Below are 72,089 nucleotides of genomic sequence, written 5' to 3'. Positions count from 1 at the left end.
ACTAGGTTAACAGTCCCAGGGTCCTTACAAGCCTAGCCAAGTTCAAAGCATGTTCCTATTTGTGTCTGGTTCAAGCAGGCACTAAAATCAGCACCTATTGCTCCTGTCCAAGAGGGACCCAGGTGGAACCTTCGGGTGAATTTCTGGTTACCTTCTAATTGTTCAAATTCGTTGCCCTTTCTTCAGTGTAGTGCGATCTTGGAAGTGGTATATTTAAGTAGTGGGGTTTGGGGGGGTTTAGTTTTGGTCCATTGAGGTGTTTTCCGTGGTGGCTAAGTGGTTCCTTTCACATGGAAAGGATGTTGGTAGTCCGTGTTTTTGGTTTAATGATGTTTCTGAGAAGTGGAGTCGGGTAAGTGAAATTCGAAGAAATGTAATTTAGATAGGTCAAAGTGACACATGCAGATATACTAAGCACTAAGTCAGCTATGCACCCTGAGCATCACACACAAAGCTTATGTATCTCTGAATCTGAAAGATAGAAAACAGAGATATGGCACAGTTATCATCACTTGCACAAGGTGTTGTGTGGGGGTCAGGAAGCCTAGGCTGACACAAAATGTTGGTTAGTGTGTGTGTGAGTAAGAAAGAGAAGCGGGGGGCAGACAAAGTAACAAATGGCCAGTGTGACAAAATGAGTTTTGAGCTTCTCATGTGAACCATGAAACTTGTGTATGTGTGTCTGTATGGGTCCCCCAGGTGCAATCAGTGTGTTAGTGGCTGTATGAACATAACCAAGCTCTGTGCTAGCTCTGTGCCATGGTAGTTAGACAGGTGTGAGCCATGCATGGTAGACATGACAGTTCATTATTATCGTACCCAACCACGAGAACTGGCTCTGCCAGGAGTTGCACTGGCATGTCCACCCCCAAGGTCAAATGCGCCACTGCTACCTGAATGTGATTGATGTCTGATGGACATGTTCCCCACATAAGGACACCCAGGACCATGACCCCATAGCTTGCCATGTCTGGGTATGGAGACCTCAACCATTGATGGAACAGTGGAAGTACTGTCACTATGGGAGTGTGATCTGGCACTGTCACTTTGGCTAACAGCAGATGATGTGGCTGACCTATGCCCATGAGGATGCCGTCCCACTCCCAGCAGATGTTCCATCACTGACACTGCCCAGTCCAACATGTCATTCATTCGAGCCACTGAATCAGCATCATGGTGGAGGCAGTCATCCATATTAGCCTGTATCACATCTACACCCTACACACTTGTGTAGAGCACCTATATGAATGCACTTGTACCTCCATGACTGCCCTAAACATATGTTGAGTGACACAGAAAAGAAAGAGACATCTGGATCAGGTGGAGGATGGACAGTAGGCCTCTTCTGAACACCTTTTACAACCCTCCTGTGTGGCACCTCACCACGCTTTGGCTATGGTCAGAGTCAATAGACATTGAAACTGCAGTAACCACACTTCTCTGATTGATTTTATCACCCTCCACCTGTCCAATATCTGAGGGATCACTGGAAAGGGAAGGCGTGGGCCTACTGGCTGTATCCAGTGGAATTTCTGGGGATGGCTGTATGCAACCTCAGTGATAAATTCAACCACTGCACCCTGACTGTGCCTCTGTTTCTCCACCATCATCATCATCATCAGAATCTCTGCTGATATTCTGAAATCAGTTGGTAGAAGTCCCGCACTTCTACTGTCAGGATAACTTGTGATAATAAGCAACAAACACAGGAAAATATTAATACCTACACTACTATATTCAAGTATATACTAACAAACTAACAGTGGTGCCACTATTTCAGACAGTACAGTAATACACACAACATTCCTGACATCAACATATCACACAGTAACTTTGAACTGCTCATCAGTACTGACTTAAAAATGCTTGGCTTACTATGTGCAGATGATGATATGCTGCCTATGCCAGATGGTCTTGGAAGAAATTAAGCAAAAGGTAAGGACAACATGATCACCATTAACAGTAACATGGGTGATTATTTTTCTCTTTATATGTCCATCAACTATACTTTCAACAAGAACTTGGATGACAAGTCTAACCTAAGCCCATGTATAATCAGTCAGAATGTGTTGTTAACTGTATCAATCTTCAATCCCACCCCAATAAAATCTTGCTAAACAGAACTAATGTATTCATTTAAATTGTTTTACTATACAACAGCATTTAACAATTGTGATACCAAAGCCTACCTGGAAGCTCCTCCTGGGACATGCTTGCTGTCCCTGAAATAGTAGCACCAGTGTCAAGAACATGCTGTTCTGCACTTTCATGGGAGCTGCCTGGATCCCTGACAGTGGACAGGAACTCTACATTTGCTGTTAGTGATGGCTCGGTAGCAGGCCCCCCAGTACCAATCCACTCATGGGCCACTGCAGCTACTCTCCTCAATGCAGATGAGATCATGTCAGTGGCCCTACGATGCACCTGATCATATGTCCTGCTGTATCCACATACTGCATTCGGTTTACCTTTGAAAGGTTGAAAATCAACCTGCCGAATGGCCCTTTGTGCGAACCGGAATGACGAAAACTGTCATTCTGAACTGCACCGATGTTTGAAAATCAGCAAATCGAAAACCAGATTCTCTGATTTTCGAACTACAATTACGAATACAGATCATAATGCAGGGGGGCAAGCCCCCCTGCACCCCCCACCCCCCCTACTTTATTATTCTGACTCCAAGGTCACACTACAGTGGGGAAAGGGTCAACTTCCCAATCCCCACTATAGCGCACTTCACACCCACAATGCCGAATCTGCAATGAGCGAATGTCAAAGTGCAGTCACTCATTGCACATTCGCTGCATTTCAATTCGGGTATCTGATAACTTGAAAACATACTTCCGCACAATTGCCTTTCGACAATGAATATTTCAAGTTTTCAAAGGTAAACCACTGCATTCATGATTGCAACTATCTGCTGCCACATTTGCATTCTGCCTGACATATCTCCATATCCCCTCACAACCAGGAAGGCACCATGTCACCTAAAAGCTTCCACATTGACCAGATTATCAAGGCCACTGAAGGGTGGTTTTCAGGGATTGGAATGCTTGGGTGCCATAGTTCTGGGTGTCCTAAATGACAACAGAAGGATGATGCACATACCTATCACATAACTACAAAATAACTGTTCCCAGATAAATTAGAAAATGAAGCATTTCAGTATTACCCACAAGAAACATAAAACAGTCTAGAGATTTGAAATATGAGCAACATGCTGGATGCAAAAAAAGGAGAGTAGCAATAGCTAAATATCCGTGCTTGTGCCATAACAGAAATGCAGCTTTGTACCTCCACCCCAAAAGAACAGGCAAGTGACACATTTTGCTAACAAACCATCATTGAAATGCTAAAAGTGCTATCAAATGAAAAGTCTTTAAAACATGTCTACAGATTTAACATAGAACATTCCTTTTTAAGGTATTGCCAACCATGTATACCTGTGATATGCTCTGACAAACATGCCCATGCCATCAGTACACTTCTGACTAATGCATATAGATAAAAATGTAGCCTTTGCTAATCAAAGTATATATAAAACTATTAAACAGACATTTCTTAATGACATTTCAGCATATGCATAGCTGAAAAATGCAAATATACCTTTTCAAGTTCAATAATTTTCTGTGCAGGTATATCCCAAAGTAATAGCCTCTTTTCTGTGTTCTCCGCATAAAGTCTCCTCACCTTCAGTTTCCCTAGCTACACAGTTCCTTTTTATGGTGTAGATTCAGAACTTTCAGCATGGTAAAGATGAAAATCAGGTGGGAACTCATTAGAATTGCTTCATCCCAAATACGTGGCTCCATATACAGATGAAACATAGTGCAGGCACTCCCTCTGTGTTTGTTTTTAATGAATTGCAACTGTGAATGATTACTGGTAGGGAGAAGAAAAACACAACAGCAATGTTGACTGCCCTACCTCCAGTGGGTGTGTCAGATTAGACTTACAAAGTGTTAAATGTAATTTTCTCAGTGTTGGAAATGTAAGTAAGCAACACACAATTCACAGGTTCTGTTCATTAACATCCAACCTCCCTTCATTTTTTGACAACTACATATTATATTATTGCCATTTAGTTTGTTTGTGTCTTTTGGCTTTTCCCAGTTAGGGGTCACCACAGCAGAACTCCAGTCCACTAATGATTGGCAGTAGAGTTTTACGTGCTGGCTTGCCGGGCCTAATGCACAACCTTCAATGAAGGAACACCCGTTCATGCATGTCGCCACACAGAAGACGCTCTAACTGCGAATCGAATGGGCAACGTCTAACTGTGATGTGACAACGCTACCGCAGCACCACCACCGCAGTCTATATTATTGCCGTTTGGTATCCTCACAAATTTTAAGGACAATGATATAGAATGGCTTAAAGACTGCATGTCTCAGATTACTGGCCCGATAAGGGAAGAATAAGTGACAAACACTCATAGTACTGTAGATGATGCTGCAGTTGATTGTATGCAGAATGATTTCAGATCCTTGCTGAACAAGTGTTTGTGTGACAAAGAGGGATAAGGCACCCCTACTGTGTTCTAAAGGTTCATTGGAGTGAGAGTTCAAATCCAGACCTATGTTAAAATATTTCATGTGTACTAGAATTTTGTAGTGTTTGTCATAGGCTGTTTTTCCTCATTTAAACTACTTTTCCCTTTTTTGGGGGGGGGGGGCAGTGTTTGTGTGATGCACAGATTAGCGCAAAAAAGGGAAAAGAAGAAAAAATGAGTGTCAGGTTTGGCTGTGCTTATCTTTTTTACACAAAGTGCAGCAGTGTGCAAACACTGATTAGTGGCCCACCCAGGAAGCAGACAGAACACCTGCAGAACACCTGCAAACAGGGTGTCTATAAAAGGGAAAAGGTCAAAAACAATACATCATTGCAATTTTTGCTTTCCATCATGCAACTTTACTTAACAGTGTTGGGCGGCAGTTAGCAAGGTTCTCCAACAGCTGCGGCCATCAAACACCTGCAAACAGGACTCAGCCAATAACTGAATACAGATGTATTCAATTAATTCTATTGGGCTCCACACAAACACACTAAGTGGCTTTGCATGGTAGTCAATACAGAGAACTTAGGAATGATTAGGAAATTAGGAAATGTCATATAACTAGTCCTGCAGCAGCAAGTGTAAGTGTAGGGTTGGAGTACTGATGGTTCTGGATTCTAGTACAGGGTATGTAACCTATTTTTACTGTTGTGACAGTGCAATGTATAGCAATGAAATTAAAAATAGACAAGTGTTATTTCAACATTCTTGTGACAACAGGTATAAGTGTAGGACTGTCATGTATATGCTCCTGAGTTCTAATACAGAATAGTCTACTCTTTTACTGCTGTTACACTTCCCATTATATACACTCTCACTTATAAAACTTTAGATAGTGGAGCTGATATGAATTATATGTATGAGGGATAAGACACCATTATTGTAATTTCAGATGTATGACTAAGGTTATACTGTCTACTATATTTCTGCTAGCTGGACTTGCATGACCTTCCCAATTACATAAAACACATGCACAACTGGATCTATATACAATAATCCTGTCAGGTACCACACATACATGTGTAACACCGAAACTATCATCTGTATTTATGCATGATCCCTGGCTATATCTGAGCAGCACTTCTTTTGTGGTAAAGATGGAAAATCAACACTGTAGAAGAAAATGTTTTGTCACTTATGCCTAGGTTTGAATCCCACATAAAGGCAAAACCAAATGTGTCATGTCATTACATTTATGCCTCCATGCATGTCTGTAAATTTAACTCACCTAACAGTTACCTCCCAATTTCCAATATATATTTCCAAGATATATTACCAGATACCCTTCAAACTAAGGCCAAAATTAACATTCTAATTTCAAGTATGTATTTCCTCCCTGCTTGGAACTGCTGCTCTCCTCTTAATATTGTGCAAACATGGTTGGCATTGTTGCTTGTGTTTCCACACTACCAGTAAACAGGATAACTGGAATTGGTGGGAAAGCATCAGTTTCCATTGCTCTAGTTCAGCTGGTAGACACGGCTGGCATTAGAGAGGAAGGTGCCCAGTTTAAGTCACAGAGGTGGGGTGTCCAGGAGTCCAGGATATTTATTGGACTCATCTTAAAGCACCACAGTCAAAGGCTTCTGTAGGGGAACTATTCTGGCTCCCAGTATAAGTCTGAGGCATGTAATAGTTTGGCTCAGGCTATATCCAGTGCCATTGGCACCCCATGCACTGGTGAGCAGAGTAGGTATCATTTTAATGACCTACATAGGTAAAAAAGGGATACCCTCAACCGTTGTTTGAATTAATTTGAGACTGCAGACATCCCACAGCTGTGTAAGTGAGTACTTGTAATACTTAGAAAGCTAAATATAGGCAAGACTGGTATGCATAATGCTCTTCTGTTCTTTTCTGTTCTTTCCCCAGCTGCTGTTGAATGTGAGATCAACAGGCAGGCTCATGTTACTCGAATGGTTCATAGGTTCATAGGTGTTTACTAGGCTAATGACCACAAGGGCCTTTTTAAGCCTATCCAGAGACTGAGGGAAGCAAGTGGTATGTATACAGCACAAGAAAAGTGATGTTGTAGCTTTAAAAGTTAAAGATAGCTTTTTGGGTTTTTTATACAGTTGTATCAAACTGGTTATGCATATCCCTACAGTAAAAGCAAGTATGCATGCATTACTCTCTAGCACAAAACAATTGTATGAGTCAAATATTAGACTGTAGTCAGAGGTGCTGGGTTCAAATACCATGAATCACAACTATACAATACTACATTTCATTAATAATATTTGCATTAAATTAAAAACTCTATACTAGTGGCTCAAATGCCTTATGCTAACTGTAATCTGTATAATTGGAACACGTATATGTGCAATATATGCACATATTCAAGGATAACTTTCAGCAATCTGTAGTATAGTGTATAGGTATACTTAAATGTAATACTTCAGATAAAAGAGCTGTATAATTATGTTAGTGCATTATGTGTCACATATTGTGGTACTAATTTTATCTCTTTTTTTTTCTCTCACCCCAAGCCTTATCTCTCTTTTTTATTTTCTATTATGTGTTATCAAAATGTCTCCATGTCATCCATGTGTACCACATTACTATAAATGCTATGCAGCACAGCGAGGGAGGCCAGCACCAGTGGATCAGTCTACCCCAGCTCCACTGGCTCCAGCACCAATTCCCAGCACATCCAGAAACCAACCTGGTAGCACTGCCTCTGCTGCCCCTGCACTACCTGCTCTGTCAGGTGGTACTGCCCTGGAAGATGGTGCAATGGTACCCTTCAGGAGCAGTGGTGGAAGTGGTGATTTCAACACCATCTAGGAGATGCCAGGCTTGGTGCATAGGGTCATGCAGTGCACCATTGGTGTATACCTATGCTGGATGGAGAAGTTGTTCTCCCTCATGGTCCATAGGACAAGAAGATGTCAAGCACTCCAGCCACCAGTGGAGTAAGAGGACAGTCATGACAGTCAAGTAGGTGAAGATTTGATTCTCACTGTCTCTAAGCTTGAAGGGCATGAGCATATGTTGTCCTCTCCTTCAACCTAATCATGGTGTCCCCAAACCTTTTGCATCCCTCACAATACCTGTCTTTTGTCTTGTTTGACTTGTTTGTTTGCATTTGCTTCCTCACCTACCCAACTCACCTACCCAGTTACCTCATCCATGCATACTTAACTGAGTTAAAAAAAGGGCACCTGTCCCACAAAAAAAAAAAAAAATTCCCATACATAGCTCTTCATTTTGTACATGTCTTCCTGATGCACTTGATTCAGCCCAATTGGCTATACAACATGATTACATTGTTGTCACCCCTCTCTGTATTGGTAACAGTTCAACTTCAGCTAATATTCTGCAAATATTATTAGTTTTTACTGAAGAAATGGATAGCTACGGTTCTTTTCAACCTCCTTCCTGCACATTCCTGTATTGCTTTCCCTTAGTCTGCTCACCCCAGCTTACTCCCCATTTCACCACTTTCCTATCCAACCTATTTTAACACCTATAATCTGGTCAAAAAATAGAATCACATACAACACACATAAGTACCAGGAAAAAGCAATGGACATTTTTAGTCTCTATGTTTGAGCAGAATTTTGCATTGCGCACCTCAGCATAATTCTGCTTAACCCAACTATGCTATGTCAACACAGAGTAATATATGCTGAATATACTATTATATTATTGTGTGTGTGTACTCTACACAGCTATTTCCTATCATGCTATGAATGTATATTTTGGGGTTATTAAATCCCTCCACCTGTCTATAACCTCCTGTCTCAATTTTTTGTACATGGGGTTGGAGTGTCACAGCAACAGCAAACCTCATCTGGAGCCAATGATTACAGCGCCAATGGCCAAATGTCATAATAAAATTGTTTATTTTTTTCTTTCAATAATCTATTGTAGGATAACATCTGCCACTGTTAAGTTCAGTTGTGTTTCTTCCTTAAGCAGCCTTAATTCGTTACCACACCTCATTAATAAGTTACATACGCTTAAGACTCGTTATTAACTCTTTGATAAACAAAATAACACATAAGTGTTCAACAAAAAACATTTCTTTTTGTAGCAACAAGTTATCTATAATATGTATAGTTCAGATGTAGTTCAGTTACACATTTAACAGAGGTACTAATATTTCTAAGCATTGCAGTAGTTTTTTAGTTAAATTTCCATAACTGTTCAATATGTTTTAATGATCAAACAACATTAGTTTCTGAGATGTTTATTAATATTATTCTTACCTTGCTTTCTAGAACACTAAGTTAATTATGATTTTATAAATTGTGTAATTCTCTAAAAGTCAGTTTAGGACAAAGAAAACCTATCTATGTGTTTCTTTAAAGAGAAGGACAAGCCAGCAATGAGAAATCTTACTGAAACATCTACCTGGAGATGTGGAGAAGATAACAAATGTATTCAGTTTTTGCATCAGTAAAATTGATTCATTTTTCATACCACAACTGTATTTTTACTAGCATACTTGTATGCCTTGCTCTGTTGGGATATATTTATATGGCTCCCAGTGTGGGAAATATCTCATGTGCTTTTTGGATTCAAATCGGTTAGTGAAGGATATATGTCATTCATTCTAACTGGTTCCCAGCTATACCTCCACAGTAAATATTAAAATTTCCAATAAAAGGCAATAAGTAAGTCCATCAAATGTAGATGAACATAATGATAATAATATGAAATTATATCTCCAGAGATAGGTGGTTACTCAGTAACCCTAGTAACATTTCTAGATGTTTCTCCAGGATCATCCTATTGTCTAATTTTGTCTGTTCATATTTACATAAGTAATTCCAAAACCATGCAAGTTATTCAAAGATATATATTTTAAAGGTTACATAATGCATTGACACCTCTGTTCAGAGCACAATAATAGATACAAAATGTTGTTTGTACACTATTTATATATTTTCATATTTTTCATATTTCTCTAAATTTTACAATAAACAAGCAAAAACCACAGAATTTCCTAACTTCACATGCAAACTCATATCTGGGTGAACAAAATACTGCTAACAGTATGTCTATCACTTGAGTTATTGCAAATTGTTTAAAACATAAATTATAACAAATGTTATTTACTATGTTTATTTTGACTTATAAAATCTAAATTAAGGCATATAATCTAATAAATGTGAACACTTTGAAGGCTAATTTGCTCTGAATATTGTGTCATTTACACTTTTTAGTGTTTCTTATGGGCTAGAAATATGGACATCTTTAAAATTTGAGGATATAATTTCATTTTGTCAAAAGAATTAGGGATGCAATCATTAAAATTTAAAGTACAAACTAGCAGAGATTTGGGAAGGAAATGAGTTAAAGAATATGGCACTTTCCTATCACAGTGCTCCATCCATTTCAAAATTAAATACACATTATATGTGTTCACTTCAGATGCTTGTGTTCCAAACATTCAAAAACCACTGTATCAAAGGAAGAGACTTGAGTGCCTTGTGGCTTGACTAGGCTCCTGCTGATGCTTGAATTTGAATACAAGTTCAAGCAAAGCCATGAGTGGCAATACTGCTTACACTTAAACTCAAATATGAATTCAGGCAATTAGCAGTGGGGAGGGTGCTGGAGGGAGGTTAGGATTAGGGAGCAGGACAGGGATTTTAGGGTTAGGGAGCACCAAAGGAGTTTTAGTGGTAGGTAGCAGGGAGAAGTAAAGTTGGTTTAGGTTTAGTAAGTGATTTAGTCATTTAAACTTTGGGGGTTAGAGCTTTAGCTTTAGGGGCAGGTAGGTAATTTTAGGTTTATGGAGTGATCTAGGAATTTACTTTTGAGGGTGGAGTTTTAGGGCTAGGGAACATTCAGGGAATATAGGTTTAGGGAAGGATGCTGGAGTTATAGGTTTAGGGAGTGATTGGGGACTTTAAGGTTAGGGAGAGGGAGTGAAGATTTAGGGTAACGGACCAAGGAGATGGGTTGAGAAAATGGTGGGAGTTTTAGGTTTAAGGTTTAGGCTCTGGTATGACTATGTAGCTTGTAGTATCAGGTCATGAGAGAGCTATGTAGAAAAGAAAGATATGGCTTGTGTGAGTCACAGCACTTGCTTTTTTTTGTAAGTGATAACAAACGAGTGTACCATGAGCTACTAGCATGTGAGCACCTATGGTATACCCCATTATGTTCATGGTGTGCAGTAACCCCATTATGTTCATAATGTGCAGTGAACCCCATAATGTTCATGCTGTGCAATGAGTTCCATTATGTTTGTGGTGTGCAGTGAACCCCATTACGTTCATGGTGAGCAGTAACCCCATTATGCTCATGGTGAGCAGTAACCCCATTATGTTAATAGTGTGCAGTAACCCCATTATGTTCATTGTGTGCAGTAACCCCATTATGTTCCTGGTGTGCAGTGAGCCTCATTATGTTCATGGTGAGCAGTAACCCCATTATGTTAATAGACTGCAGTAACCCCATTATGTTCATGGTGTGCAGTAACCCCATTATGTTCATGGTGTGTAGTAACCCAATTATGTTCCTGGTGTGCAGTTAGCCTCATTATGTTCGTGGTGAGCAGTAAGCCCATTATGGTCATGGACTGCAGTAACACCATTATGTTCATGGTGTGTAGTAACTTCATTATATTCATTGTGTGCAGTATGCCCTATTATAGGTTCATAGGTGGTTAATAGGCTATTGACCTGAGGGTCTTTATAAGGCTAGCCATTATGCCCCATTATATTCACGGTGTGCAGTAACCCATTACGTTTACAGTGTGCAGTAACCCTATTATGTTCATGGTGTGCAGTCAGTGTACATTTGCTCCCATGCTACCAGGAGGTGATGTATAAGTAATCCAAAACACCCAACTGGATGAGCAGTAACAGGACTCCAAGATGACAGAGGAGAATTTTGATTATACAAGACCTAATATATAGAGTCATCCTGCCTTTGGGAATGCTAGAAATCATTCTTTGACATAAATCAAATTGTTTTTCCATTAACTGTACAGGTGACTGATGTTTACTCTTGATTCCCACTTTTGCACATTTCTTCCTCATGAATCACATTTTTGGCCAGGTTTTATTTTTTTCTGCTATCATTTAAATGTCAAGTTCATACATTCTGCAAGGGTTTAAATTTTTCTGCTATTGTTTTATCATTACAACATTCTCACACTACAATAACCATTGCTTGCATCAAATTTCCTTATTTAATCATCAAACATATAACTTTAATTAACTTCAATACATAAAGCAAACAAGAGAGACATCCAAACTTTTAAAGCACCAGGAGACATTCCTTAATATCTGTTTATATTCTCAATCCAAACAGTTCCTGTCATTTCAAAGTCAGTAACACAAAATGTACAGAGATTCAAATAGTGTTGTAGGTAATTGTAGCGATTTTACATTTTTCCTCATACCTCTCCTATCATCTCATATATTACCCCTCTCCAACTTCAACCAACAGACTAGTCCATTGTCAAAGTAAGTCCCCCATTGATATCTCTCCTCATCTATTTGTCCCCTCTCCAACACTACTCTTGTCACTTAGGTACTTTCATACACCCAGTCCTGTTAATAACCTTCATATACACAACAAACTATTTTCCAGACTAAAATTGCTTATCCTGCATTCACTTACCCACATTAAACTCCAAGTTGAGATCCATCCTAACCCAGGCCCTGCTCTTACTACTTTCTCTAACCAACCCCCTCCACCATCCACAAATTCTACCAAGCCCCCTACATCTACCCTACCTCTAAAATATATATTTCAGACCTTATTATAAATTTTAACCTCAGAAGCCTCCTACATAAAGTCCATGAATTCCATACAGCTATTGCCCTTTACACCCCAGATATAGCAATCTTAACTGAAACCTGGATCAAGCCCCATATAAAATCAGAAGAAATGCTCCCTGATAGATATAGCATCATTAGAGAGGATAGATTATCTAAACATGGTGGGGGCATTGCTATTATGTACAAAGACAACCTTAAAGTAGCTCAACTTAATTCCATCTCACCCAAACTCCCTAATCAGACTTGATATAAACCAACACAAATCGATTGTCATCATAGCTATCTACCTCTCCCTTGCCAATAATCAATAAAATATTGAAAATATACTTGAATGGGCTTCTTCTAACTTTAGTCATGAAACAGTAATACTTGGTGACTTTAACCTAGACTGGCTCACATGCTCCTCTAATTCACCAACAAATTTTATAAACCTATATAATTTCCATCAAAATATACACCACCCTACACATATTGACTAGCATACAAACAGACATTCCACCCTAGATTGGATTCTGGCAAATAAAACTGGCATCAACTATGAGGCTGGCTGCCTACCTAACACTTGAAGTGATCACTTCCCAGCATAACTAATAAGAAAAAACTCAAACAACTGTAGTAATATTACTTACTGCTATATTCAAAATAAAAAAAACAGTTCTCTCCATTCATCTTTCAGACACTCTAAAAACAACAAAACTGGGCACCCCTACAAACCTTACAACTGGACCATGTAGTTCAGTACTTTAATAACATTTTCCTGAAAAGTTTAAATAAGCTTTCTCCACTTAGAAAAATTTGTGCCAAAACCAAAAAACCTCCCATTGTTAGCAAAGAATCAATTCTATTACTTAAGCAAAGAGATAAAGCGTGGTCTCTCTAATCTTTCTAACAGAAGTGAGGCTAATCTCTCCACCTACCAACAACTTAGAAATCAAGCTAAGAAACAACTCAAACTAGACAAAAAACACTTTCAAACTTGACAACTAAAATATCAAACAAGTTCACAAAGATTTTGGCAATCTCTCAACCTCCCCCTAAATCCTGGAAAACCCACTACCCCAGTCTCAGCTACCAATAATACTATAGAATCTATTGCCACCCAATTAATTTCCCACTTTATTACCTCAACAAACTCCATATTAAACAAAACTACTCTCTCTCTCCTTTTTCTGTACCCTCACCCTCTCCTCAACCACATACCTTCTTTAAACTTGAACCCATCCAAACAAGTTACATACAACGCCTACTATCGAAAGTAAAATTGTGTACCCTCGCCTCTGATAAACTACCTGGAGACTTTCTGAAAATAGCTGCCACATCTATTGCCTACCCTATATCTATCCGACTTAACCACTCTATTGCTGAACAATATGTAACCACCCTTTGGAAAATATCTCATGTCATTCCAGTTCATAAAGGAGGCCCCACTAAGGACATATCTAACTACAGACCTATAGCCATGCTCTCAACCCTAGGTAAAATCCTAGAAAAGAGTATCCACAAACAAATAATGGACTACTTCCTAAAGAATAACCTTTTATCTGATACACAATCAAGCATAGTACTAGTACAGCCCTCATTAGTTTCACCATCTCCATTAGTAACCTCAAAAACAACAACCAACTTGTCTTTGCAAACTTTTTTGACATGTCAAAAGCCTTTGACACCGTATCCCATCAATTCCTCCAAAATAAACTGGCCACTTACAACCTCTGCCCTGAAGCCCTAAACTGGTTCCACAGCTACCTCTCTAATAGGCAAGAGCCTACCTTATGGGATAATAGACTTTCCCCCCAGCTTCTTATCGTTGTAGGAGTTCCCAAGTAACCAAGCCCACAGACAGCGAAAAAAAACAATAAAAAGCAAACGCTGCTCCGAATCCACAAACAGTCCTTTAATAAAATCTATGCAAGCACTTTCGCTTCCAATAGTTACAGAAACATCATCAGACAGATAGAATGCACTACATCACTTCTTTTTAAATAAAAAAGCCACCAAACATGCAAATAATTAATTAATCAGATAAAAAACTAAATCAAACATTTTATAAATATTTTATAAATAAATACAAATGTAAATACATATTAGGTCCCTATAACTTCCAATATATATATATATATATATATATATATATATATAAACTAATAAGTAATAGAGTACATACTACACATATAAGACGTAAGTAAATCAAAAACTGAAATGCTATGTGCATATTATATCAGAATAAACTCATACAGTGCCATCTTTTAACTTTAAAATGGGCTTGATAGATATATGGTCATTAAACCCTGGGGGGAATGGTGGCATTTAAGAAAATTTGCCAAAATAATTCCCATTTCTCCACCATAGTCTCCCAATCACCCCCTCTGTCAAGTGCACCCACTGTAGGAGTTCCTCAAGGATCGATTCTTGGGCCATTACTCTTTACCATTTTTACTAATGACATTAGTTCAGCTGTCCATTACTCTTTACCATTTTTACCAATGACCTTAGTTCAGCAGCTAGCTCTGTCAATATTATACAATATGCAGATGATGCCTCACTTATCTGCTGTGCTCCTACAATGGAAGCACTTCAAACAATAACTCACACTGCCCTCAGCAACATTCAAAGATATTTAGCAGCCCATCAACTTATACTAAATCCCAATAAAACTGAGCTTATGGTCTTTTCAAATCCTTCCTCTCTTACTAATCATCCACCTCTTTCTATCTTTTCTTCCAACGGCACAAAAATAGAACCTGTCAAACACACTAAACTGCTTGGGGTTGCTTTAGATAATGCACTGAAATTTGACAAACATATAGCACTGACAATTAAAAAAGTCCACATAAAACTTGATACACTTTTTAGAGCCAAATCCTATCTTACAAACCATGCTAGACTGGCAGCAGCAAGAACCCACCTCTTATCTTTACTACTAAACTGATCTCAAATATTTACCAACCTTCACAAAACAGAAATGAATAACCTTAAGTCATGCTATAACAAGATAGCCAAAATTTGCAGCTAATCAGCCCCAAAAATCTCATCCCTGTACTGCCCTCCACCAATTCAATTGGTTAGAACTCCCAAACTTATTTGCATTAAATGAAGTACTAATCGCCCATACAGTGATGTATAAACCCGATCACTGCCCATCTCTATCTAACCTTGTTCAACCCTATAAAAACCTGAATTCTCTTAGGTCAGCAGACAAAGTGCTACTTAAAGTAAACAAACCTCACAACTCACATGGAGACTCCTTATACTGTTACAAAATTGCAAAATACTGGAACTCTCTTCCTCAACGTATTCTATCCATTGATCATATTCATACCTTTAAACAGGCACTAAAACAATAATTTTTTAACTCACTGGTTATGTGCCTGCTCTTCTCCTGACTAACCTGTCTCCCCCACTCCTTTTCTGTCACAATATATGCTGCTCTCATACACCCTCTTAACCTCTATATGAGGATATTCCCATCACTCATTTGAATGTATTAAAAAAATGTAAATGCATGTTTAAATAAAAAAAAAGTTTAACTGTACTTACTGTATCAATGATGTTACTCTTTATTAACAACTATTTGCAACTTTGTATGAATTTGTAACCTTATTGTACTCTGCTTTATACATATATTATGGCTATGTATATCTATGTTACTTTCTAGAGCTTTTCTCTATGGGTCTCGGCTGAAAAAGGGCATTTTGCCTAGTCGGGCATTACCCGGTAAACAAATGTAAATAAATAAATAAATTGTCAGTAGGAAATTGCTCACAAATGAAGTAAAAAAAATGTATGCTTTGGATACAGTTGTTAATGACAGAAAAGGTGATAATCATGATATTTTATAAGGTATAGCAGTACATTTACAGGTAGAGACAAAAGGGAGAGGCTGTTGTATATTCATTTTAAAAGTATCTATTATGGTGTGTCTTGGAAGATATTCTGTGTGTAGAGTAATACAGGAATGAAACAGTAAGAGAGAGTATTGGAATGCTGCAATGATACGGTTACATTGTTACTCCTGAGGTTAGAACCTCAGCAGAACTATGCCCCAATAAATAAGTCACCTTGATTTTTACAGTCTTTGAGAGAACCTGTCGTTCTTCAGATACTTAATTTGTTCCAAAACCTGACCACCTTGATGGTAAAAAAGAAGAAAAGTCTATTTTTCCTTTTGCTGTCATTTTTATCAATAATCATTAATCCCCCCCCCCCCATCCTGTGTAATAAATTGAATCCCCAGTGTGACCTGCAGAGCCTCATACATAAGGCTCATGTAAATCCATATCAAATCCCTTCTCTGCATATAAAATGAATGTTCGTTGAAGTGTAAAAGTCTACCATTATATAACAGTAACTTTATAGGCAATACCTGTTACAAAATGTATGAATCCTTTCTAATTTATTTATGTCTTTTACTGACCGTGAACAGAAATCTCAACATTATTCTATCTGAATATATTTAAGCAGTGGGATTAGCATATTTACAACCAGCTATGGGGAATAGGTTCATAAGTGTTTACCAGGCTAACTACCACAAGTGCCTTTTTAAGCCTTTTTAAGCCTAGCCATGCATCCCAAACCTCTGACAAGTTCTGATACCCTTGATAAGTGTAAGCATGGGCCTGGGAGATGAACCATTTACAGATTACCTGTTTGCATCAAAGACATAGGTGCCAAACCAGGGATGAATTTCCATTTTCCCATCCAATTGTCCAAGTTGCACTTGAATTGGGTTAGGAAGGAACTCTGATTCACATGGATGGGGACCCTGTTCCATAGATGTGATAGTCTCTGGGATACATACCTATATTTCCAGCAGGACATATTTATATCACAGGCAAGGGTTAAGTCTTTAGAATGGGCAAATCTGGTACTGTTTGCTTTGTGGATATGCAGGAGGTCCATCAAAATGTGGTCTGAGAATGTCCTGTATGCCAGGCATAGATCTCCCCTCAAAAGCATGTAGGAGACAGAATACAGGGATAGGGCTTTGAGGTGATCCACATAGGACATTTTACTTCTGCCCTGTATTCTTTTAGTGATGAACTCCTGTGGACATTCCAGTTGTTGGATATGCCTGGTTAGGTGCATACCAGGAGGGGCACTGTACTCAATGATAGGTCTGGTGAATGCCGAATACAGTGGAACAATGATGTCTTTGGACTTAGATGCCATATGATCATGGATGCTGGAACCATAGAGCCAGGGGGAGGGGGAACCCCCTCCACTTTTACAGCTGCAAGACTTGTCAGGAAAAATTAATGAAGTGGTGTTTTCACGCTAACATGGATTCACGCATGGAAGTTAAACTAACTAAACTAGCTGCTCTTGTTCTCTTATTGCTCTGTGTTACAGGAGTTATGCTGCCACTGTTCCGTTGGTGCTGGCAGAGTCATGCCAGTAAGGATAATTTTGTTCTTTTGTTTGCAGGAGTTATGCTGCTCCCGCACACGTGTGTGTGTGTGTGTGTGTGTGTGTGTGTGTGTGTGTGTGTGTGTGTGTGTGTGTGTGTGTGTGTGCGTGTGTGCGTGCGTGCGTGTGTGTGTGTGTGTGTGTGTGTGTGTGTGTGTGTGTGTGTGTGTGTAAAATACCCCAGTTAGGTATGCCTGGTGGTTAGTGTTACTTAGGCTCAAACAAAAGCCTGAATTCTCTAGCCATACCACCACTTGTGATTCAGGGAGTTGAGTCCATAGCTCTCCAGATTTTCACAGAATATTTGGCTTATACTTTTGGTCTGTTCCTCTTAAAATTTGTGTTTTTCTGGCAAATCAGTGAGAACTGAATTCACTAAATAATGAAAGCTCTTTAAATTTCAGTCTTCCTATCTTTCAGGAAACAAATGGTAACACAAAAAACTTTATTTTAGCAACTTTCTAAGAGTACACAAGCAATATTTCAAATGTGTCCTTGGTTTTGGGCCTTTGCTCCCACCAAATAAATTTTGGCTTTTTTCCAGATTTTTTTGTGCGGTGAAGTTCAAAGATTTAGTTGATTGTCAAGTAGATTTTACAAGGAGCTGAGAGCTTCAGGGGAAGAGAAGTCTAGTGCTGCATATGTTAAGGTGCTTGCATCATTAGTAGCACAACGGGTAGTATACTTGCTTTTGATGCAGAAGGCTATGGGTACTACTCCCACAGTATGCAGATGGATCGCTGATACTGTACTGTGTTGTACTTTAATGGGAGTGGATGCTGCAGTCCTATGAATGTCTCCTTTTGAGGAGTTACTTAATAACTATGAGCCCATTATCAGTTTGCCATCCATTCCCCACTGCAAAATTACTAGCTTATCATTTTTTAATGTAGCATAGGCAATTTATTCTTTAAGGGCAACAGGCACTTTATTTGTGGATGAAACAATGAAATATAAAGTTGTTTGCTAGCAACAACCTCTTAATTAGTTACAGATCCCTTTAAGGTGGAATTATTTAGATGACTTACTTCTGCAGAGATTTTGCATATTTACTGATATTGATGGATTGTAATGACAGAAGTTTGAGTGTCCTTTTATGGTTGAAATTTTCTGAAATGGGTAGTTTTGTCATTATTGGTTCATATGTTTTGTTTCATTGCTTACTAGAAGACTGTTCCAAACTACAAATTTAAATCACATTCTAACAAGTGGTGCTGTATTATACAAGGACTATAATATAATACAATCAGGTCAATACAATCAGGAAGGTAAATCAAAGAAAGTATACATGTATGCTTGCTCACAGGATGCAGGAGATCAAAACAGGGGAAGAGACCAGTCAACAGTCGTGTCCCCCAACATTTGGTGCTGAGCCTTTTTCTGTTTGGCATATACATCTCAAAAATAAAAGGAAATACCAAAGGGCTTTGGCCGACTAAGTTTGAGATGACTGCAAGCTAGGAGCAGTTATTGAATCCCAAAATTACTTAGCCATCATGCAAGAAGGTTTGTCCCAAACAATAACTGGTGTCAGAATCATGAATTGAAACTAAACTCCAAGAAATACATTATTGTATCCTTTGGAAAGTCATCTACTCAAATTGACAATGCCCCCTGAGAACTGACCCAGTTGTTTGGCATTTGGGAACTTATGTGTACAGTGACCTAACTTTTGACCAACATGTGCCCAGAGTCACAAGCAAGTATTTCTATATTGCACAGCTTATAAACAAATTGATTGTGACTAGATATAGAGATGGTATTGTCCCCTTTTACAAAGCCCTTATTAGGTCAATCATTTTGTACAATGCCCAATTTGGCATGTATCAGTCCAGACCCATGCAAAAATTGTAATACCCACAAAGATACCTTACTAAAAGGATACACGTCCTAAACAGTAGGTCTTGTATGGGCCACCTCAAAGATTTATCACTGTACTCAGTATCCTATAGAGTGCTTAGAAGTGACGTGTCTGGCATACAAGGCATCCTCTGACCTAATACAGATGGACCTACTGAACATCAGCAAGTCAAATGGCATCAGAAATACTCAGTCCGGGTATCTAAACTGAATGTTGTGGAGAAATGGATATATATCCAGAAAAGACCGTCCATTCAAGTAAAACAAAGCTCATCCCGTCCATATTCAAATACAACTTGGATCTAAGGATGGGTAATAGAAAATGTACAACAGGATTACTCGTCGTGTCACTAATGGATAGAGGCAGTTCCTAAATCCTGCATCCCTTAGATGGGTCCCTTCAAATCATCTACAGTGTGATCACATTTATTCTTCCTAGTGCTAATATACAATTAGCAGCCATGGGATAGGTAAGACCAATCAGTAAACATTAATTCAAGCACCAAAATGGAAATTGGCTATGCTTAAAACGTCCTCCAAGTGAATCTATGTTGTGGTAGTAAATAGTTTTAAAACATTGTACTTTTTAGATCACTAAATGCCCCTGTCGCCCTCCGTCCCCCCAGTCTTCAACAGCTTCTGGTGCCTCTGCATACCAATTTTTATAAGTTGCGCAATATAGAATGATTTCCTCACCAATGTAGACACATGATGGTCAAAGGCTAGATTGCTATTTATGTGTGTCCTTAAGTCCCTGACTGCTGAATCAACTTTAAGGGTGTGTTTTCAACATGATAGTTATCTGGGATGGATGACTTCCCAAATGATACTCTTATACATTTCATGGTATTTAGTTTTAGTCCATGGCTCTGACACCAGTTGTTTGTCTGTGTCAGCCCCTCCTGGAGAACATTTGTGCCAGTGGTGGATTCAATGACAGCTCCTAATTTGAAATCTTCTACAAATTTAGTCAGCCAGAGACCACTGACATTAGCCTTGACGTCTGAGAAGTAAATGCCAAAAAGGAGAGGTCCAAAGACTGATCTCTGAGGGACTCCACTTGTGACTGGCCTCTTTGTAGAGGTGGACTCCCCAATTCTAACTTCTGTGGTCCTGTCTGTGAGCCAGTTGGCTATCCACTGGGTGACATATGGGTTTGTACCTAACCTCTTGAGTTTGTCAACAATGCCTGAGTGGGGTATTGTGTCAATCACCTTGGCCAGGTCAAGGCAGGCAGTCTGAACAATTTTGCCCTCATCCATTGCTTTGGTAACCTTCTCAAAGAAGTCCACCAGGCTGAGTAGGCATGATCTTCCCTTGAAGAAACCATGGGTTGGTGTTGGGACCAGGGTCTGGAGGTTTACTATATCTCTATTGATCTCCATGATAATTGTTTCCATAGCTTTACATAAAATACTAGTGAGACTTATAGTCTGTAGTTTCCAGGGTCTGTAGATGACCCATCTTTGTGCAGAGGGATGACTGTTGCCTTTCTTCATTCATGAGATATGAAACCTGTTTGGAGGCTACAGTTAAATAGTAATTCCAGATGCCTTGATAGGTCATGTCTCATGCTATTCAAAGACGTCCTGGGATATTATCTGGGCCCATTGATGCAGTGTTCTTGGTCTTAGAGAGAGCATTTAGGCCCTTTTCCATAGTGATAGTAGGGGGAGTTATAGTTGTTGAAATTTCCTGAGGGAAGGTTGAGGGGGAAAGAGGGGGAAAGTTGGAGCTGAATTTATCAGCCAGGAGGTTTGCTATGTCGTCTGGCTCAGTATAGCTGGCTTCATTTACAATAAGCTCTGGAAACAATTGTGTATTGCCTTTGAGGTTGTGGACTTAGCTAAAGAATGCTTTGCAGTTCTCCTTGACCTGGGAGGCTAAACATATCTCAAATTTGGCTTTGGTAAACTTTATTTGGCCTCTGAGTTGTTTGTTTAGTTTGATGAGATTGCTTTTATCCTGCTGGGTGCTGTGCCTCCTACTTTTTGCCATGATTTTCTTCTTCCTGTTATACAGCCTATTGAGTTTGTGATTCCAACAGGGTGGCTTGTTTTTTGAGTTAGTTCTGTACTTCTTCTTGGTGGGTACAGCTGTCTCTATGCAGCTATTAACATGCTTTTACAGGGTTTCTGTGAACAGTTCTACATAGGCAGCAGTGCTCTCAGGGTTTATGGGGGCTTGAACTTTTGCCAGGTTATTACTTAATAGCAGGAGGTTAACCTTAGAATAGTTCCTGAATATTCCAGGTTTAGCTGGAGGCCCAAGTTTTATTTTTACTTCAAAGAGACCATTTTGTGATCTGACCTTACCAGGGAAGGCAATACAGTATGGGGTATGCAGCAGTCTCCAATATTAGTTAGCACCAGATCCAGTATGGTTGCACCCCTGGTTGGTGTATTGACTATCTGGTCCAGGGAGTTTGTGTTTACAAAATTCAGGAATCTCTGTGCATGTACATTTGGTGTTGTATAGAATTCCCAGTTAATAGTGGGGTAATTAAAGTCACCCATGAATATGGCATTGGGTTGGATGGTTAGTGTTTCTTCTTCTTCTTCTTTCAGCTTTTCCCAGTTAGGGGTCGCCACAGCAGATCACCTGTCCACTCATGATTGGCAGTGGAGTTTTTAAGGTGTTGAGTTGCCAGCCTGGCACCCAACCTTCCACAGAAGGCACACACATGCATGCACTCACTCACACCTAGAGCCAATTTAGTGTGTCCAATCCACCTACAGTATGTCTTTAGGAGGAAACCGGAGCACCCGGAGGAAACCCACGTGGCCACAGGGAGGACATGCAGACTCCGCACAGAAGGCACCCCAGCTGAGGATCAAAATGGAGAACCTCTTGCTGTGAGGTGACAATGCTAACCGCTGCACCACCGTGGCTGTCCTGGATGGTTAGTGTTTCTAATAAGTTTAAATACATGGTATTGGTTTCCTGTGTCACTCAAGTGAATTGTACTGTTTGAGCAGTCTTGAAGTATATTTATTTTTGATGTAAATAGAGACACTTCCAACTTTAGTCCCTGCCTGTGAAGTAGCTGGCCAAAATGTGTGGAAAGCATAATAAGCTAGCACTGTTGGGGTACTCTCAACAAGTTTAAACCGTGTCTCAGTGACTGCACAGATGTCAGTATTCTCTAGAGTAAACAGAGCTTCTAGGGAGTGGAGATTTTGTTTAGGCTTCTAGCATTGGGCAGTAATACCTTTAGATTTTCTTGGTTTCGCTTTGCTATGTCAGAAGTACTATCAGTTTGGCATTGCCTAAAAAAGGCACTATGGGGGAAGACAATGTTTTAGCTAATATTTGAAAGCCTACAGGAGAGGGGTACAGACCATCCCTGGCAAAGCAACATGGTCTGTTGACCATCTCGTTCCATGCTGACAAATACTGCACTCCCTTAGGATGACACCAGAAACTAAGGCAATTATTAAGGTCAATCATCTTTTGTTCATATTGTGCCATCATCCTTGGAAAAAGTAAAATGATCCTCAATGCTAGGCTCATACCAGCCTGATATACATATTCTGAGAGCTCCATGATGTCTCTTCATATTGTCTAGGGAGGTATGTCTCAGGTCATTTACTCCCTCATGGACTATGACTGAGTCATGTTGGTAATTGTGGTCCATTGATCTGAGTGTCTGGGTAATATGGTGAATCCTAGCCTCTGATAAGCAGCTGACTGTGACTTTCTCGTTACTCAGCCTAGTGAGAGGGACATCAGTGTGCCACAAGATGGAGTCCCCAATGACTAGAATGTTTAATTGTGTGGTGGCTTGCCTTAGGGGTACAGGCTCCATGATATGTAGCTATATGTGTTGATGTCGGTGTTGTTTTGAAAGAGTGCATTTGGGGCTGCTGAGGGCATTTGATATGTGTACTTCATCTAGGAGGTCTTTTTGATTTAGAAAGGTTACAATTAAGTGCCTCAGCATATGTGGATTGATATGTCTGCTTTGAATTGTGAGTAATGGGTGCAACATGACATTGACATTAGGAGTACTTTTATGTGAGAGCTTTGCCTCCAGTGACATTGTGTAAATACATCTCTCACATACCATATCAGCTTGTTTGAGAATTAGCTGGTTGTCAGTAAACATGAGGCAATTTCTACATTAACTCAGGATGCCCATATCCACCAGGCTGGTAACAGAGATAGTAGAACAGTTCATATCCGTGGCTGCAGTGCCTTTTTTATTGAGTAGACTGTTGGAATGAGAATATCAGTCATTGTCAGGAGTATCCAGTTTGTAACTTATGTGGACAGTGCTTGTCACTGCAAACTAGATGTCCTGTGTGCAACTAGATATTGGAGAAATTTAAATTGTGCTTTTATAGGAAAACTGTCATTTGAGGTGTGTGAGTCTATACAGAGCACTGCCAAACACTTTAGGGGAAACTAATACGCAACCCTGAAAATTTAAGGATGAAGTATTTAGGCACATATTCTGAAGTTAGAGACAAATCAAGCAGTACTTACAGAAAACAAAGAACTAGCTCATCAAGCATGATGAAAGGAGGGGAGTCGTATGAATGGCTACTGCCTGGCTACTACTAATGCTGGTCTCACCACAGCTTCACTCTGTTGGGATACAATATTCCTTTGCTTCTTCTCACACCAGAAGCAAAATGTTAGCACTAATCCCAAGATGAGAAGCAGGCCACAGCCTGTTTAGTGATCTACAGTCTTGTCCCAGATGATGGGATGGTCTGTAGGCTTGTAGCCTTTTCCTGGTAGATGCCTTGAACAGCAACCAAACCAATCAGGAATGTTAAGCACAGACACTCACTCTCCAACCAGAAACAGTCAGGAATCAATGCACTCTGCTCTTTCTCTCACCATGACCAGAATATAAGCACAGATTCCAAGCTGTCACCTATAAAGCAGTTATTAGGCTTTTTGGTGATTAGCAGTCACCAGGAAATAATGTCCCTGTACTCCTTCTCTCACCAGGAGAAAACAGAAGCACTAATCCCAAGATGACGACAGGAAGGCAGAATGTGGGCTCTCCAATAACTGGTGGCCTTGCAATAGATTTTAAAGGTAAGATGAAAAAAAATGGTTTATCCTAAACAATACAGTGTACACTAAGCAGTTACATATGAAACTGGGTAACTTATGTTTTAGCTGTCTAAGGGGACAGTCACTATTTTTAAAAGAGCAAGAAAGACTGAAAGGGGGTGGGCACTTTTGTATTCTAGTACTACGGAATACAGTGGGTTGGCCAATTAATTTAAAAAGTTGAAGGGGAGTTATTTCACAAAATGATAGTTTTGTGCTTACTCATACCAGCCAGTGAAGGAGAGAGGGAAGGAGATAATATGGTCAAATTAACATAAGGGGAAGGCAACTAGAAAGACAGTAGTGTTTAAGAACACAGCAGTAATAGAGTGGGAGGGAGAGGAAATCTGTCTGACTCACAAGAGACACAGCTGTGGTCTCTCTTCAAGTTTTAATATGCAATTAAAAGCAGAATACAAGAAAACAGTGTAAAGAAAACAAATCACAGTATACAAAATAGAAAAAGGCAACAGAGTAATGCAAAGTACAATAAATCAAAAGCAAACTAACCTTTCCCTCACATCAAGCTCAGAGTCTAGGTGAGCTTTGCCAGAATGAAGGGATAATGCCCTTATTATAACCCTGGTGACCCAAGTTTGATTAGTTATTTGAACTAATAGAGCTAAAAAAAGTAGTAAAGTTTGATTAGTTATTTGAACTAATAGAGCTAGCAAAGCTTGAGCTGGAAACGAATGATGAGGTTAAGCTCACTCACATTTCCTGTGGAAATGTCAAGGAATGATATGTGAATAGGATTACAGGATTACACTACTCATTTAGCTCTGCTGGAGACCACAGCAAGAGACTGGTAGGCTGCAGAAATGAGTAAGCAGGTGGGTCTAGGGGTGTGCACCTCCTTAGACCTAAAGGTGAAGCAAAAAAAAAAAACACTACTTATAGCTTTAAATCAAGCCAATGTGTCCAGTTCAGTATAATTCAGTACAAGGATACTTTCTTTATTCAGACAAACAAGAAGGTATAAGCGCTTTCGTTCCAAAAATAAAAGCAGGAACTTCATCACATACAAGGAAATTAAGGAAGTAAACTTTTTTAAATAGGAAATCTTACATGACATCACTTTCCTGGATTAGTGTAAACCACTCCCAAGTCTGAAACAGTCTTCTGAAACAGAAGTCTGAAACACTACACATAAATGTTTCAGCACAAAACAATATAAATATCAAAATATAATAATATATAAAAATACATATAAAAACTGATTGTGCAAATGTCAACACCCTAAAATATGTATTATAAACACAAGAATAAATATGTAAATATGTGTATATATAAAAGTGCTTTTAAGATGCTTTTGAAAACAATATGTATGTATATAAAACATATAAATAAAATATGCATACAGTTAAAAATCCATTAGGAACAAATGAATAAATTTCATGTACATATACATATAACAGGTATGAAGGCCATTAAAAAAAAAAAAAAAACATTTTTGTACCATATCCATATCTAATGGGAATGTTTCACCTCTCAAGAGCCCTCAATTTAAGCAGACTGCTTATGGAAAGGCTGTCATTTAAGCCTGGCCAATGAGTGGCACCAAGTCATAATTGCCATAGCAACTCATCTTGTTCGAGTAAATATGGCCAGGCTGCCCCCTATTATGTCTTTTTTGGACTTCAAGTACTACAAATTTGAACTGGTGATTGTTATACTCACTAATGTGTCTAGCAAGTGCATTCACTTCATTAGCTTCCCTTATATTCCTAAGGTGCTCGCTGATCCTATTTTTAAGCTTACGTTCTGCCTTCCCCACTTAAAAATATGGGCAAAAGGAACATAAAGCACAATAGACCACTCTTTCAGTTAAACAGCTACACCTCTCAGGTATTTTTATTTTGCTTTTATTTTTGGAACAAAAGCACTTATAACTTCTCGTTTGTCTGAATAAAGAAAGCATCGTTGCACTGAATTGTACTGAACTGGACGTGTTGGCTTGATTTAAAGCATGCATTGGAATATTTCAGGGCTGACTGGCTCTCATTGTCTTCATACTGCATGTGCGACAATTTGTTTTGGTGGTTTGTGCATTTTTTCATCTTTTACTACTTATAGCTTGTCTCAACTTTCCATATGCTGGCAGGATGTAGGGGACTTGGCCACAACCATTCAAGCTAAGTTTGCCTCTATTAGCAACAGTGGCAACTACCAGGCTCCTACATGTCCTGGGTAAGTCATGTCATCTAGAGAGAAGTTGAATACCATGGTGAGCCATTGAAATTGGTGCACACAGACTGGAGTAATATGCGGTTTAGGGGTGCCACACATGCACAACCCCCAATCTAGCATGTGAGTAACCCAGAAATACACAACAAAAACTTACCTGACGATGAGATTATCCACAGTATTGACTTAATGCTACAGAAGCATGTCCTTAGTTTTCAGTTTGCATTCATACCAACCCTAAAGTGCCTGCCCAGTATAACGCCTGGGTACTTAAACGGTGATTATCCGGTTAATAATTCTTTGCTGATCAAGTGTGGATCGAGTGGAACTGTCAGTCTCAAACACAATGTGTTACAATGTTTGTTACTGTTGATATTATATATCTATTGAACTAAGTGTAACTACAAACACAGGTGGGCTTCATTCATTATTCTGAGCAATAAAGGTTCTTTATATGACACCACAGACATGTTCATAATTACATAGTTTTAATGTTTCTTCTCTGATTATCATTTTATAGCAAAATTTGCCAATATGATGTAATAATACATTGTTAACATTAATATTTATAAAGCAGTTATGAAGTTAACCTCCAAGACATGACTCCATAGCGAAGCAATACAACTGTAAGAATTTTGAAAAGACAGATTAGACTGACAGTTTAAAAACATGGGAAAGTATTCTGAATATCTGAAATACAGAGTCATTACAGTAAGAAGCCTAGGATCATTGATGCCAGGTTGGTGCAAGCTTGGTGTTTCAGTCTATGAACATGTTTAAAATTAGAGACAGCTCTGAAACTTGCATATCCTACTTTAACAAGATGCCTCTTCCCAAAGTGTATATGTCATTGCCATTTAAAAATCCAAACATGTAAGGCTTCTATAACTGTCTAGACTCTAGGAGCTAAATGCAGCAATATTTTGTTTTGATATGAAATATTCAGGCAAATAGATAAACCCAGGCCATTTGACTCTGAATCACTTTGTATACAAATGTTACAAACCTTAAAAGAATTTGCCATAATTCTTTGAGCCCTAACCATAACAACAAATGCCTATGTGTTTGAAGACTTTGGTTAAAATATTTCTATTGCATCCTTAAATGTTTGTACCCAGATAATTTCCAGAAAGCATGCTTCTGTTAAGTTCTTGTATCTCAGAAATGACAACAGTTATAAATAAACACAATCATTCATGTGACATTCGTCTACACACTGGTTGTTATTTCAAAGCTGTAAGAGGTGACACTGGGTCAAAGTTATTAATGCTGAACTCATAAAGATGGGCTAGTACACATTAAGTTGCATGCCATAGCCCTGAGTAAATCATAGAAGTGGCTACACAATGTGGTAAAACCTTATACACCATCTTATCCCCGAATTCATCACCAGAGTTCTTTGTGCATGGAATGCTCATGCAACTACATCCACCAAGGTATGTATTGATTCACAAACACTATACCAACTGCATTTAGGCTGGCTGCAGGTGCAATAATGATTATAAACACCTTAATTCATTTTTAGTCTGCTGTGTTGCTCAGGTAATTGAGTTGAACAGCAACATCAGCACTTATGTTAAAAAAATAAAAGCAAAAAAAAAGTCAGCACATTCCACTCCATGTTAGAAAATCCTCCTAGTGACAGAGTTCACTGTGGTAAAGGAAACTTTGCTTTCACAGCCCATCATATCCCCACTACCACAGTGATACTGCTGAGCTCCCAGTTGTGGGATATTACTCAGTGCTAGATCCCCCCATTACCATATTATGGTGATGACCTTAGCTTTGTCATTATGCCTATTGAATAAAACAGTTTTAGGTATTATATATTGGTGTATGTGGTATAATCACAAAGCACAACACAGCAGGGGAACACATACCTAGTACTGCATAGCTGGTTTAATCAGTTATACATTACTAACTAGCTCTACCCTGTTACATACGCCAGCACTTTTGTGCCATTTTTCCCCTCTGTAGCACCAGTGTACATCATTTTGTACTACTGTGTACTATGTGTGCTGTTGTGCCATTTGTACAACACAGTCCTTGCTATCGTACTTGTCATTGTCACCATCCCTACCTGTGTATCATGGCAATAATGGACTGCACACTAAACACATTGTGCAGAACACATTTATGGAGCTGTACACTGTTTGTAAATTGCTTAAACTTTTTATAGTCCATTTTAACAACATGCAAATTGTTATTTTTATATATATGTCCAAACAAAAGGTTGTATCTTGGTAATCCTACATGATACACCCACTATATCAGTAACAATGTTGCCCTGTTCTTTGTGACCCTTCTAGTGATGTTTGAGAAAAATGCTATAAAACACTGCAATTTGATGTTTTTGTAAAGATACATGGAATATGCACATGTTCTTTAATACTTTTCTCAAATAATGAGCAAAATATAAGAAGCTATGAATACTACATGCCAAGTACCAACAGCAAATTTGTCAAAATTTTGCATCACATGTCATAATTTATTAAAATGTAGTTCACCTACCTTACAGGATATTATTACAAATATGAATGCATTGCTGGTGTTTATAACTATAGAAACAAACAAAAGGCTTTGTGCAGCTGATTACCACTCAGATGTGTGCCCATCATAGGTGTGACAGAGGAAAGTTGACATCATGTATGTGTGATGATTCCAAGCATCAGGCTAGCTATAGAAAATACAGAATTCGCTGCAGATTTATCAGTGGAAAACAAAGGCTGACAGGAAGGTAGTATAGCCCAGCAATGGATGGCTGTCGCAATAAACAACTGAGTGATACACAAACAGACAAGTAACCAAATTATACAGCATTACATTGGCCTCACACAAACCTTAGCCATGCCTTTACATAAGTCAAATATATAGCAAATCACAGATATCCCTGATCAGTATGCGTAAATGCAAACAAAAATGGACAATATTTTCCATTTGCTAAGGGACATAGTGTTAGGCTATACAGGCATACTGGGCAGGGATGTGTCTGTTTACAGACGGACCTAGTTCTGTCTTTGTGATGTAGGCTGTGACAGCAAGGGAATGACAATATATATAATAGGGAGAATAGGAGAACACGGTAGCTAGTAGCTGGACTTGTGTTGCTGCTTGTAAGCTGAATGAATGCTGCCATGGCTTAGTGGGGACAATTAGGATGGATACAGTGAAGGCACTGCTTCACACGACTACTCACCAATATGTTTGTGACTCTTGAGTCTTTAGTGTGTCAGATACAATCTGCACATTCAAAGATGAGGCTACAATACTGGTGTATTTCTTTTGCTGATGATCCAAAAATATTTAGCTTAGCTAAATGAGGAAGCCCTCTAGCAGTTGCCATGTAGGAAAAGACTGAAACCGAGTATTATCATTGTAGAAGAATGAAGCAGTCAGGCCTATCCTTCATCATCATGATGGTTAAGGAATTTTACATTTACCACCACCAGGAATCTGATGTATCTGTGGGGCACAAAGATCACCATGATGGAAGATGCCTTTACACTAAACTTTTCCCGTATGTAAACAGTTGCATTTTATAAATGATGAGGCTGGCATAAGTGACATCATGATGTTCTTTCCTCTAATCATATCCCTCCTCTCCCCCAAATCAGAAAGGGCTTATGATTATCTATTTGGCAACATTATGGAGCTGTTGGACTAGTAAGCATCTCACCATTAATACTCAGGACATTGTAATTCTGACATTTCTACCATCAGGGATCAGGTGCTGGTAGCACTCACTAAAACCAAGAACATCATCTCCATGGGGCCTGACAACATCTCTGGGTGTCTCCTGAACAGTCTAAAATATGAGCTATCAGGACCACTTAGGGCACTCTTCAGCTACAGTCTTGAACCAGGCTACATTACAAGTGAATGGAGGACCGCAACAGTCATTCCCCTCCACAAGGGGGGACAATCAGATGACCCAGGGAACTACAGACCCAACAGTGTAACAAGCCTAATATGCAAAGCTGTGCAACAAGTTATCATAGAAGTGATAAATAAGACATAACCCAGCAGACCTCTTTGCGAGGGTCAGCAGGGCAATGGGTGAGGGTAAAACAGTGCATTATAGTGCATCTTGATCTTGCTAAGACATTTGATACAATATCCACCTCATGCATTGATGACAAGCTCTCTGAGCTTGGTATAAATCATTGCATAACTTGATGGATTACTGGCTGATTCAGAGACAGGAACCAAAAAGTCAGGATCGGTGAGACCACCTCCACCAAGAGACTTATCACCAGTGGAGTATCCCAGGGCTCCGTGCTGGACCCACTCCTGTTTGGCATCCACTTTTCGGAAGTCAAGGCTGATTTTAAAGTCCTCTGGCTTACCACATTCCCAGATGACTGTACATTGGGAGCTATTATAGATTCTCCCCAAGAAACAAAGATCTTGCAAGTGGGTTTAATAAAGATAAATGACTGGTGCCAAAGCCATGGCCTAAATCTCAATGCCAAAAATTGCATTATAATGCCTTTTGGGAAAGTGTCAACACAAGTTATTTACTCCATTGATAAAAAGCACTTAAAAGTCAACCCAGTAATAAGGGATCTGGGAACATACGTAGATAGCAATCTGGCCTTTGACCAATGTGTAGCTAAGAGAATAAGAAAATCATTCTATGTCACCCAACTTATAAGTAAGGGTATGGCATCCAGGTGCAAGGAAGTTATAGTACCACTCTGTGTGGCTCTTATCAGACCTATCATTGAATACAATGCATCATTTGGCATATATCTAACCAGACACTTGCAACAGTTGGAACAACCACAAAGGTTTCTCACAAGGGGAATATAAGGCATGAATACTCTGCCCTACACTGATTGCCTAAAGGCTCTGTCTCTGTATTCAGTTTCCTACAGGATGCTGAGACAGGATTTTTGCCTTTTTTACAGGGCTTCCTCAGACCCAACCCTGATCGATCTATTGCACATACACAAAACAATCATCAGCAGAAATACCAGATCCAGGGATATGAACTTTGCTTGTGACATAAACAGAAAGTACTACAGATATGTGTCCAAAGCATTCCCACACTATGGAATAGGGACCCCATTCATGTAAAACAGAATTAATACCTGACCCTATTCAAACAAAACATTGACAATTGGATGGAAAATCATAAATTTACCCCTGGTTTGGCCTCCAATGCCCCTTATGGACAGAGGCTGTCAATAAGAAAAGTATTATAATAACTAACACTTCCTACAAATCCTTAGCTACCTGTTTATTAACACCCCCCCCCGTATGATACTTAGGACCCAAATGATTTGGAGTGCCTGGCTAGGCTTGAAGGGCCTTAGTGGTCATTAGTCTAGTAACAACCTATGAACCTATGAGGCTATGAGATCTATTTGACCACATCTCCCACTGGCTTAGGAGAAAGGCTAGAACTTTCACCAGAGCCAATTAATTTAGATCCAATATCATAGCTACCCAGGATGATTTGAATGAGTCTTTCACATGCCTGTTGAGAACCTAGATGCTGTTGTGGCTACACAATGAGAAAAGTACCTAGACTGCCACAACCAAACTTGCACTTCTTTGTTGAAAACTGTTTATTGTAAAACCTCAAAAAGTTTGGAACAATGTTATATGAAAACGTGCTTCATCCTTTATAGTACATTCTGGAGTTTTGGATTTAACTCATTCATACCTGTCAGCACTTAGGAATGAGATATGAAATCCCTGTTTGCTGACAGACAAGACATCAATTATTATGGGTTGTGAGACACATCTTTTAAACTTAACAACTAATGCAGCTTTTTGCCTTACTTGCTCATTGTGGAAATGGATACCACAAATTCAGTAATTTGATTAAGCTACACTATAACAGCAGTGATGTGTGTGTCTTTGAAGTTCTTTAGTCAAAACCAAGACAAAGCAGCTCAACATCTACCACTGCATGCATAGATTCATAGGTTGTTGCTAGAATAACAACCACTAGAGCCTTTATAAGGCTATCCATACACCCCAACCCAGTTTTGTCCAAGAGTTCCTTGGGTAGCTACTAAAAGGGGAAAGGGGTATGTTAGTAAGGAGGTAGCTAAGGGACTTGGTGGGGGGATTTTAATTGGAGAACATTATACTTACTAACTGCCTCTGTCCACCAGAGACATGGGAGACAGAGCAGGGGTGTATTTGCATGCATGGAGCAGAACAGCAAAACTGGTACATGACCTGGTGCTAGCTCCCTTGCCAGAAATACAAAAAATAGGGAATCATAGCAATATCATTTGTATAAGTCACCCCACCCCCCAGAACATTGTGCCCAGGCTAATCTGCTGTGTCTTCTGCAACATCAGTCATTAAGACTGCGTTAATGAATATTATGCATGAGCATTACATGATGGAGCAACATCTCCTAAGAGTTGCAAACTGGCTGGGAAATTATCTGAGATACTACATTTTTCAACTTTTATGTACCTGCACATATTTCAGCACAATTTCATACTGTAATTTTGTGGTGTATATTTTAGCAGTAACCCATGGATGGTTGTGGGCAATGCTTGGTATAACCATGGTTGGTGTGGTTTGGTCATGTGAGCAAGTGAGCAAACAAAGCCATCTTTGAGTAAACAAAGCATTACCTGTACCCAACCATGGGGAATATTGCTATTATGCAATTCTGTTAGTTTTCTGTAATATTCCTTTTTGTTTTTTTGTCTCTGTGTTTTTTTTTTTTGTGTGAAAAGTCTGTTCTTCAACAGTACAAAACATAGTTTCTCACAATCTTAAATCATTGTATACATTGCCTTGCTTGGAATGGTTATACCTTTATATATTGCTAGCTTACTGTTATTTTTATATGTTGTACTGTTAAGGTAGGGTCTATGGCACTGTCAAAGCAGGTGCTAAGTTGCTTGGGGATCCAAAGGTGGAAAAATTATCTTCTATTATACCTGTATTGTGACTTTTTTTCTTATCTTACTCCATCTTGAGTTTTCATGTGAAAGGAGATCCCTGTTGTTGCACCACTTAGCACAGGGAGATAGAAAGAGTGCTGCTGTTAGGTTACCAGTGGATTGGTGACTCCATTTCTTCTTCAACTTTGTCAAGTATGAAAAGAGAGAGAGAGTGTGTGTGTGTATGTGAGTGAGTGTGTACATTACTGAGTGTGTGTGTGTGTGTGTGTGTGTGTGTGTGTGTGTGTGTGTATCTATGTTTATGTACATGAAGTAACTAACCTTACTCCTTAATCATGCATGAAGTAGACACCCAATTATAATGCATGTTTAGAGTATCGAGGACTCTCTCTCTCTCTCTCTCTATATATATATATATATATATATATATATATATATATATATTTATAATATAGATGTATAGATATAGATATGGATGATATGTATATATATATATATATATATGTGTGTGTGTGTGTGTGTGTGTGTGTGTGTGTATCTAGGGTCTATATTAAATCAACGAATGGTTAAAAAAGCAAACGCTGATTTATCGACCCTCTTTAAGCAAAAGCTGAAAATCCCGAACACTCGGAACAGCGATTTTTTTCCCGGGGTTTCTGGGCTGTTTTCAGGACTTTGCCATTTCCTCCACTGCGGTACAATCTCGGAGTTGGTATATTTAAGTGGGGGGTGTGGGGAGGTGAAGCTACCCACTTTATTTACTGTTTTGAAGTTTTTTTTTTTTTTTGTTTTTCCCCAGGAAAAAAAAATCGCTGTTCCGAGTGTTCGGGATTTTAAGCTTTCGCTTATAGAGGGTTGATAAATCAGTGTTCACTTTTTTAAGCATTCGCTGATTTAACATAGACCCTATATATATATATATATATATATATATATATATATATATATATATATATATGTGTGTGTGTGTGTGTGTGTGTGCGTGTGTGCGTGTGTGCGTGTGTGCGTGTGTGTGTGTGTGTGTGTGTGGGGTGTGGGTGTGTACTTAATATATTTTGTGCCTTTCTTAGACTGATCATGTGATAATGGCCTGCTTCAGAGCTATAGTACCTGCTGTGCTGCATAGCTGTGCCACTAATCCCCTCAGTTTTCACCCTGATTGTGTGCACCCCCTTATGTACTATGATGGCTGGCCTGTTTTCTGACATTTGTGTATCCTGAATGCTTTTAGTTTCTATTGCCAACGTTTGTTTAGCCTTTTTCATTACTCAGTTTCCTGCTAAGATGTACATTGTTTGCTCATTCTTCCGTTGAACAAATATGCATTGTAAATCAGTTAGGGATCCCAACGAATGTTTATAACTCTGGATGTGCTCATTTTACCAACCTCCATTGTCTATTCTTTTCTACTCTCACCCTGTGTATGGGCCATAGTTAAAGCATTGCATCAGAGTCTATGATTATGTTAATAAAAAATGAAAATTATTTTTTTCATAATTTTGGGCATGTTGTCAGCAGTAATTCAATGCAATGTATATGTATGTAGACATATTCGTTCATTTCTGCTTACTGGTAACAATTTGCTCCCTGCTGTCCCTAGCATTCTAGTGACGGTAGTATTAAAGATCATGTGCAAAGACACAACATTGAATGCCACATCTGCATTTTACACATCATCATTAGGTTGCAGTGGGTGTTATTTTATTTAGCATAAAAAGGTCAGTTTTATGTTTGTCCATTATGCTATAGTTGTAAAATGTTTTATTTCTCTGAAATATTGTCTAGGATCAACTGCATTTTATTTCTGTTTATCTTCGTTTACCTAGTTCATTTGTAAGCATTGTCATACTAACAAGACACATTCAGCTGCAAAATGTATCTAAGGCTGATATTATACCCTTGTGAGTTCCAGTGCCTATTAGCACTGAAGTTACCACACCATAGGATCATAGGTTCATAGGAAGTTACTAGACTAATAGCCCTAGGACCCTTACAAGCCTAGCCAAGTTCTTACCCTTATTTCCATGATCAGCACCTAATGCCCCAGTCCAAGAGGGACACAGGTGGAACCCCCGGGGTGAATTTAGTCACCCATCCAATCGTCCACACTGTGTTTGAAGATGGCCAAAGAGGTGCTCTGTTTTACATGAAGTTGGAGTCTGTTCCAAGGATGTGATAACCTCTGGGAGACAAATCTGTCCCTCCAGCAGGTTTTATTAATGTCACATACCAGGTTAAGCTCTTTTGAGTGAGTAACCCATGTTCCATTTGACTTATGGTTATGCAGCATTTCCACTAAAGCAGAGTCACAGACTGCCTTGTATACAAGGCAGAGATCATCTCTGAGCAGTCTGTATGAAACAGACTAAAGTGACAGTGATTTCAGATGATCCCAATAGGACAGATGCTGAAGACCTTGAGTTTTCTTTATGAGGAACTTTTGTGGTTTCTCCAATTGCTGTAGGTGCTTGGAAAAGTATATAATAAAAGGGGCATTGTATTCAATTACTGGCCTGATGAGGGAGGAGTACAGAGAGGTTATGACTTCTTTTTTTTCTTGAGGCAATGTCCTTACTTATGAGATGAGCAATAGACAATGCCTTCTTACCACTGTGCAGACATGGTGATCAAAGGTAAGGTTGCTGTCAACCTGTGTTCACAGGTCTCTCACCACTGAATGCATACTTAAGGTGTTGCTATTGATATGGTAGTTAGCAGGAACATTGCTTTTACTGAAAGGAATGATAATACATTTTTTGCATTGAGTTTAAGGCCATAAATTTGGCACCAATCATTTGTGTAAGACCCTCTTGTAGGATGTGGACATCATTTGGAGATTCTATAACTTCTCCCAGTTTGCAGTCATCAGCAAACTTTGTCAGCTACAGACCTTTAGTTTTTGCTTGTAATTCAGAGAAATAGATTCCAATCAGTAGAGGTCCTAGAACTGATCCCTGTGGAGCACCAATGGTTAAAGGTCTGCTGTTGGAGGTGGATTCCCCTATTTTGACTATATGAGTTCTATCAGTGAGCTAGTTAGCGACCCATCTAAAGTTATAAGGCTTGATGCTTAGTTGGGTGAGTTTGTCAATGATGCCTGAGTGGGAGATAGTGTTGAATGCCTTGGCTAAGTCCAGGCAGGCTGTATTCACAGATTTCCCTTCATCCTGGGCCTTGGTGACTGTCTCGAAGAAGTTCACCAGGTTTAACAGGAATGATCCCCCTTTGACAAATCCAAACTGAGTAGGGTCAAGTGTTTGGAGGTTACGTATATCTTTGTTGATGAGGTCCATGATGATTTGATCCATGGCATTTCAGATAAGGCTATTCAGACTAATAGGTCTATAGTTCCCAGGGTCAGTGGAAGCACCACCTTTGTGCAAGGGAATAATGGTGGCCGTTTTCCATTCATTTGGTACAAAGTCAGTGCTTAGACTATGATTGAAAACAATACCCAATGGTTTTAGTAATTCATGTTGGAGTCCATGTAGGATGCAGCCTGGGATGTTATCAGGTCCCATAGATACTTTGTTTTTGGCCTGAGAGACGGCATTTACAACCTGCTCTTTAGAGATACAAGATTGGGGACAGGTGGTAGGGATGTCATGGGGCACGTGCGGTGGGGACAGAGGAGTGAAGTTTTCACATAACCTGTTGAACAACAGGTTAGCTATGTCCAGGCTCAGTATATGTAGTATCATTAACTCCCAGTTCGGAACAAATCTAGACCTTTCCTTTTAGGTTACATATGTAACTCCAGAATGCCTTGTGGTTGTCCTTTGTTGAGGAAGCTAATTTGGACTCGTAATTTGCTTTGGGGACTTCACAAAAAGTCTTATTTGCTTGTTTAAGCTGAGGAAGGAGTATTTCCAGTTTAGGAGGGCTCATTCCCTCTTACTCTTAGACAGCATTTTCTTCCTATTATTGTAAAGCCTGTTAATGGCAGTTGTCCACCAGGCACGTTTGTTCTTCCTTGAGGAGCTTGTTTTGGTTCTATCAGGGACAGACGAATCAATGCATGTATATAGGTGTTAGTATAAAGTATTGGTGTAGAGCTCAGCATAGTTGCCAGTTCCATCTGAGGGAGGATGTGCAGTGAAGCTATCTATACCAGGGTCTATATTACCAAATTGAAAAACCCTTTATGCGAATACCTAAATGTCGATACCTATAACACGAACCGTGAAAACCCCGAATGCACTAAACAGCGAAAAATAAAATAATGAAATGTCATAGTCGGCCAACCCCACCACCTGCTACATACTACCTACCCAAACAAAATAAATAAACCACATAATACACTAACCAAACCCTACTTCTAACCTAAAGTATAGCACCAAAACCTTACTTCTAACCCCACAGTAAACCCCACATACACAACTAACTATGCACTATCCTTAACCCCTCCCTAACCCTAAGGCCTGTAACTACCGCACACGTCCCCTACAGACATACACCCAAAAAAATAAATAATACACATACATACATTTAACAAAATCCTACTTCCAACACTACACTAAACCCCACATACACAACTATCTATGCACTATTCTTAACCCCTCCTTAACCCTAAGGTCCGTAACTACTGCACACCTCCCCTACAGACATACACAAAATAAATAAATAATACATATACATACAGTTAAATAAAACCCTACTTCTAACACTACACTAAATCTTACATACATTACCTATCTATTCACTTACCTTAACCCACATCCTAACCCTAAAGTCCTATCTATTGCATACTTACCTTACAGAGCTATACCGCAGACAGGCCAACCATTACACTTCGACATTTAAATTTTTGCTATTTTGGACGTTTGGCATTTCCATCTTTCATACAATATGTGTTGCTCTTTTCGTATTCGCAATTACGGTCTTTCAATCTGGTAATAGGAACATCTATACCATCCTGTAAGAGGTTATAATCTGCTTTGGAGAAGTTTTTTAGCTTAGTTACTGCTGTGTGTGTGTGTGGGGGGGGGGGGGCAGGTGTCATAGTTACTTCGAATGAGACCGACTTGTGGTCAGATATCACCAGGGAGGAACTCACAGTGGGGGTGCTACAGTGGTCCACCATATTGGCAAGCACCAGATCCAGGATGTTGGCACCCCTTGCAGGGGTGTCAACCAGCTGGTCCAGGGCACTGGAGTTAACGAAGTTAAGTAATCTTTGGGCAAATGAGTTTGAGCATGAGTAATTTACCCAGTCAGTGGATCAGTAGTTAAAGTCACCCAAAACTATGGTGTTTGGGTGTATCTACATAGACTCAAGTAGATCCAAATAGGCAGAGTGGGTGTGCTGATTCATGGAGAGGGTCCTATAACTAGCAATGACTTGTTTTTGTTAGTTTAAATTATGTAATTTTATGTATGCTATTTTGCTGCTAGAAAAGTTATATATAGATATATTTTTCTGTTGAAATATACAGGATTTTTACTTCAGAAATAATGAAAATGTGTCACTAAACACATGCAGAGCAATCTTTTGCCTTCACTGATTACAACAGAGTACAGACTGGTTAACTGAAGTGGTGACTGGATTAGTGAAGAGCTCCAAGTCATGCAATCTTCATGTCAATATTCAATGCATTTCACACATAATCAAGCTCATTTGCAGCTTATGGCTTCAGCCTTCTGTGCTAAGCTACCTTACTCACACAAAAGACGTGTTTGCACTGCTAGGGGGCAGTAGGCACATTCTCAAGGATCAGTGCTAAATTGCCAGCTTTACAGCATATTTGTGAGCATCAAGCTGCTCTTAAAAGTCCAAGTGTTCTTGATGTACTATATGGCAATATATGTGAAATATAATGTTTGTTAATGTTAATTTGTTTATACAGATATATTACTTTTGTATAAAATGTTAATTTGCCTATGTCACAAGTGATAATTCAATAAAGGTGTTTAAAAAAATAATGAAATAGTCAAATACAACTGATATTTATATTTTCATTTTCACTGGAAAAGTCATTTGCTGTATATAAACGGAATCATGTATTTTTTTTCTTTCTGTTTTTAGTTATTCACAGCAGCCTTTATGTAGCCATTTCTAAATATTTCAGATATGGTACTGCTATGAAACAATGAACACTAAAACCCAAGGATTAGAAATGTTGAAACTTGATGTCTAAAGTACAAAACGGTGGAAAGTTTAAGTCCAAGGTTTTTTTTTTTTTTACATAAGTACTAGTCCCCCTGAACCCCATGAACATATACTAACTCAGTGGTCAAGAAGGGCAAAGGGTTCTAAAAAAAGGGCATAACTTCAAACGCACAATTAAAAATATCACTGACAATGATTTCCTTTGGAGAACAGTGATTGGTGTTCTGCTCTGGGGAAATTAACACTCAAAGACTTTTACTTTGTCTACTTGTAGAACACCCTTCAGATACAACCGATATTTCATAGTATCGTAGTAGAATACTAAGTTACTTCCACAGTGGTGCAGCTGTAGCGTTGTTGCCTCACAGCAAGAGGTTCTCCCGTTCGATTCTTGGCTGGAGTGCAGGGAGTGCCTTCTGTGTGGAGTCTGCATGTCCTCCCCGCGGTTGGGTGGGCGTTTGAAAGACATGCGTAAATGGGTGCGCCTTTGTTGAAGGTTGAATGTCGAGCTGGCACCTCGGCATTCGTGAATATCTACTGCCAATCATTAGCGGACCGAAGTTCCGCTGTGGCGACCCCTAACTGGGAGAAGCCGAAAGACAACAACAACAACAAGTAGTAGAATACTAAGTTATCATAGAATCATAGGAAGTTACTAGGGTAATGGCCCTAGGGATCTTACATGCCTAGCCAAGTTCTACCCTTATTTCCATGATCATCACCAATTGCCCCTGTCCAAGAGAGATACAGGTGTTGGGCATTTTTGAGCCTAGCCATGTTTCCCAATAAAATTTAACTGGTACTCAATTCTAAGGGTTTTGTGAGGGGTATATGTACTTGGGGATTGGTGGCTGAGCATTTACAAGCTTTCTCTCTTTAACAAGAGCTTCACTTGAATAAGTGCAGGAATGAATTCTGCTTCATATAGATGAGAAGCCTATTCCAGAGAAGAGGTAGCCTTTGAAGAGACATACTAGTCCCTCCAACATATTGTATTTATGTTGCATCAAGTTTTATAGGATCAAGCCTAGCTGTTTCAACGCAATATAATAGTGTAGAAGTACTAGTCAGTACCCAAGATTGTATTTAGTGATGACTGCCTATGTACAGGAGGGTTGTGGGCACTATCCCTGGTAAGAATTTACGGGGCCCCATCCACTCATCCAGGTTACTCCTGAACAGTGTCATAGAGATGCTCTGTTTCACATGAATTGGTAGCCTGTTCCAAAGATGTGGCAGTCGCTTGGAGATAAATCTGTCCCTCCAGCAAGTCCTATTTAAGTTATTATTGAGCTTGCTGATTATGTGTCCCAGGCAGGTACGTCCCTAGCCTTAAGCAGCATTCTGCCATCACCCAGAATAATGCCTCAATACAAACAGAAAATGATTGACTTTAACAATTGGCTTAGTTTCTGGTGTCATTCCTGGGGGATCCAGTACCTGACAGCCTGGAAAGATATGATCGACAGGCCACAATGCTTTGCCAGAGATGGCTTGCATCTGTCTCACCTGGACTTCAGGCTTCTGGCAAAGGTTCTTGCCTCCCCTATAGTCTTTTTTTAGGAAAAGTGATGAGGTTAAAACTACCAACATAAAAAATTCAAAGCTGGGGAGAGCAGCCCGGCCTTACCTGGTTACTCATTCCATCATACATTTAGACCCCAAACAGTGGGCAGTAAAGCCAAAGGAGGTGGAGTTTCAATATACTTTAAAGACATACACGCCTCCAGGCTGGTCAAACAGTATGACGCACAGGAGCCACTACAGGTGCAGTTAACCATTGACAAGACCCTTATTCAAATCACAGCCAGCTACTGGCTCACAAATCTGACTCTAGATGCCCAATCCGCCTATTTGGACCTGTTTGAATCTATAAAGATTCAACCATTTACCCAGATCCTGGGTGATATTAACTTCCCAAACATATACTGGAGGAACTACTCATGCCAGAACACAAATGCCCAGAAATTCCTCGATTTTGTCAATGCAAATGTCTTGGAACAGCTAGTCGATACCCCCACAAGGGGTGATAATATCTTGGAGTTGGTATTAACCAACATGAGTAACCACTGCAGCATCCCTATAGTATCATCCTCCCTGGTAAGATCCGACCACAAAGCAGTCACTTTTTCAAAGTCACCATCTCCCCCAACCCCCCTCTAGCTAGGATCAGACATGAAAACTTCTCCAAAGCTAATTACAGCCTCCTGAGGGATGGTATAAACATTTTCACAACCCCCACCCCCTCTGTAGAAACTGGCACCAATATCCAAAACTACACCAAAGCACTATACGAGCATTTATATAGATGCATGGAATCAGGAATACCTGACAGAACTAAAACATCCTCTGCGAGGAAGAGTAAACCTGTCTGGTGGACATCTGCAATAAATAAACTCTATAACAAAAGTAAAAAATTATTGTCCAAGACCAAGAAGGAGCAGATGCCCAATTGGAAGCAATCTCTCCTTAGCCTGAACAAGCAAATAAGAGCACTAGGGAAATCCTCCAAAGCAAACTTTGAGTTCAAATTGGCCACATCTACTAGAGACAATCATAAGGTCTTCTTCACATATGTCTGCAGCCTCAAGAGAAGCACCCAGATCTGTTCAGAACTGGTGGTCAAGGACACCACATATACAAATGCCGTAGATATAGCAAACTTGCTGGATGACAGATTCAGTGAAAACTTTACTCCCCCCCCCCCCATCAGTAAATCAGGACATTGCCAGTACCTGCCCCCTTCCCCTTATTATCTAGGGAACAGGTCATTACTGCTTCCTCAAAGGCAAAAAATACAGTCTCCATGGGACCCGATAACATCCCACGCTGCATCCTATGTGAATCCAGGCAGGAACTTGCAGCTCCATTAGGCACACTATTCAACCAAACCCTAAGTACTGGTTTCATTCCAGCTGAGTGGAGGACAGCCATTGTCATCCCATTACTCAAAGGTGAACTATCCACCGATCTGGGGAATTATAGACCCATCAGCCTAACTGGCCTGATCTGCAAGGCCATGGAACGGATTATCATGTACCTCATTAACAAGGACATTGGCAACCTCCAAACACTTGATCCTACACAGTTTGGCTTCATCAAGGGGAGGTCATGTCTGCAAAATTTAGTCGACTTCTTTGAGACAGTCACCAAAGCCATGGACAAGGGGAAGACAGTGCACACCACCTACCTTGACCTGGCCAAAGCCTTTGACATTATTCCCCACTTGGGCATAATAGATAAACTCTCTCAACTAGGCATCAATCCATATGTTACCAGATGGGTAGCAAACTGGCTCACTGATATAACCCACATAGTCAAAATAGGGGAAGCCACCTCAAGCAGTAGACCCATAACAAGCGGCATACCCTAGGGTTTGGTCTTGGGGCCTCTGTTATTTGGGATATACTTTTCTGGTGTGCAGCCCAAAATCAGTGGGCTATGGCTGACCAGGTATGCAGATGACTGCAAGCTGGGTGCTGTCATCAATTCCCCTAGTGATGTGAACATCCTCCAAGTTTGTCTCACTCAGACAAATGACTGATGCGAGAAACATGGCCTCAATCTGAATACCAAAAAATGCATCATCATCCCCTTTGGGGAGAGTAAAATCCCCACAAATTATCACATTAATAACAATGTCCTAAGCACTCAGTCAGTCATGAGGGATTTGGGCACCCAGGTTGATAGCAACCTGACTTTTGACCACCATGTTGCTTCCGTTGTACAGAAAGCCTTCTACATGGCCCACCTCATAAATAAGGGTATCTCATCCAAGGACAAGGAGGTCATAACTTCCTTGTATTCTTCCCTTATAAGGCCCATTATAAGGTACAATGCCCCTTTCGGCATGTACCTCACAAAGCACATGAAGCAGCTGGAGAGACCACAGAGGTTCCTCACCAGGAGAATCCAGGGCCTCAAACATCTACCATACACAGATAGGCTAAAAGCCCTATCCCTCTACTCAGTTTCATACAGACTCCTGAGAGGTGACCTCTGTATGGCATACAAGGTGATCACGGACCTCACCTTGATGGGACTGCTGCATATTTTCAAGTCAAGCTCCACTCAAGTAACTTGCACGCGTGGCCTGAACCTGGTTTATGACATCAACAAGACTTGTTGGCAGGACAGATTTGTGTCACAGAGACTCCCCCATCTATGGAATAGACTCCCTCTCCACATCAAGCAGATTACCTCTTTACCCCTTTTTAAGGGCAACCTGGATAACTGGATGGGGAACAAAAATATACCCCTGGGATTCCACCCATGTCCCTGCAAGATAGGAACATCAGGTGCTGATTTGTCTAAACATGGGCTAAACTCTTGGCTAGGCTTATAAGGGCCTTATGGCCAATAGTCTAGTAAACTCCTATGATCCTATGATCATATGTAGGCCATATTTAGTTCCCTGGAATGGGTAGCCCTATACTTGTATGATTTATGGATATGCAGTAAGTTCATTAGGTTTGGATCTTGGGTTGCTCTGTAGACCAGGCATAAGTCGCCCCTAAGAAGTCTATATGATACGGAGTATAATGACAGGGACTTTAGTTGGTCAGTGTAAGGCACATGCTAGAGTCTCTTGATCGTCTTTGTAAGAAACCTCTGAGGTCTCTCTAATTGCAGCAGGTGCTTAGTGCAGGACATACCAAATGGGGCATTAAGTTCAATTATGGGCCAGATAAGTGCAGAGTATAGGGAGGTATAACCTCTTTAGCTCTTGAGATGATGCCTTTACTAATCAAGTGAGCTATATAGAAAGTTTTTTTTACAATGGTAGACACGTGGTGGCCAAAGTTAAGGTCGCAGTCAACCTGTGATCCCAGGTCCCTTACCACTTTATGGATACTTAGGGTATTGTTGTTCATTTGATAGTGTGAAGGGACATTGTTTGTGCCAAAGGTAACAATGATGCATTTCTTCGCATTCATTTTGAGACTGTGACTAATACACCGGTCGACGGTCTGCATGAGCTCCTGGAGTATACTGACATCATTTGGGGATTCAATGATTGCACCTAGTTTGCAGTCATCTGCAAACTTGGTCAGACACAACACTTTAGTTTTGACCTGAACATTTGAGAAGTATATACAAAACAGTAGGGGTCCCAGCACTAACCCCTGTGACACCCTACTGATAACAGATCTGCTGGTTGATGTAGAGTCACCCACTTTGATAGTGTGGGCCCGTTTTGTGAGCCATTTGGCAACCCACCTTACAATGAAGGGGTTTACATTGAGTTTACTAAGTTTATGGGTAATGCCTAAATGTGGGATTTAGTCGAAAGCCTTTGCCAAGTCCAGGTATGCTGTGTGCATAGATTTGCCATCATCAATGACGTGGTCGCACTTTCAAAGAAATCTACCAGATTTAACAGGCAGGATCTTCCCTTCATGAAGCCGAATTGAGTAGGATCCAGGTCCCCTATGTTTTTATTTATGAGGTCCATAATGATATGTTTCATGGCCTTACAGATAACACTGGTGAGTCTGATGGGTCTGTAATTCCCTGGGTCTGTTGTTAGGCCACATTTGTGGAGAGGAATAACTGTAGCTGTTCTTCATTCCACTGGAACAAAGTCTGTGGTTAGGCTATGATTGAAAAGGGTACTTAGTGATGATGATAGTTCATGTTTTAGCCTCTTTAGAAGACAGCCTGGGATGCTGTCTGGTCTGATAGACGCCATGTACTTTACCTTGGACAGGGCTTTAAGGACCTGCACCTCAGATATGTGTGTGTGTGGGGGGGGGGGGGTTGTTGTAAGTTAGGAGGGGATAAGGAAGAACCTGTCTGCTAGCAAGTTTGCTATCCCTGTGGAGTCAGTGTACATGATGCCATTGGCCACCAGTTCTACACATGCTTGGGTTCTACCCTTTGGGTTACTTACATAGCTGTAAAAGGCCCTATGGTTATCCTTGGCAGTACCTGCTAGATTTCTCAAAAAGGAACTCTTGGAGGATTTTAAAACTTGTCTTATTTGCCTGTTAAGGCTGAGGAGGATGCTTTTCCATTGTTGGGTCCTTGTCTTTGTTTTCTTGGACAGCAACCTTTTGTGTTTATTTTAGAGTTTGTTGTGTGCTGGAAGTGCACCATGGCAACTTGATTTTACTTGGGGCTCTGGCTTTGATTCTATTTGGTACAGCCAAGTTTATACACTTATGCAAGTGAATGTACATGGCTTTATTGTAAGCTTCGTTATAGTTACCACTTTCAGCTTGGGGTTGGGCTTGGAATGCATTTATGCCTTCACCTAGTTTGCCTTGGTGAAGTTTTTTAGTCTGATTTCACCCTTTGTGAATTCTGGTGTTAATGTCAGTTTGAAGGTGCCTGATTTGTGGTTAGTTTTAACTAATGAGGGTCTAACAGTTGCAGCAGAGCACCTGTTTGACATGTTGGTGAGGACCAGATCTAGAATGTTTGTTCCCCTTGTCAGGGTATGGACAATTTGCTCCAGGTTATTTGAATTCACAATGTCAAGGAACTTTTGTGCTAACGAGTTTGGGTTACAGTAGGTTTCCCAGTTGATGGTGGGATAATTGAAATCCCCCATAACCAGTGTGTTCAGTAAAATTTGGATTGTCATCGGTTTGGTTAAGTAGGCTTCATGGGTATCATAACCCATGGAGGGGAATCTATAACTGACTAAGACTTGAATGTGGGTCTTACCCACCTTAACCTGTACCTAGAGTAGTTCCATGGAGTTGCGCAGTTTAACTAGATGGGAGGTGAATTTACCTGTAATATAGACTGAAACACCCCCTCCTTTGATTTGTACACATTCATTTTGCAGTCTAAAGGTGTAGAAGGCATTGTAGCCTTGCGGGGCTGGGGTACTCTCTGAGGCCTTAAACCAGGTTTCTATGACTGCACAGACATCTACATCTTCTACTGATAGAAGTGCTTCCAGGGAGTGCAGTTTTTAGTTTAAGCTCCTAGCATTTAGCAGCATGACCCTTATTTTGTCCTGATTGGTTAATTTCATGTTGGTAATATTGTTTTCGAGACCTTGCCTAAAAAAGGCACTATGGGGGAGGCAAGAGCCTTTGCCAGCAGCCAAAAGCCTAGGGGTGCCAGGTGCAAACCATCTCTGGCAAAGCAGCGAGGTTTGTTGACCATTGCTTTCCAGGTAGACAGGAACTGGATCACCTTGGAATGACACCAAAATCTAAGCCACTTACTGAAATCAATCATTTTTTCTTTATACTGTGGTATCATTCTAGGTGAGGGTAGTATGTTGTTCAAGGTTAAGGTCATACATACTTGGGACACATATTCAGAGAGCTCAACCATGTCTCTCTTCATATACTTCAGGGAAGTACATCTCAGGTCATTCACACCAACATGAATTATGACAGAGTCATAATGGTACTTATTGCTAAGAGACCTGAGTACATGCCTGATTTGATGAATCCTGGCACTGGACAGGCAGCTGACTGTAACTTTCTCCTTGCCCAAGCTGATGAGTGGGACATCTGTCTGTCTCACTATTGAGTCTCCAATGACAATAAAACTTGGCTTTTGAGTGTTATGCCTTATGGGCTTGGTGGGTGAGGCACTGGCATTGCTACATGTCATAGGTGCTGTGGAGACTGTGTTAGCTGTAGCTGACTTGTGTTTTGGGGGTCTCTGGTGTTTTGGTAAGTTTTTTGAGAGAACCTCTGCATATGTGCATTTACGTGTTTGATGTGTACTTTGTGTGTGAGCAGTGGTATGTGTATGAGTAGTGATACTATGTATATATGTAGTGGTGGGTGAGATGAGAAACTTCCCCGTGTTACTGTTTTGAGTGACAGAGAGCGTGGATTCTAGATTCTTGGTGCAAATACATCTCTCACACTCTGTACTACACTGTGCTATTAGTAGAGGGTTGTCTGTGTACATTAGGCAAGTGCTACACTGCCTCCAGAGACCCTAGTCAACAAGGTTGGCTGGAGAGACAAGGGTGGTTCAACTGTCCATAATGCTAGGTTGAAGACTGTTGTCACTAGGGGTGGCTTTTCAGAAACAATCACAGAGGAGCTAGATGAATGGATATTTCTGCATGAGTTTTAAGGGAACATTTGTTGAATTTAACTGTCTGGCTGTGGCGCACAATTGTGCAGTAGTGCGCGTTAGTGCAAGGTACCATGTGACATGCAAACAAGCTGAAAACTGCTCAGATGCAGGTCCTAAATGCCAGAAGCTAAAACATGAAAAAAAATATCAAAATTCAAAAGGACCAATGGGGATACTCATTCCAAGCCCTAGAGCAGCCTCCCTTTAACAGTCGGGTCCCAATCTACACAATTCTCTCACAAAAGTGCAGATAGGCCTTTCCAATCCAAGATGGCCTGGAAAATGTGCTTAGAACAAACAAACCACTACAAAATGTTCCAGAAGCAGCAGGCCTGGATCTGGACTATGCTACAGCTACTAGCTACCCTAGTTTAAGTGTGAAACCCTAGAGAACATTTAACACAGCAGAAAAATAGCAGTGAGACACTAAAAAAAGTATTTAAAACACCAAAAAAGATCCAACAAGGAGGCTCTAAAGAATGATTAGATCCCTGGCTTGTCATCTCCTGCTACCATTTGTTTTATGAATGTGCAACAAATCCATAAGGGCTGGATCAGAGGATTCTTTGTAGGTCAGGCATAAGTTGTTTCTTAGCGGCCTGTAGGAGACTGAATATAAAGACAAGGCTTTGAGGTAGTGTGCATAAGACTTATTTTCCTCACCATGTATTCTCCTCTCTGAGGACACTGCAACTGTTGCATATGCCTGGTCAGGTACATACCAAAGGGGGCACCACTGTATTCAACGTTTGGTCTTATAAGACCACAGTACAAAGGAACAATAATATGTTTGAACTAGATGCCCCTGCTTATAAGTTTTACAACTTAGAATAATTTCCTCACCACAGTAGAAATATGGTAGTCAAATGCCAAATTCCTCTCTATATGTGTTTACAAATCCCTGACTAGAGTCTACTCTTAGGGGCTATTGTGTAAGTAGTAGCTTGCTCTGGAGGCAGTCTTTATGAAATATAGCATGATGTACATTTTGGCATTGAGTTTTAGATCATGACTCTAGCACCAGTTATTAGTCTGGCATTCCAGGAGGATATTTGTGTCTTGGGGGATTCAATGACTGCATCCAGTTTGCAATCACCTGCAAATCTGGCCAGCCCTTGAATGTAGCCTTGATCTCAGAAAAGTAGATGCCAAACAAAAGGAGCCCCAGTACTGAGCCCATATGCACCCCACTACTAAATGGTATTTTTGTGGAGGAAGACCTCCCTATTCTAACTTCTTGGTTTCTGTCTGTAAGCCAGCTAGCTTTCTAGTGGGTGATGTATGGGTTTAGACCTAGTTTAGTAAACTTTACGACAATGCCAAAGTGGGTATTGTCAAATGCCTTGTCCAGCTTGAGGTAGGCAGTAAGCACAATTTTCCCCTCATCCATTGCTTTGGTGACCTTCTCTAAGAAGTCCACCAGGTGGAGTAGGCAAGACCTGTCTTTGACAAACCCAAGCTGAGTTGGGTCCAATGTTTGTACGTTATCTATGACATCATTTAAGAGATCCATGATTATTTTCAGAAAGCAAATCACAAGACTGAGCAGGACCAGTTTTTCAGTAAGGTAATATCTGATACACATAACTCAGGCGCTACTTCCTATGACAATAGTTCTGAACATTAGCTTTTGTAATGGGCAAACATACTGTAAACTATAAAAGAAGAATTATAAGTAAAATACAACTTATTTACATAAGGGTTTGCTCTGTTCTTACACAAATATTTGTATCATTATGAATGACTCTACATATACTATACTTCATACAGAATATACCATTTTTGTGAACAAAAAAAAATCATTGTTTTCTAGAGTATTTTTAATATGACAGAGAAAAAGTTCAGAAGACTGGATTAACGCCCGGTTTACACCTCAAAGCGAAAATGACAAAAATAAATAAACAGGTTGATTTGAACATAGGTTTCCCTGTCATTTAAAAGTTCCATCATTTTTTCATAATAAAATACTTTATCCATTAGTCTTTACTAGTACTAGACTAGTAGGTCTTTACTCCCTACCTCTTGCTCGGCTGCTGAGTGCCTCCTATTCTGTGCAGATTTTAACTACCCCTCTAACGGGACCCAGCTAAAACACATAACAGAAGCTTGGCCTTCCTTGAAGACCTGAACTGCCCAAACTAATCCTATTTACCAGACTTTGTTTGGGAAACAAGTGATATCACAAAGAAAGACTGACTAATTTTTAACTACCCCTCAAACGGGACCCAGCTAAAACACATAACAGAAGCTTGGCCCTCCTTGAAGACCTGAACTGCCCAAACTAATCCTATTTACCAGACTTTGTTTGGGAAACAAGTGATATCACAAAGAAAGACTGACTAAATTTTAACTACCCCTCTAACGGGACCCAGCTAAAACACATAACAGAAGCTTGGCCCTCCTTGAAGACCTGAACTGCCCAAATTAATCCTATTTACCAGACTTTGTTTGGGAAACAAGTGATATCACAAAGAAAGACTGACTAAATTTTAACTACCCCTCTAACGGGACCCAGCTAAAACACATAACAGAAGCTTGGCCCTCCTTGAAGACCTGAACTGTCCAAACTAATCCTATTTACCAGACTTTGTTTGGGAAACAAGTGATATCACAAAGAAAGACTGACTAAATGTTAACTACCCCTCTAACGGGACCCAGCTAAAACACACAACAGAAGCTTGGCCCTCCTTGAAGACCTGAACTGCCCAAACTAATCCTATTTACCAGACTTTGTTTGGGAAACAAGTGATATCACAAAGAAAGACTGACTAAGTATGTTTTAACTATATATATGTCCCTGTATATTTGAAGTGTGTTCCTAGCCTAACTACCTGCCCAGGCCTACCAGCAGCCAGCAACTCTCCCTATATCTTACTGCCCAGACCCTTACTCCTACTCTGCTATCATTATCACTTGCATTCCTGCCTATCCTCCTTTGACTTCTAATATATTTCCCACTGCTTCTCCTATAACTTTACCGTCTCTTCTCACTCTTTGCCAAACTTACTGTTTTCAGCCTTCTACCTGTATCTGTTCTCTAATATAGTCCCTATCCCTCCCTTGCCTTCACTATCCTGACCTTAACCTGCCTACTATAGCTCTGCCTACTATCACCTTACCTCCTAACATTATTCTACCAGTTATAACTTACCTGCTGTTTCTACACTTGACTGATTGTTTCCTCAATTTCATACTCCTCTGGCTTCTGCTTTCACCCTATGCCCCTACACTATCCCCCCTATTATCTGTACTCATTTACCTTATCTCCCTAAGGCTGTATATTCCTGCACTATCACCCCTCATTTCTGAAAACCTCCATATTTACTCCTATTCTTGTCTCTCCTTCTCTAGTCTTCCCGCCACTCTCCTATATATGTGCCCCTCCCCCTTTCTCTCCTCACTAATCGTTCCCGCCACTCTCCTTTATCTTTGCCCCTCCCCCTTACCTCTTTCAACCCTCCCAAGCAACCTTATAAATATCCCCCCTCACCTTAGGACGCCATCTTTACTCCCTACCTCTTGCTCGGCTGCTGAGTGCGTCCTATTCTGTGCAGGTAAGCGGCAGGCTGTTCTAATTATCCATGCTGGTCTCCTGTATTGTGTTGCTAATGTGAGACATTGTATGTTTTTACAAATAAATGTATTGTTAGATGAACGTGGTTCTGCTTGCAACATTGATTTCTATCAGCGCCTTGCATCCTGTACTTTGTAGTAGATATATGCTTCCGATACCTGTTTAAAACTGTGCTGCCTGCCTCTTCTAGGCTATACTGTGTATAGTGTTGGATATTTATACTTCCTATGGTTGTTTATTTAACTTTCTGCCCTCCTAAATTGAGCTATTTATATATGGTTCAGGGCTTATTTACAGCTACCTGTTTTACTTTAAAAAACGACTCAATTTAAAACCTCGGACGGACCCAGTGTTTTACTATCTTTGCCTAGCATAGTTTAAATTAGCTGCCCACTAGTACTAAGCTACAACTTAGACAGCGTGTAATCTATGATTAGTGTATTATCCTCGGTGTTTTCCTAGGATGTATGGCCTACTCAGCTAGCGTTTTTGCAGTACCCTAACTATACTGTTAGAAGAACGCTGCACTGCTCAACTATAGTGTTAGATGAACGCTGCTCTGCTTATTAGGAATTGTTTTTAGCTAGCGTTTTTGCAGTACCTTAACTATACTGTTAGAAGAACGCTGCACTGCTCAACTATAGTGTTAGATGAACGCTGCTCTGCTTATCAGGAATGGTTTTTAGTTGATTTCTATCTGCATTCTGCATCCTGTGCCTTTAGCTGATATATATGATACAAACCTTAAACCCTGACCTGTCTAGTACTAAGCGTTAACTGAATAAAGTGTTCATTTTGATTAATAAATGATCCTCGGTGTTTTCCTAGGATTACAAAGGCCAGTATAGCTAGCGCTATCGTAGTAAACGCGCTTACATACCGTTAAACCTAACTGGTCTAGTTTTTGAGGCATCTGACTGTTAGTACTCAGCAACAACTTGTTTTGGCGTTCTCTCAGCTTTGTAAAGGCCAATACAGCTCACGCTTTATTTTAGCTGCTAATAGAAGCCTTTAAACCTATCTAGATTTTGAGACAACTGATTTACAGCATTGTTTGAGTTTGTATTCTGAACCACAGCGTCTCTTAGAAATTAGCGCTATTGTTGAAACGCGCTTATTAGACTTAAACCCATCTTGTGTATGTACACCCCGAGGGGTCACTTTTTTCTTTTTCTTTTTCCCAGTTTCTAGGCGATGCATAGTACTCTGCTTAGTATTGAGTTAAGTCTGTAATATAACATTGTAACAAACTGTGTTTGTACTGAGTTAAGCCTGTAACTATGTATCGCAACAAACAGTAGAACTGGTTGTGTTCCAGGTTAGTCCTTTATGGGGACAGTTCAAACCTTGTATTCTGGCGCCTTTTGTTTGTTAAGTCTTTGAACACAGTTGCCGACTGCATTGTTATTCAATACTTATCCTACTTTGCTGTAATACGGTGTTTTTAATTAGACAACTGTCTAGCGATTAATAGCTGTTGCATTTTATGAGAGTCTACTTTTCCGGTGTACAGCCGACAATTGAAGAAGACTCCTATATAATAAATTGTGCCTCTACCTATCTTCTAGGATTTACATGCAAAGTATAACCTGTTTTGCTCACTTACTGCAGTGTAACTCTTCTTGAAGCTGATATATGTTGTTTGCATATTCTATTTTTTAGAGTATTAAGGTTTACATATCCTTTTTCCTCTCTTCACACTCTCACTCTCTTTCCTAGATTTTAACTACCCCTCTAACGGGACCCAGCTAAAACACATAACAGAAGCTTGGCCCTCCTTGAAGACCTGAACTGCCCAAACTAATCCTATTTACCAGACTTTGTTTGGGAAACAAGTGATATCACAAAGAAAGACTGACTAAGTATGTTTTAACTATATATATGTCCCTGTATATTTGAAGTGTGTTCCTAGCCTAACTACCTGCCCAGGCCTACCAGCAGCCAGCAACTCTCCCTATATCTTACTGCCCAGACCCTTACTCCTACTCTGCTATCATTATCACTTGCATTCCTGCCTATCCTCCTTTGACTTCTAATATATTTCCCACTGCTTCTCCTATAACTTTACCTTCTCTTCTCACTCTTTGCCAAACTTACTGTTTTCAGCCTTCTACCTGTATCTGTTCTCTAATATAGTCCCTATCCCTCCCTTGCCTTCACTATCCTGACCTTAACCTGCCTACTATAGCTCTGCCTACTATCACCTTACCTCCTAACATTATTCTACCAGTTATAACTTACCTGCTATTTCTACACTTGACTGATTGTTTCCTCAATTTCATACTCCTCTGGCTTCTGCTTTCACCCTATGCCCCTACACTATCTCCCCTATTATCTGTACTCCTTTACCTTATCTCCCTAAGGCTGTATATTCCTGCACTATCACCCCTCATTTCTGAAAACCTCCATATTTACTCCTATTCTTGTCTCTCCTTCTCTAGTCTTCCCGCCACTCTCCTATATGTGTGCCCCTCCCCCTTTCTCTCCTCACTAATCGTTCCCGCCACTCTCCTTTATCTTTGCCCCTCCCCCTTACCTCTTTCAACCCTCCCAAGCAACCTTATAAATATCCCCCCTCACCTTAGGACGCCATCTTTACTCCCTACCTCTTGCTCGGCTGCTGAGTGCCTCCTATTCTGTGCAGGTAAGCGGCAGGCTGTTCTAATTATCCATGCTGGTCTCCTGTATTGTGTTGCTTTAATGTGAGACATTGTATGTTTTTACAAATAAATGTATTGTTAGATGAACGTGGTTCTGCTTGCAACATTGATTTCTATCAGCGTCTTGCATCCTGTACTTTGTAGTAGATATATGCTTCCGATACCTGTTTAAAACTGTGCTGCCTGCCTCTTCTAGGCTATACTGTGTATAGTGTTGGATATTTATACTTCCTATGGTTGTTTATTTAACTTTCTGCCCTCCAAAATTGAGCTATTTATATATGGTTCAGGGCTTATTTACAGCTACCTGTTTTACTTTAAAAAACGACTCAATTTAAAACCTCGGACGGACCCAGTGTTTTACTATCTTTGCCTAGCATAGTTTAAATTAGCCGCCCACTAGTACTAAGCTACAACTTAGACAGCGTGTAATCTATGATTAGTGTATTATCCTCGGTGTTTTCCTAGGATGTACGGCCAACTCAGCTAGCGTTTTTGCAGTACCCTAACTATACTGTTAGAAGAACGCTGCACTGCTCAACTATAGTGTTAGATGAACGCTGCTCTACTTATTAGGAATTGTTTTTAGCTAGCGTTTTTGCAGTACCTTAACTATACTGTTAGAAGAACGCTGCACTGCTCAACTATAGTGTTAGATGAACGCTGCTCTGCTTATCAGGAATGGTTTTTAGTTGATTTCTATCTGCATTCTGCATCCTGTGCCTTTAGCTGATATATATGATACAAACCTTAAACCCTGACCTGTCTAGTACTAAGCGTTAACTGAATAAAGTGTTCATTTTGATTAATAAATGATCCTCGGTGTTTTCCTAGGATTACAAAGGCCAGTATAGCTAGCGCTATCGTAGTAAACGCGCTTACATACCGTTAAACCTAACTGGTCTAGTTTTTGAGGCATCTGACTGTTAGTACTCAGCAACAACTTGTTTTGGCGTTCTCTCAGCTTTGTAAAGGCCAATACAGCTCACGCTTTATTTTAGCTGCTAATAGAAGCCTTTAAACCTATCTAGATTTTGAGACAACTGATTTACAGCATTGTTTGAGTTTGTATTCTGAACCACAGCGTCTCTTAGAAATTAGCGCTATTGTTGAAACGCGCTTATTAGACTTAAACCCATCTTGTGTATGTACACCCCGAGGGGTCACTTTTTTCTTTTTCTTTTTCCCAGTTTCTAGGCGATGCATAGTACTCTGCTTAGTATTGAGTTAAGTCTGTAATATTACATTGTAACAAACTGTGTTTGTACTGAGTTAAGCCTGTAACTATGTATCGCAACAAACAGTAGAACTGGTTGTGTTCCAGGTTAGTCCTTTATGGGGACAGTTCAAACCTTGTATTCTGGCGCCTTTTGTTTGTTAAGTCTTTGAACACAGTTGCCGACTGCATTGTTATTCAATACTTATCCTACTTTGCTGTAATACGGTGTTTTTAATTAGACAACTGTCTAGCGATTAATAGCTGTTGCATTTTATGAGAGTCTACTTTTCCGGTGTACAGCCGACAATTGAAGAAGACTCCTATATAATAAATTGTGCCTCTACCTATCTTCTAGGATTTACATGCAAAGTATAACCTGTTTTGCTCACTTACTGCAGTGTAACTCTTCTTGAAGCTGATATATGTTGTTTGCATATTCTATTTTTTAGAGTATTAAGGTTTACATATCCTTTTTCCCTCTCTTCACACTCTCACTCTCTTTCCTAGATTTTAACTACCCCTCTAACGGGACCCAGCTAAAACACATAACAGAAGCTTGGCCCTCCTTGAAGACCTGAACTGCCCAAACTAATCCTATTTACCAGACTTTGTTTGGGAAACAAGTGATATCACAAAGAAAGACTGACTAAGTATGTTTTAACTATATATATGTCCCTGTATATTTGAAGTGTGTTCCTAGCCTAACTACCTGCCCAGGCCTACCAGCAGCCAGCAACTCTCCCTATATCTTACTGCCCAGACCCTTACTCCTACTCTGCTATCATTATCACTTGCATTCCTGCCTATCCTCCTTTGACTTCTAATATATTTCCCACTGCTTCTCCTATAACTTTACCGTCTCTTCTCACTCTTTGCCAAACTTACTGTTTTCAGCCTTCTACCTGTATCTGTTCTCTAATATAGTCCCTATCCCCCTCCCTTGCCTTCACTATCCTGACCTTCACCTGCCTACTATAGCTCTGCCTACTATCACCTTACCTCCTAACATTATTCTACCAGTTATAACTTACCTGCTGTTTCTACACTTGACTGATTGTTTCCTCAATTTCATACTCCTCTGGCTTCTGCTTTCACCCTATGCCCCTACACTATCCCCCCTATTATCTGTACTCCTTTACCTTATCTCCCTAAGGCTGTATATTCCTGCACTATCACCCCTCATTTCTGAAAACCTCCATATTTACTCCTATTCTTGTCTCTCCTTCTCTAGTCTTCCCGCCACTCTCCTATATGTGTGCCCCTCCCCCTTTCTCTCCTCACTAATCGTTCCCGCCACTCTCCTTTATCTTTGCCCCTCCCCCTTACCTCTTTCAACCCTCCCAAGCAACCTTATAAATATCCCCCCTCACCTTAGGACGCCATCTTTACTCCCTACCTCTTGCTCGGCTGCTGAGTGCCTCCTATTCTGTGCAGGTAAGCGGCAGGCTGTTCTAATTATCCAGGCTGGTCTCCTGTATTGTGTTGCTTTAATGTGAGACATTGTATGTTTTTACAAATAAATGTATTGTTAGATGAACGTGGTTCTGCTTGCAACATTGATTTCTATCAGCGTCTTGCATCCTGTACTTTGTAGTAGATATATGCTTCCGATACCTGTTTAAAACTGTGCTGCCTGCCTCTTCTAGGCTATACTGTGTATAGTGTTGGATATTTATACTTCCTATGGTTGTTTATTTAACTTTCTGCCCTCCAAAATTGAGCTATTTATATATGGTTCAGGGCTTATTTACAGCTACCTGTTTTACTTTAAAACGACTCAATTTAAAACCTCGGACGGAACCAGTGTTTTACTATCTTTGCCTAGCATAGTTTAAATTAGCCGCCCACTAGTACTAAGCTACAACTTAGACAGCGTGTAATCTATGATTAGTGTATTATCCTCGGTGTTTTCCTAGGATGTACGGCCAACTCAGCTAGCTTTGCAGTACCCTAACTATACTGTTAGAAGAACGCTCCACTCCTCAACAACGGTGTAAGATGACCGCTCCTCTGCTTATAAGGATTTGTTTTAGCTAGCGTTTTTGCAGTACCTTAACTATACTGTTAGAAGAACGCTGCACTGCTCAACTATAGTGTTAGAAGAACACTGCTCTGCTTATTAGGAATGGTTTTTAGTTGATTTCTATCTGCATTCTGCATCCTGTGCCTTTAGCTGATATATATGATACAAACCTTAAACCCTGACCTGTCTAGTACTAAGCATTAACTGAATAAAGTGTTCATTTTGATTAATAAATGATCCTCGGTGTTTTCCTAGGATTACAAAGGCCAGTATAGCTAGCGCTATCGTAGTAAACGCTTACATACATACCGTTAAACCTAACTGGTCTAGTTTTTGAGGCATCTGACTGTTAGTACTAAGCGACAACTTGTTTTGGCGTTAAGTGTTCTCTCAGCTTTGTAAAGGCCAATACAGCTCACGCTTTAATTTTAGTTGCTAATAGAAGCCTTTAAACCTATCTAGATCTTGAGACAACTGATTTACAGCATTGTTTGAGTTTGTATTCTGAACCACAGCTCTTAGAAATTAGCTATTGTTGAAACGCGCTTATTAGACTTAAACCCATCTTGTGTATGTACACCCCGAGGGGTCACTTTTTCTTTTTCCCAGTTTCTAGGTGATGCATAGTACTCTGCTTAGTATTGAGTTAAGTCTGTAATATTACATTGTAACAAACTGTGTTTGTACTGAGTTAAGCCTGTAACTATGTATCGCAACAAACAGTAGAACTGGTTGTGTTCCAGGTTAGTCCTTTATGGGGACAGTTCAAACCTTGTATTCTGGCGCCTTTTGTTTGTTAAGTCTTTGAACACAGTTGCCGACTGCATTGTTATTCAATACTTATCCTACTTTACTGTAATACGGTGTTTTTAATTAGACAACTGTCTAGCGATTAATAGCTGTTGCATTTTATGAGAGTCTACTTTTCCGGTGTACAGCCGACAATTGAAGAAGACTCCTATATAATAAATTGTGCCTCTACCTATCTTCTAGGATTTACATGCAAAGTATAACCTGTTTTGCTCACTTACTGCAGTGTAACTCTTCTTGAAGCTGATATATGTTGTTTGCATATTCTATTTTTTAGAGTATTAAGGTTTACATATCCTTTTTCCCTCTCTTCACACTCTCACTCTCTTTCCTAGATTTTAACTACCCCTCTAACGGGACCCAGCTAAAACACATAACAGAAGTTTGGCCCTCCATGAAGACCTGAACTGCCCAAACTAATCCTATTTACCAGACTTTGTTTGGGAAACAAGTGATATCACAAAGAAAGACTGACTAAGTATGTTTTAACTATATATATGTCCCTGTATATTTGAAGTGTGTTCCTAGCCTAACTACCTGCCCAGGCCTACCAGCAGCCAGCAACTCTCCCTATATCTTACTGCCCAGACCCTTACTCCTACTCTGCTATCATTATCACTTGCATTCCTGCCTATCCTCCTTTGACTTCTAATATATTTCCCACTGCTTCTCCTATAACTTTACCGTCTCTTCTCACTCTTTGCCAAACTTACTGTTTTCAGCCTTCTACCTGTATCTGTTCTCTAATATAGTCCCTATCCCCCTCCCTTGCCTTCACTATCCTGACCTTAACCTGCCTACTATAGCTCTGCCTACTATCACCTTACCTCCTAACATTATTCTACCAGTTATAACTTACCTGCTGTTTCTACACTTGACTGATTGTTTCCTCAATTTCATACTCCTCTGGCTTCTGCTTTCACCCTATGCCCCTACACTATCCCCCCTATTATCTGTACTCCTTTACCTTATCTCCCTAAGGCTGTATATTCCTGCACTATCACCCCTCATTTCTGAAAACCTCCATATTTACTCCTATTCTTGTCTCTCCTTCTCTAGTCTTCCCGCCACTCTCCTATATATGTGCCCCTCCCCCTTTCTCTCCTCACTAATCGTTCCCGCCACTCTCCTTTATCTTTGCCCCTCCCCCTTACCTCTTTCAACCCTCCCAAGCAACCTTATAAATATCCCCCCTCACCTTAGGACGCCATCTTTACTCCCTACCTCTTGCTCGGCTGCTGAGTGCGTCCTATTCTGTGCAGGTAAGCGGCAGGCTGTTCTAATTATCCATGCTGGTCTCCTGTATTGTGTTGCTAATGTGAGACATTGTATGTTTTTACAAATAAATGTATTGTTAGATGAACGTGGTTCTGCTTGCAACATTGATTTCTATCAGCGTCTTGCATCCTGTACTTTGTAGTAGATATATGCTTCCGATACCTGTTTAAAACTGTGCTGCCTGCCTCTTCTAGGCTATACTGTGTATAGTGTTGGATATTTATACTTCCTATGGTTGTTTATTTAACTTTCTGCCCTCCTAAATTGAGCTATTTATATATGGTTCAGGGCTTATTTACAGCTACCTGTTTTACTTTAAAAAACGACTCAATTTAAAACCTCGGACGGACCCAGTGTTTTACTATCTTTGCCTAGCATAGTTTAAATTAGCTGCCCACTAGTACTAAGCTACAACTTAGACAGCGTGTAATCTATGATTAGTGTATTATCCTCGGTGTTTTCCTAGGATGTATGGCCTACTCAGCTAGCGTTTTTGCAGTACCCTAACTATACTGTTAGAAGAACGCTGCACTGCTCAACTATAGTGTTAGATGAACGCTGCTCTGCTTATTAGGAATTGTTTTTAGCTAGCGTTTTTGCAGTACCTTAACTATACTGTTAGAAGAACGCTGCACTGCTCAACTATAGTGTTAGATGAACGCTGCTCTGCTTATCAGGAATGGTTTTTAGTTGATTTCTATCTGCATTCTGCATCCTGTGCCTTTAGCTGATATATATGATACAAACCTTAAACCCTGACCTGTCTAGTACTAAGCGTTAACTGAATAAAGTGTTCATTTTGATTAATAAATGATCCTCGGTGTTTTCCTAGGATTACAAAGGCCAGTATAGCTAGCGCTATCGTAGTAAACGCGCTTACATACCGTTAAACCTAACTGGTCTAGTTTTTGAGGCATCTGACTGTTAGTACTCAGCAACAACTTGTTTTGGCGTTCTCTCAGCTTTGTAAAGGCCAATACAGCTCACGCTTTATTTTAGCTGCTAATAGAAGCCTTTAAACCTATCTAGATTTTGAGACAACTGATTTACAGCATTGTTTGAGTTTGTATTCTGAACCACAGCGTCTTTTAGAGATTAGCGTTATTATTGAAACGAGCCTATTAAGCTTAAACCCATCTTGTGTATGTACACCCCGAGGGGTCACTTTTTCTTTTTCTTTTTTCCCCAGTTTCTAGGCAGTGCATAGTACTCTGCTTAGTATTGAGTTAAGTCTGTAATATAACATTGTAACAAACTGTGTTTGTACTGAGTTAAGCCTGTAACTATGTATCGCAACAAACAGTAGAACTGGTTGTGTTCCAGGTTAGTCCTTTATGGGGACAGTTCAAACCTTGTATTCTGGCGCCTTTTGTTTGTTAAGTCTTTGAACACAGTTGCCGACTGCATTGTTATTCAATACTTATCCTACTTTGCTGTAATACGGTGTTTTTAATTAGACAACTGTCTAGCGATTAATAGCTGTTGCATTTTATGAGAGTCTACTTTTCCGGTGTACAGCCGACAATTGAAGAAGACTCCTATATAATAAATTGTGCCTCTACCTATCTTCTAGGATTTACATGCAAAGTATAACCTGTTTTGCTCACTTACTGCAGTGTAACTCTTCTTGAAGCTGATATATGTTGTTTGCATATTCTATTTTTTAGAGTATTAAGGTTTACATATCCTTTTTCCCTCTCTTCACACTCTCACTCTCTTTCCTAGATTTTAACTACCCCTCTAACGGGACCCAGCTAAAACACATAACAGAAGCTTGGCCCTCCTTGAAGACCTGAACTGCCCAAACTAATCCTATTTACCAGACTTTGTTTGGGAAACAAGTGATATCACAAAGAAAGACTGACTAAGTATGTTTTAACTATATATATGTCCCTGTATATTTGAAGTGTGTTCCTAGCCTAACTACCTGCCCAGGCCTACCAGCAGCCAGCAACTCTCCCTATATCTTACTGCCCAGACCCTTACTCCTACTCTGCTATCATTATCACTTGCATTCCTGCCTATCCTCCTTTGACTTCTAATATATTTCCCACTGCTTCTCCTATAACTTTACCTTCTCTTCTCACTCTTTGCCAAACTTACTGTTTTCAGCCTTCTACCTGTATCTGTTCTCTAATATAGTCCCTATCCCCCTCCCTTGCCTTCACTATCCTGACCTTAACCTGCCTACTATAGCTCTGCCTACTATCACCTTACCTCCTAACATTATTCTACCAGTTATAACTTACCTGCTATTTCTACACTTGACTGATTGTTTCCTCAATTTCATACTCCTCTGGCTTCTGCTTTCACCCTATGCCCCTACACTATCTCCCCTATTATCTGTACTCCTTTACCTTATCTCCCTAAGGCTGTATATTCCTGCACTATCACCCCTCATTTCTGAAAACCTCCATATTTACTCCTATTCTTGTCTCTCCTTCTCTAGTCTTCCCGCCACTCTCCTATATGTGTGCCCCTCCCCCTTTCTCTCCTCACTAATCGTTCCCGCCACTCTCCTTTATCTTTGCCCCTCCCCCTTACCTCTTTCAACCCTCCCAAGCAACCTTATAAATATCCCCCCTCACCTTAGGACGCCATCTTTACTCCCTACCTCTTGCTCGGCTGCTGAGTGCCTCCTATTCTGTGCAGGTAAGCGGCAGGCTGTTCTAATTATCCATGCTGGTCTCCTGTATTGTGTTGCTTTAATGTGAGACATTGTATGTTTTTACAAATAAATGTATTGTTAGATGAACGTGGTTCTGCTTGCAACATTGATTTCTATCAGCGTCTTGCATCCTGTACTTTGTAGTAGATATATGCTTGGGATACCTGTTTTAAACTGTGCTGCCTGCCTCTACTAGGCTATACTGTGTATAGTGTTGGATATTATATACCTACCTGTGATTGTTTATTTAACTTTCTGCCCTCCAAAATTGAGCTATTTATATATGGTTCAGGGCTTATTTACAGCTACCTGTTTTACTTTAAAAAACGACTCAGTTTAAAGCCTCGGACGGACCCAGTGTTTTACTATCTTTGCCTAGCATAGTTTTAAATTAGCCGCCCACTAGTACTAAGCTTCAACTTAGACAGCGTGTAATCTATGATTAGTGTATTATCCTTGGTGTTTTCCTAGGATGTAAGGCCAACTCAGCTAGCGCTTTTGTAGTACCTTAACTATACTGTTAGAAGAATGCTGCCCTGCTCATCTATAGTGTTAGAAGAATGCTGCTCTTTTGCAGTACCTTAACTATACTGTTAGAAGAATGCTGCACTGCTCAACTATAGTGTTAGAAGAATGCTGCTCTGCTTATAACGTTGATTTCTATCAGCGTTCTGCATCCTGTGCCTTTTAGCTGATATATATTATACTAACCTTAAACCCTGACCTGTCTAGTACTAAGCGTCAACTTAATAAAGTGTTCATTTTGGTTAGTAAATGATCCTCTGTGTTTTCCTAGGATTACAAAGGCCAGTATAGCTAGCGCTACTGTAGTAAACGCGCATACATACCTTTAAACCTAACTGGTCTAGTTTTTGAGGCATCTGTCTGTTAGTACCCAGCGACTACTTGTTTTGGCGTTCTCTCAGCTTTGTAAAGGCCAATACAGCTCACGCTTTATTTTAGCTGCTAATAGAAGCCTTTAAACCTATCTAGATTTTGAGACAACTGATTTACAGCATTGTTTGAGTTTGTATTCTGAACCACAGCGTCTCTTAGAAATTAGCGCTATTGTTGAAACGCGCTTATTAGACTTAAACCCATCTTGTGTATGTACACCCCGAGGGGTCACTTTTTCTTTTTCCCAGTTTCTAGGTGATGCATAGTACTCTGCTTAGTATTGAGTTAAGTCTGTAATATTACATTGTAACAAACTGTGTTTGTATTGAGTTAAGCCTGTAACTATGTATCGCAACAAACAGTAGAACTGGTTGTGTTCCAGGTTAGTCCTTTATGGGGACAGTTCAAACCTTAGTATTCTGGCGCCTTTTGTTTGATAGTCTTTGAACACAGTTGCCGACTGCATTGTTATTCAATACTTATCCTACTTTACTGTAATATGGTGTTTTTAATTAGACAACTGTCTAGCGATTAATTGCTGTTGCATTTTATGAGAGTCTACTATTCCGGTGTACAGCCGACAATTGAAGAAGACTCCTATATAATAAATTGTGCCTCTACCTATCTTCTAGGATTTACATGCAAAGTATAACCTGTTTTGCTCACTTACTGCAGTGTAACTCTTCTTGAAGCTGATATATGTTGTTTGCATATTCTATTTTTTAGAGTATTAAGGTTTACATATCCTTTTTCCCTCTCTTCACACTCTCACTCTCTTTCCTAGATTTTAACTACCCCTCTAACGGGACCCAGCTAAAACACATAACAGAAGCTTGGCCCTCCTTGAAGACCTGAACTGCCCAAACTAATCCTATTTACCAGACTTTGTTTGGGAAACAAGTGATATCACAAAGAAAGACTGACTAAGTATGTTTTAACTATATATATGTCCCTGTATATTTGAAGTGTGTTCCTAGCCTAACTACCTGCCCAGGCCTACCAGCAGCCAGCAACTCTCCCTATATCTTACTGCCCAGACCCTTACTCCTACTCTGCTATCATTATCACTTGCATTCCTGCCTATCCTCCTTTGACTTCTAATATATTTCCCACTGCTTCTCCTATAACTTTACCGTCTCTTCTCACTCTTTGCCAAACTTACTGTTTTCAGCCTTCTACCTGTATCTGTTCTCTAATATAGTCCCTATCCCTCCCTTGCCTTCACTATCCTGACCTTAACCTGCCTACTATAGCTCTGCCTACTAATACCAAACCTCCTAACATTATTCTACCAGTTATAACTTACCTGCTGTTTCTACACTTGACTGATTGTTTCCTCAGTTTCATACTCCTCTGGCTTCTTCTTTCACCCTACGCCCCTACACTACCCCCCTATCATCTGTATTCCTTTAACTTATCTCCCTAAGGCTGTACATTCCTGCACTATCACCCCTCACTTCTGATAACCTCCATATTTACTCCTATTCTTGTCTCTCCTTCTCTAGACTTCCCGCCACTTTCCTATACTTGTGCCCCTCCCCCTTTCTCTCCTCTCTATTCGTTCCCACCACTCTCCTATATCTTTGCCCCTCCCCCTTACCTCTTTCAACCCTCCCAAGCAACCTTATAAATATCCCCCCTCACCTTAAGACGCCATCTTTACTCCCTACCTCTTGCTCGGCTGCTGAGTGCCTCCTATCTGTGCAGGTAAGCGACAGGCTGTTCTAATTATCCATGCTGGTCTCCTGTAATGTGTTGCTTTAATGTGAGTCATTGTATGGTTTACAAATAACTGTATTGTTAGATGAACGTGGCTCTGCTTGCAACATTGATTTCTATCAGCGTCTTGCATCCTGTGCCTTGTAGTACATATATGTTTGGGATACTTGTTTTAAACTGTGCTGCCTGCCTCTACTAGGCTATACTGTGTATAGTGTTGGATATTTATACTTCCTATGGTTGTTTATTTAACTTTCTGCCCTCCTAAATTGAGCTATTTATATATGGTTCAGGGCTTATTTACAGCTACCTGTTTTACTTTAAAAAACGACTCAATTTAAAACCTCGGACGGAACCAGTGTTTTACTATCTTTGCCTAGCATAGTTTAAATTAGCCGCCCACTAGTACTAAGCTACAACTTAGACAGCGTGTAATCTATGATTAGTGTATTATCCTCGGTGTTTTCCTAGGATGTACGGCCAACTCAGCTAGCGTTTTTGCAGTACCCTAACTATACTGTTAGAAGAACGCTGCACTGCTCAACTACAGTGTTAGATGAACGCTGCTCTGCTTATTAGGAATTGTTTTTAGCTAGCGTTTTTGCAGTACCTTAACTATACTGTTAGAAGAACGCTGCACTGCTCAACTATAGTGTTAGAAGAACACTGCTCTGCTTATTAGGAATGGTTTTTAGTTGATTTCTATCTGCATTCTGCATCCTGTGCCTTTAGCTGATATATATGATACAAACCTTAAACCCTGACCTGTCTAGTACTAAGCATTAACTGAATAAAGTGTTCATTTTGATTAATAAATGATCCTCGGTGTTTTCCTAGGATTACAAAGGCCAGTATAGCTAGCGCTATCGTAGTAAACGCGCTTACATACCGTTAAACCTAACTGGTCTAGTTTTTGAGGCATCTGACTGTTAGTACTCAGCGACAACTTCTTTCGGCGTTCTCTCAGCTTTGTAAAGGCCAATACAGCTCACGCTTTATTTTAGCTGCTAATAGAAGCCTTTAAACCTATCTAGATTTTGAGACAACTGATTTACAGCATTGTTTGAGTTTGTATTCTGAACCACAGCGTCTCTTAGAAATTAGCGCTATTGTTGAAATGAGCATATTAGACTTAAACCCATCTTGTGTATGTACACCCCGAGGGGTCACTTTTTCTTTTTCTTTTTCCCAGTTTCTAGGCGATGCATAGTACTCTGCTTAGTATTGAGTTAAGTCTGTAATATTACATTGTAACAAACTGTGTTTGTACTGAGTTAAGCCTGTAACTATGTATCGCAACAAACAGTAGAACTGGTTGTGTTCCAGGTTAGTCCTTTATGGGGACAGTTCAAACCTTGTATTCTGGCGCCTTTTGTTTGTTAAGTCTTTGAACACAGTTGCCGACTGCATTGTTATTCAATACTTATCCTACTTTACTGTAATACGGTGTTTTTAATTAGACAACTGTCTAGCGATTAATAGCTGTTGCATTTTATGAGAGTCTACTTTTCCGGTGTACAGCCGACAATTGAAGAAGACTCCTATATAATAAATTGTGCCTCTACCTATCTTCTAGGATTTACATGCAAAGTATAACCTGTTTTGCTCACTTACTGCAGTGTAACTCTTCTTGAAGCTGATATATGTTGTTTGCATATTCTATTTTTTAGAGTATTAAGGTTTACATATCCTTTTTCCCTCTCTTCACACTCTCACTCTCTTTCCTAGATTTTAACTACCCCTCTAACGGGACCCAGCTAAAACACATAACAGAAGTTTGGCCCTCCATGAAGACCTGAACTGCCCAAACTAATCCTATTTACCAGACTTTGTTTGGGAAACAAGTGATATCACAAAGAAAGACTGACTAAGTATGTTTTAACTATATATATGTCCCTGTATATTTGAAGTGTGTTCCTAGCCTAACTACCTGCCCAGGCCTACCAGCAGCCAGCAACTCTCCCTATATCTTACTGCCCAGACCCTTACTCCTACTCTGCTATCATTATCACTTGCATTCCTGCCTATCCTCCTTTGACTTCTAATACATTTCCCACTGCTTCTCCTATAACTTTACATTCTCTTCTCACTCTTTGCCAAACTTACTCTTTTCTGCTTTCTACCTGTATCTGTTCTCTAATATAGTCCCTATCCCCCTCCCTTGCCTTCACTATCCTGACCTTAACCTGCCTACTATAGCTCTGCCTACTATCACCTTACCTCCTAACATTATTCTACCAGTTATAACTTACCTGCTGTTTCTACACTTGACTGATTGTTTCCTCAATCTCATACTCCTCTGGCTTCTGCTTTCACCCTATGCCCCTACACTATCCCCCCTATTATCTGTACTCCTTTACCTTATCTCCCTAAGGCTGTATATTCCTGCACTATCACCCCTCATTTCTGAAAACCTCCATATTTACTCCTATTCTTGTCTCTCCTTCTCTAGTCTTCCCGCCACTCTCCTATATGTGTGCCCCTCCCCCTTTCTCTCCTCACTAATCGTTCCCGCCACTCTCCTTTATCTTTGCCCCTCCCCCTTACCTCTTTCAACCCTCCCAAGCAACCTTATAAATATCCCCCCTCACCTTAGGACGCCATCTTTACTCCCTACCTCTTGCTCGGCTGCTGAGTGCCTCCTATTCTGTGCAGTTAAGCGGCAGGCTGTTCTAATTATCCATGCTGGTCTCCTGTATTGTGTTGCTTTAATGTGAGACATTGTATGTTTTTACAAATAAATGTATTGTTAGATGAACGTGGTTCTGCTTGCAACATTGATTTCTATCAGCGTCTTGCATCCTGTACTTTGTAGTAGATATATGCTTCCGATACCTGTTTAAAACTGTGCTGCCTGCCTCTTCTAGGCTATACTGTGTATAGTGTTGGATATTTATACTTCCTATGGTTGTTTATTTAACTTTCTGCCCTCCAAAATTGAGCTATTTATATATGGTTCAGGGCTTATTTACAGCTACCTGTTTTACTTTAAAAAACGACTCAATTTAAAACCTCGGACGGAACCAGTGTTTTACTATCTTTGCCTAGCATAGTTTAAATTAGCCGCCCACTAGTACTAAGCTACAACTTAGACAGCGTGTAATCTATGATTAGTGTATTATCCTCGGTGTTTTCCTAGGATGTACGGCCAACTCAGCTAGCATTTTTGCAGTACCCTAACTATACTGTTAGAAGAACGCTGCACTGCTCAACTATAGTGTTAGATGAACGCTGCTCTGCTTATTAGGAATTGTTTTTAGCTAGCATTTTTGCAGTACCTTAACTATACTGTTAGAAGAACGCTGCACTGCTCAACTATAGTGTTAGAAGAACACTGCTCTGCTTATTAGGAATGGTTTTTAGTTGATTTCTATCTGCATTCTGCATCCTGTGCCTTTAGCTGATATATATGATACAAACCTTAAACGCTGACCTGTCTAGTACTAAGCATTAACTGAATAAAGTGTTCATTTTGATTAATAAATGATCCTCGGTGTTTTCCTAGGATTACAAAGGCCAGTATAGCTAGCGCTATCATAGTAAACGCGCTTACATACCGTTAAACCTAACTGGTCTAGTTTTTGAGGCATCTGACTGTTAGTACTCAGCGACAACTTGTTTTGGCGTTGTGTTCTCTCAGCTTTGTAAAGGCCAATACAGCTCACGCTTTATTTTAGCTGCTAATAGAAGCCTTTAAACCTATCTAGATTTTGAGACAACTGATTTACAGCATTGTTTGAGTTTGTATTCTGACCCACAGCGTCTCTTAGAAATTAGCTATTGTTGAAATGAGCATATTAGTCTTAAACCCATCTTGTGTATGTACACCCGAGGGGTCACTTTTTCTTTTCTTTTCCCAGTTTCTAGGCGATGCATAGTACTCTGCTTAGTATTGAGTTAAGTCTGTAATATTACATTGTAACAAACTGTGTTTGTACTGAGTTAAGCCTGTAACTATGTATCGCAACAAACAGTAGAACTGGTTGTGTTCCAGGTCAGTCCTTTATGAGGACAGTTCAAACCTTGTATTCTGGCCTTTTGTTTGTTAAGTCTTTGAACACAGTTGCCGACTGCATTGTTATTCAATACTTATCCTACTTTACTGTAATATTGTGTTTTAATTAGACAACTGTCTAGCGATTAATAGCTGTTGCATTTTATGAGAGTCTACTTTTCCGTACAGCCGACAATTGAAGAAGACTCCTGTATAATAAATTGTGCCTCTACCTATCTTCTAGGATTTACATGCAAAGTATAACCTGTTTTGCTCACTTACTGCAGTGTAACTCTTCTTGAAGCTGATATATGTTGTTTGCATATTCTATTTTTTAGAGTATTAAGGTTTACATATCCTTTTTCTCTCTTCACACTCTCACTCTCTTTCCTAGATTTTAACTACCCTCTAACGGGACCCAGCTAAAACACATAACAGAAGTTTGGCCCTCCATGAAGACCTGAACTGCCCAAACTAATCCTATTTACCAGACTTTGTTTGGGAAACAAGTGATATCACAAAGAAAGACTGACTAAGTATGTTTTAACTATATATATGTCCCTGTATATTTGAAGTGTGTTCCTAGCCTAACTACCTGCCCAGGCCTACCAGCAGCCAGCAACTCTCCCTATATCTTACTGCCCAGACCCTTACTCCTACTCTGCTATCATTATCACTTGCATTCCTGCCTATCCTCCTTTGACTTCTAATACATTTCCTACTGCTTCTCCTATAACATTACCTTCTCTTCTCACTCTTTGCCAAATTTACTGTTTTCAGCCTTCTACCTGTATCTGTACTCTAATATAGTCCCTATCCCCCTCCCTTGCCTTCACTATCCTGACCTTAACCTGCCTACTATAGCTCTGCCTACTATCACCTTACCTCCTAACATTATTCTACCAGTTATAACTTACCTGCTGTTTCTACACTTGACTGATTGTTTCCTCAATTTCATACTCCTCTGGCTTCTGCTTTCACCCTATGCCCCTACACTATCCCCCCTATTATCTGTACTCCTTTACCTTATCTCCCTAAGGCTGTATATTCCTGCACTATCACCCCTCATTTCTGAAAACCTCCATATTTACTCCTATTCTTGTCTCTCCTTCTCTAGTCTTCCCGCCACTCTCCTATATGTGTGCCCCTCCCCCTTTCTCTCCTCACTAATCGTTCCCGCCACTCTCCTTTATCTTTGCCCCTCCCCCTTACCTCTTTCAACCCTCCCAAGCAACCTTATAAATATCCCCCCTCACCTTAGGACGCCATCTTTACTCCCTACCTCTTGCTCGGCTGCTGAGTGCCTCCTATTCTGTGCAGTTAAGCGGCAGGCTGTTCTAATTATCCATGCTGGTCTCCTGTATTGTGTTGCTTTAATGTGAGACATTGTATGTTTTTACAAATAAATGTATTGTTAGATGAACGTGGTTCTGCTTGCAACATTGATTTCTATCAGCGTCTTGCATCCTGTACCTTGTAGTAGATATCTGCTTGGGATACCTGTTTAAAACTGTGCTGCCTGCCTCTTCTAGGCTATACTGTGTATAGTGTTGGATATTTATACTTCCTATGGTTGTTTATTTAACTTTCTGCCCTCCTAAATTGAGCTATTTATATATGGTTCAGGGCTTATTTACAGCTACCTGTTTTACTTTAAAAAACGACTCAATTTAAAACCTCGGACGGAACCAGTGTTTTACTATCTTTGCCTAGCATAGTTTAAATTAGCCGCCCACTAGTACTAAGCTACAACTTAGACAGCGTGTAATCTATGATTAGTGTATTATCCTCGGTGTTTTCCTAGGATGTACGGCCAACTCAGCTAGCATTTTTGCAGTACCCTAACTATACTGTTAGAAGAACGCTGCACTGCTCAACTATAGTGTTAGATGAACGCTGCTCTGCTTATTAGGAATTGTTTTAGCTAGCATTTTGCAGTACCTTAACTATACTGTTAGAAGAACGCTGCACTGCTCAACTATAGTGTTAGAAGAACACTGCTCTGCTTATTAGGAATGGTTTTTAGTTGATTTCTATCTGCATTCTGCATCCTGTGCCTTTAGCTGATATATATGATACAAACCTTAAACGCTGACCTGTCTAGTACTAAGCATTAACTGAATAAAGTGTTCATTTTGATTAATAAATGATCCTCGGTGTTTTCCTAGGATTACAAAGGCCAGTATAGCTAGCGCTATCATAGTAAACGCGCTTACATACCGTTAAACCTAACTGGTCTAGTTTTTGAGGCATCTGACTGTTAGTACTCAGCGACAACTTGTTTTGGCGTTCTCTCAGCTTTGTAAAGGCCAATACAGCTCACGCTTTATTTTAGCTGCTAATAGAAGCCTTTAAACCTATCTAGATTTTGAGACAACTGATTTACAGCATTGTTTGAGTTTGTATTCTGAACCACAGCGTCTCTTAGAAATTAGCGCTATTGTTGAAACGCGCTTATTAGACTTAAACCCATCTTGTGTATGTACACCCCGAGGGGTCACTTTTTCTTTTTCTTTTTCCCAGTTTCTAGGCGATGCATAGTACTCTGCTTAGTATTGAGTTAAGTCTGTAATATTACATTGTAACAAACTGTGTTTGTACTGAGTTAAGCCTGTAACTATGTATCGCAACAAACAGTAGAACTGGTTGTGTTCCAGGTTAGTCCTTTATGGGGACAGTTCAAACCTTGTATTCTGGCGCCTTTTGTTTGTTAAGTCTTTGAACACAGTTGCCGACTGCATTGTTATTCAATACTTATCCTACTTTGCTGTAATACGGTGTTTTAATTAGACAACTGTCTAGCGATTAATAGCTGTTGCATTTTATGAGAGTCTACTTTTCCGGTGTACAGCCGACAATTGAAGAAGACTCCTATATAATAAATTGTGCCTCTACCTATCTTCTAGGATTTACATGCAAAGTATAACCTGTTTTGCTCACTTACTGCAGTGTAACTCTTCTTGAAGCTGATATATGTTGTTTGCATATTCTATTTTTTAGAGTATTAAGGTTTACATATCCTTTTTCCCTCTCTTCACACTCTCACTCTCTTTCCTAGATTTTAACTACCCCTCTAACGGGACCCAGCTAAAACACATAACAGAAGCTTGGCCCTCCTTGAAGACCTGAACTGCCCAAACTAATCCTATTTACCAGACTTTGTTTGGGAAACAAGTGATATCACAAAGAAAGACTGACTAAGTATGTTTTAACTATATATATGTCCCTGTATATTTGAAGTGTGTTCCTAGCCTAACTACCTGCCCAGGCCTACCAGCAGCCAGCAACTCTCCCTATATCTTACTGCCCAGACCCTTACTCCTACTCTGCTATCATTATCACTTGCATTCCTGCCTATCCTCCTTTGACT

The 72,089-nt window shown here is 40.0% G+C and overlaps 1 long non-coding RNA gene across 1 annotated transcript; it reads left to right on the top strand.

The window, feature by feature from the left end:
* Positions 1-50,618: 50,618 nt before the first annotated feature.
* Positions 50,619-64,059, top strand: LOC122801866. Its single transcript, XR_006364813.1, has 5 exons — positions 50,619-50,649; positions 53,171-53,313; positions 55,838-55,980; positions 61,167-61,309; positions 63,791-64,059. It is a non-coding gene; the product is annotated as an uncharacterized LOC122801866 (long non-coding RNA).
* The last annotated feature ends 8,030 nt before the right edge of the window (positions 64,060-72,089 follow it).

This window comes from Protopterus annectens, chromosome 1.part0 (genome assembly GCF_019279795.1).
Source record: "Protopterus annectens isolate FY-2018-M chromosome 1.part0, PAN1.0, whole genome shotgun sequence".
Taxonomy (NCBI): Eukaryota; Metazoa; Chordata; order Ceratodontiformes; family Protopteridae; genus Protopterus; species Protopterus annectens.
This window is presented reverse-complemented; position numbering and strand designations above follow the sequence as displayed.